The sequence below is a fragment of the Camellia sinensis genome, chromosome 1 (assembly GCF_055761805.1).
Source record: "Camellia sinensis isolate YWXY chromosome 1, ASM5576180v1, whole genome shotgun sequence".
NCBI classification, from domain to species: Eukaryota; Viridiplantae; Streptophyta; class Magnoliopsida; order Ericales; family Theaceae; genus Camellia; species Camellia sinensis.
The window spans coordinates 93,501,361-93,573,449 of NC_138961.1; the positions used below are offsets into that span (position 1 = coordinate 93,501,361).

The following is a 72,089-nucleotide window of genomic DNA, read 5'->3' on the forward strand; positions in this document are numbered from 1 at the left end:
TTGACGCCGGAGCTATCAGGGAAGTGACCTACCCTACATGGCTCTCGAATACTGTGGTCGTGAAGAAGAAAAATGGGACTTGGCGTGTCTGCGTTGATTTCACCGACCTAAACAAAGCTTGCCCCAAGGATTGTTTTTCCCTACCCAGAATTGATCAACTTGTAGATGCTACGACACGTCACCAACGTATGAGCTTCCTTGATGCCTACAGAGGTTACCATCAAATTTCCATGCATCCAAAGGACCAAGACAAAACTGCATTCCTCATCCCAAGAGGAACCTATTGCTATAAGGTTATGCCTTTTGGGGTGAAGAATGCAGGGGTAACTTACCAAAGACTAGTCACTACCATGTTCAAGGAGCAACTCGGCCACACTATAAAAGTTTACATTAACGATATGGTGGTCAAGTCCAAAGAAGAGCAAACTCATCTAGCCGATTTGGAAGAGACATTCGGCATTCTACGCAAATACAGAATGAAGTTGAACGCTTTCAAATGTGTGTTTGGGATCGGCTCTGGCAAATTCTTGGGTTATATTGTCAACCATCGAGGAATCGAAGCCAATCAGAGGAAAATCACCACAATCCTGGAACTCGGCTCCCTCGATCGGTCAAGGAGGTTCAGAAGTTGATGGGGATGGCTGCTGCACTTAACAGGTTCATCAGTTGTTCTACGGACCGCTGCCGACAATTCTTTCTGACACTAGGGCAGGGTAAAGCTTTTGAATGAACCTTTGAGTGCGAAGCTGCTTTTAACGGTCTGAAGGCTTATCTCCGATCGGTTTCACTTTTGACAACAACATCGGCAGGCGACCCGCTCATTTTATATATGGCCGTCTCCGACCTGGCTGTCAGCGCCGTATTATTGAAGGAAGAGCTTGGAGAGCAGCGACCAGTGTATTATATGAGCAAGGCAATGGTTGACGCCGAAACTCGTTACCTTCCACTGGAAAAACTCATCTTAGCCCTATTCATGGAGACAAGAAAACCGATGCATTACTTCCAGGGGCATAGCATCGGGGTACTAACAGATTACCCTCTCTGATCAGTACTACTTAGTGTAGAAGCATCAGGGCACGTTTCGAAATGGGCCCTTGAACTCAGCCAGTACGATATTCAATTTCTGCCTAGAACCTCAATCAAGGGGCAAGTGCTTATTGATTTTGTAGCCGAATTCATGGGGGGTATTGCCGACTTCAAGACCGACCAAACTCAAACCAAGCCGAATTGGAGAATTTATGTGGGGGACATTTGGCAGTTGTATTGTGATAGGTCATCTAATAAACGGGGCAGTGGATCTGGAGTAGTAGTCATGGGTCCCGATAGCGCAATAATTGAGCAAGCCATCAAACTTGGCTTCGAAGCATCAAATAACGAGGCCGAATACGAAGCCCTTCTTACCGGTTTGCGGAATGCACATCTTCTGGGTGCTCGACGTTTGCTTGTATTTTGCGATTCAAAACTGGTGATCAATCAGCTAAAGGAGGAGTACGCGGCCAAAAATGACCGAATGTCGGCTTACATGAAAATGGCTAACTCCTTGCTGGAAAAATTTGACCATCATGAATTGAATCAAATAACACGTGATCAGAACACACGTGCAGATGCCCTGGCTTGCCTAGCCTCCGCCATTAATTCAAAGATTAAACGAACCATCGAAGTAAGTTTCATCCCAGAGCCGAGCATTGGCCCTTCGGAGGAAGTCCAAGTCAATGTCATAGAGTCAGGACCGAGTTGGATGGACCCCATTACTGCAATCCTGTCTTCCGAACACCTTCCAGCGAACAAGAAAGAAGCGCATAAGCTGCGAAACAAAGCCCTGCGATACTACTTGGATCCGCAAGGAAAGCTTTATAAAAAATCCCTTTCTGGTCCATACCTGGAATGCGTGCATCCGGACAAAGTCGAAGAGCTTCTGACTGAAATACATGAAGGCACTTGTGGCACACATTCTGGCGGCGCTCTTTGGCTCATCGAGCTGTGACACAAGGGTATTACTGGCCAACAATGAGAGCCGATGCCGAGTGTTACGTGAAAAGTGCGAATAGTGCCAAAAGTTCTATCCTCTGATTCACCTGCCTGCTGAAGAGTTAAGCTCCATAACCAGCCCTTGGCCGTTCGCTCAATGGGGACTTGACATCGTCGGACCGCTGCCTCATGCCCCGAGTAACAAGCGATTTCTGATTGTCACGACTGATTATTTCTCGAAATGGGTAGAAGCGGAGGCACTAACGCACATCCGAGATACCGACGTAAAGAGTTTTGTATGGAGAAATATCATAACGCGGTTCGGCATTCCCAGAGCACTTATATCAGATAACGGCACCCAGTTTGATTGCGGAGTCTACCGGGAGCTTTGCAGCAAGTATGGTATTCGGCCCTACTTCTCCACCCTGGCTTATCCACAGAGTAATGGCTAAGCTGAAGCCTCCAATAAAACCATTTTAGACGGCATCAAAACGAGGCTGGAGAAGGCGAAAGGCCGATGGGTTGAAGAACTGCCAAGTATATTATGGGCTTATCGCACAACACCGAGACGGTCCACCAGGGAAACACCGTTCGCTTTGTGCTTCGGAACACAGGCAATTATCCCCTTGGAGATCGGCCTCCCCACCTTGAAATCAAAAGTTTTTGATATGGGCTGAAACGATATGATGCTAGCTTTGGATTTGACTCTGATTGAAGAACGAAGAGACTGTGCCCTTGCCACCATGGCACGGTACCAGCAGCAGCTTGCTAAGTCGTATAACCAACGCGTTCAGCTATGCCGATATGTACCAAGCAAATTGGTCCTAAAGAAAGTGCTTCCAGCTGCCAGGAAGCCGGCTGACGGAAAGTTAGGTCCTAACTGGGACGGCCCCTACCAAATTGACTCAGTCGTGGGAATGGGGGCTTATCGCCTCAAAGACATGTTTGGTAGGGGTCAGCCACGCCCTTGGAACTCCTCGCATTTGCGTAAATTCTATCATTAGACCCGACCTGTGGGGCATGATATTTATTTTGAATGTTCCGCCATGTACAGATTTCACTTTTGCAATGCAAAGTTTTGTTCTTTCTCATTGTGTAACTCAGTTCAAGTCCTCCAATTAAAGCCTCCGAATTTGGAGCCCCACCCGTGCAGGTCACGTTTGGACCAAATAAGACTCCGGATTCGGAGCGCCCTTCGGGCATGTCATGATTGGCCAAGACAAAAAGCCTTCGAATTTGGAGCCCCATCCGTGCAGGTCACGTTTGGGCCGAATAAGACTCCGGATTCAGAGCGCCCTTCATGCATGTCACGATTGGCCAAGACAAAAAGCCTCCGAATTCGGAGCCCCGTCCGTACAGGTCACATTTGGGCCGAATAAGACTCTAGATTCGGAGCCCCATCCATGCAGGTCACGTTTGGGCCAAGTAAGACTCCGGATTCGGAGCCCTCTTTGTGCATGTCACGATTGGCCAAGACAAGCCTCTGAATACGTAGCTTCATCCGTGCAGGTCACGTTTGGGCCGAATAAGACTCCGAATTCGGAGCGCCCTTCGTGCATGTCGCGATTGGCCAAGACAAAAAGCCTCCGAATTTGGAGCCCTATCCGTGCAGGTCACGTTTGGGCCAAGTAAGACTCCGGATTCGGAGCGCCCTTTGTGCATGTCACGATTGGCCAAGACAAAAAACCTCCGAATTCGGAGCCCCATACGTGCAGGTCACGTTTGGGCCGAATAAGACTCCGGATTCGGAGCGCCCTTCGTGCATATCGCGATTGGCCATGACAAAAAACCCCCGAATTCGGAGCTCCATCCGTGCAGGTCACGTTTAGGCCGAATAAGACTTCGGATTCGGAGCGCCCTTCATGGCTATCCCGATTGGCCAAGACAAGCCTCCAAATACAGAGCCCCATCTGTGGTCTCGTTTGGGCCAAATAAAAACTCCGGATTCGGAACGCCTCGCAAGCTGTTACGACACGCGGTGACAATTGAAACATTTAAGCATTCATAAATGTTTCATTAAATTGATTTCAAGCATTCATAAATGTTTCATTAAATTGATCAACCGGCACAAGTCGTATAAACATAAGTTGACACATGCAAGCATTCAAAACGAAGTGAGTTCTTAAATCGATTGATTCGCACAAAGTGTGTTAATACAAGATGAAACACGCTAACATTTGAAATAGAGCGTCTTATTAATTTAGAAAATAAATACATAATTCGCACTCAATCTACATATGATCATTACAAGGTTTGCTTTTATTCAACGGCTCCCTCATCACCACTCTTCTCAACTTCGAAAGTGGAAAAAGGGAAATCATCTCGCTGGTACAGCGACGATGCCGAATTCACACCTGCTGCCCGGAGAGCCTCAGCTTCCTGAAGTGTCTTGATCCAACCGTGCTTAAATCCACGATTTTCACATCGGCAAACTTCCTTGGCGAGTTTCTCCTTGGTCTTCTCTATTCCGACCTTTCGACCGTCATGAAAGCCTTTTCATAGACCCTGGACTTCGCAGTCTCAATCGCAAACATGCTAGCCGTGTCTCGATTGGCAATGGCATGACTTATTAGCCTCTGGGTCACCCTCTCTTCCACAACCGGGTTAGGATGGCTGGCTGATTGAGACTCAACAGACTTGATTTTCCTTAGTTCACGCTTGACCTTCTTCGCGCGAGCTTCTAAGTTCCGAATGTGTTCATCTCTCTGTTCTATATCCCACCGAGCGGCGCGAAGACGCATGTCGATTTTATAAGCGGTGTACAGCCCCTTCACCGCCCCATGAACGCCTTCACGAAACACTTCGAAATCCTGCCGACCTACCATCGACTGCTGGACTTCGGGTAGAAAAATCTGTCCAGTGAACTCGATTGCCATATTTGGATCACAAACGATTGAATCCGCCTCTGTCATTGGTCTATTCTCCACGAAGACCGCAAAACTCAATGGGCGCAGTGTCGCATCGGATTCTTTCCAGAACGAGGTTGAGGAGATCTGCCCCGTGGCTGCTTGTCTCTCCTGGGCGACCTACTTCGACAATGAGGAGATTGGCGTCTCTCCTGGTCCCTTGAAGTCCTACTTCCCATGCGCATAGGTTCGCCACTTCGATTCATATCTCCTTCCAGCTCAGCTAATGTTCTCGCCTCTCCTCTTCTGTTGAAGAAAAGTCTATTTGACATTGGCACTTGTTTAACCTTCCTCAACGAACTGGACTGAATTACTAACTCTGAGCATATAAATAAGACCTTCATGCACAAAGTACACCCCCCATTTATTCCCTACGGGGCAGCACCTCCGAGGTGATCTCATTAATACTAAAACCTCAATAGCCTGGTGCCGATTGAGTCATGTGCCCCAACCATCTCATGAACCTCTATTATTCAGCGTTCTAGTTTATGAACCAGCTGGGGCAAGGGCAGATTCATCAATCTAGTCGGCTTAAGTGCCCCAGCCGCTCCATGAATCGATTTATCAGTACAATATTCATGAGTTCATTTTATTCGGCTTTCCAGTTCATGAACCAGTTGGGTAATGGCAGATTGGTCAATCTAATCGGCGTATTTGCCCCAGCCGCCCTATGAACCTCTGTTATTTGGCGTTCTAGTTCATGAACTAGCTGGGGCAAGGGCAAATTCATCAATCTAATCGGCTTATGTACCCCAGCCGCCCCATGAACTGATCTATCATCACCTCATGAATTCATTTTATTCAGATTCATCAATCAAATTCATTAATATAATTGGCTAATAAGTTTGCCGTCTTACGTAGTCTTGACATTTTGTTCTAACTACTGATTCTTTTAATTATACACTCATATAACAAACAGTATAAGCAAAAACTTGGGAGCATAGAAAATTTTCATTTATAAATTGGGCGCTAACAGCGGACATTTTATACATAAAAATCGGTTGACATCTAAAAAAGATAAAAATCTACTAACAAAAAACTGTGCATTTAAGATGCCTACCAAAAACGAAAATATGCCTTGATCATTCCTCAGGGTCAGACGCCAGCAGGTCAACGTCCACCTGCTTGTATAGAATCGGCTGTGCCAATGTCACATTTGCAGTAGCAAAGGCTTTGACCCAGCTATCTTTGAAGCCCCGATTCTCAAACTTCAGCACTTCATCTACGTAGCTTTCCAAGGCGGCCTCTTGCCCAGCTTGGAACACTTTGGAAGTCTCAGAGTCGGCCTTTTCCCTTGCCTTCTTCGATTCCTCCAAGTCGACTTCCAGCTTGGCGATAACCTCCTGGGCTAACTTAAGCGCCTCCTCGCTGGCCTTTGCCTTTTCCTCAACAACAAGCCTTACCTGATCAAAATTTCTAGCTCGCTCGGCCTCTGAGTCGGCTCTGGCGCATTCCACCGCCACTTGCGCTGCCTCATAATCGGCCCTTTGAGAGACCGCCACAACCTTATTTTGTTCATTTTCAATTTCGGATTTCAATAGGCCGATCTGTTCTATGGCGTCGTGCTAATGGCGACCGATCTCGGCTATCCTGCCCACCGCCTACAAAACAAAGAAACAGCAAACAAATAATTAGAAAAATATTTACAAATGTGCATGCTTGAAGATGGAAGATTACAGATAAGACAAGTAACGTACCGATAGGGCCGATTGAGTGGCCAAAGCAATTAGCATCAGATCTGGTTCCGCTCGAAATACGGCTCTGTCGACCGGCAGGGATATCGATGAGGCCACGCTCAAGGCCACAGCCGGGTTCCTCAAAGCCGAGGAGTCTAAGGAAATCGACATATTTCTGACCCTTGGTTGAATCGTGAATGGAAGGACCAAATCCGACTCCTCAACTCGGGGCCACTTATCGCTTTGGTCCTTTTCGTACTCAGCCTCTCGATCGGCGGGGCGCTTTTTGCCCCTTTGTTCACTTTCGTTGGCTTGCCCCACCTGCTCCATCTCGGCCGTTTCAGGGTGAGTCGTCTCTTTGGTAATAATCGGAGGAGTAGACTCAGCGACTATGGCCGGTGTAGACTCAACGACTGCGGCGGGGGGAGTTTCCGATTGGACGGCCTCGGCCCTCCGCCTGACGACCATCCTCTCGGCGTTCTTCTTCTGTGCAAGTTGCGAAAGTGATTTCCCAATCATATCCTCTGGATAAGCATCGGGAAAATCTCCTAAGTTTGTAAAAATGTCTTCAAAGACGTCCCCTCGGCCGGACGTGGATGGAGGGTTAGACAAATTCAGTCCAGCCTCCTCAAATGCCGAATTGAGGGCTTTGTCTACCTCAGTTCCCAATTGGTCCGGGTCCTTGGCGATCTGATCGGCTACTTGTTCTTCTGCGTGTTCCGAATCGGAGGCTTCTAAACCGATCTCCTTCTGACTTTTAAAGCTGGGGAAGATGAGGGTTGTAAGATGATCTTCGCCTCTTGGAACTAGAATATGGTCTGCTATCGAAAACTTTACGTAGGACGGCGCGTAGCGCAAGAGAATATGAGCCGCCCTTCCTTGCTTTTGAAGATTTGGACGGCCAACGAATTGCAGAGAGATTTTAATATCCGCAAGTATAGCGTCGTCGACCGAAACCAACACTTTCTTCAACTCATTGTCTACGCAAACAAAATGGTAAGTACATGAAAGGAGAGCTGAATACACATGCGAAAATATAAGCAACTAGAATGAGCTATACAGCCACCTGGATCGTTTTTTTGCCTTGGCACGGGATCTAGGCGATCTTCACCCTCGCCGAATTCCCAGTTGCCTTGAACAGCAACCATCACGTCATCAACATGCTTGCCAAAGCTGGAAAGTATGGTCACTAAATGATGATCGGTGTCCTTGGCCCTAGGAAAATAGCGTCCTAGACGAACAGTGGACTTGGCTAAGACATAGCCATGCTGAATCGCAGGAATGCCTAGGTAAATCCTAAGACGATGGTTTAACTCTATGATCCCCATTATGATGTGAAAAAAATTCACGTTAGGTTGGGAAAGGATTAAGCCCCAATGTTGAAAGACGGCTCTAAAAAACAGATGAAGAGGAAAACGGACGCCGCCTTCAACAATCAATAGGAGAGGAAAGATGATTGTGCTCTCGTCGGTCCTCTGCATATCGGTGGTGCTGTCTTCCACGAGTGACAGATGAATGTCATCGGGGATGGAACAATGGCATCGGAAGCCGGAAATCCAATCCATAGAAAGGAGTGCTTTCAAATTTTTTGCCATCGTAGCCAGCCTAAGAGTTATGCAAAACTAATAGTAAACAAGAAAATGGTATTGGGAGTGAAAGAGAAGAGAACTTATAGGGAGCGGAAGGGATAATGAGAGACAGAAGAGAGTTACAGAGGTCGCGAGGTGGAGGAGTTGTACTAGGAGGCGAACCAAAAAATCTTGAGTATTCAAAGTATACATTCGAAGAGACAAAATTTTAAACCACATTAAATGGAGGAAGCGTACGAAGAGGCAGGAACTTGTAATGATGACTAGAAAACGTGTGCGTTCTGACACGCTTTGGAATGGGGTTAACCGCCGAATTTTTGACTTTTCCAGATCGAAACTAAACACGCCGACTAAACAGAGTTAGTGGGGTGTTCGGGGGGCAATTGTGATAGCCGAATAAAAGCAGACACAGATAGGCAGTGTATATTTTCCCAATCGGTGTATAGTATGCACTCGGCCCTGCCCCTGACGTTTCAGATGCCGAATAGGTTGAGCAGGGGGCCGATTAAAAGTTGGAATACGGCATAATGAGGGGGCCGAGTGCATAAGTACATGACAGATCAAGAGTGGGCCCTACCTAGAAGACCAGGAGCGTATATAAATAGAAGAACGACGAACAAGAAGAGGTATGTGAGAATTAGTACGCTTAACTTAAAGACGCACGCAATCTAGAGAGCATACACTGACTTATCTGTCGGAGTGCTAATTCCGGCACCCCCTACCGGAGTGTTCATTCTTTTTCAGGCTACCAACTGAGGATCTCGAGCATCCCATTACATCCAAAGAGTATTTCCAAACCACCTATCCCACACGTAGTTATTCTTAAAGAAAATGTTGGTGCAGTATTTTGTATTAGAATGATATTGTATTGTTATTTTTGTAATTAAAGACATTTCAATAAGTCTTTTGTTTTAAGGTTATGGATTCTTGCAAGTTGTCTATCTTAACTTGAAAGAGTATTTAGATTTGATAGACTCATTTTGAGGTCGATTTTAGTTTGAATTGTTTACTTTTTAGTAGTAATTCATTTTTTATAGTATAAATGTAATTCAAATATATAATTATTGATATCTGATCATCTTATTTTTTTTATATGAATATTATACTCAACAAGTCTTAAAATGTAAACGATTGAGGTCACCTAAATCGGCTCCAAAATAAGCTCATCAAGCTCAAATACTATGAATCCAATCCCTTGTTTTAAAAATAGGCTCAATATGCAATCAAGTTCTTATGTATTAATTTTCTATTCATGTATGAATACTCTCGTCAAAAGCCAAAGCCCAATAATGTGGGATGATTATTAGATCCTCAGGGAGTACGGTTACGTGGTTTTCTTTGATGTTATGATTGGTGCAGAATGTGAGATATTATGATTTTGTATTGAGTGATTAAGAAGTATGATGAAATATAATAAATAATGATTGATGAAGGAATACAGACACATAATATTCTAGAAGCACCTATTTATTTTCCAATAAGGGGTGATATTATAAATAAGTTTCTTAACTTGTCAACTACTTAGCGCTAATTGAGGTAGAAATGGCTTTTGAATGGTAGATAGAAAAAGAACACCGAGCTTAGATCTCGTTTGTCAACTATATATTTTAGTTAAAAAGTGAAAAAGTTATTACAAGTTGTTACATCATTCTTTCTATTTTTTTACATATTTTTTAGTAAAAAATTAAAAAATTATTAAAATAATATATTCCTAAACGAGGCCTTAGCTCCCTTAAGAATGTGCTTGGATTTTAAAGATGGTATTTGTGAAGAAAAAAACAAAGGAAAGTTAAAGCAAATTTACTTATCATTTCATTCATTTTATTTTTTCTACATATATATTTTGCAAATTTACCATCTAAATACAAACTAACAAGGACTTGGAAGGGATGAATTGAGTACAAACCTAATATTTGACCATAATGTAAAGGGACTAGTGTTTACACTCAAACCCACAATCAGAGATGAAAATAGGAGTAAACTATACGGAGCCATGATTCTTCTATTTCTGTGAAAATTTGTCATAGAACTTCTATATATATATATATATATATACATATCTTATCTTCTAAATAAAATGACATTTTACTATAAAAGATATATATATCATTCTTCTCTCATCTTATATATATATTTTTTTTCTATTAAAAATTTTCTTCATTCTATTTGTATATATATATATATAATTTATATGTTGTATTGTATATATATGTGTGGTTTGTCTATACGATAAAAAAACATTATTTATCTTTTGCCTCTTACGATGATGAAATCTTGGGTTTCATCTCTGCAAATAACATTAACATTATGAGTAGATAAGGGATCTATAAATGTAAAATCAAGTTACAGTTGGCCCCGTTTGTTTTCAAAGATAGAATGGAGGAGATTGATAGTGAAGAGATTAATAGTGAGAAATTATTAAATTATTTTTATATAAAATAATAAAATAAATAAAAAATATAAAAATTAAACATTAATATTTTTTTTAAAAATTCCCAATATATAAAAAATAAAAAAATAAAAAAAATTTCTAATCCCCTCACTATTTTTCTAATACTATCTCTACCTCCTCACTATGAATCCCTCTTTCAAGGGTATTAGTAATACTAGGTCATGTTTGATTCATAAAACTAATAGTGTAGTATTAATAATCTTATTAAATTAGTGTGGTATTCACTATCTAATTAGATTAATATCCATTGGATTAATAATCCCACCCCTACCCCATTACTAATAATCCTACAAATTTGTTGGATTAATTATCCATTGGATTAATTATCCTAAACCAAAATGTTAAAACAAATATAAGATAATTGGGCCCACGGATTAATAATCTCAATCACATGCTCTAATCCACCCAATCAAACATGCCCCCAAGGTATTAGTAGTCTCAAGGCTATCTCTCAAAACAAGTAATCATAGTGAGGGGTTTAGGTACTAATCAAGTTTGACATTATGAGGAAATATTAATTTGCGTTATAATATAACTATATATATATATATATTACACCAAACATGTAATGCATTTGTTAAGAATTCAAAGCATAATGATGTGACATTGAACACACTTTTCTTAACTTGCAAACTACTTGGCGCTAATTGGGGTTGAAAAGCACGCTTTTGAAATGTACATATAAACGAAAGAGTAATGTTAGAAATTTTTAAAATTTTATCAAAAATTTTATTGATTAAGCCTCCGTTTGGGAAGTGGGTTGGCTTTTTGGCTTTTTGGCTTTTTTGGCTATTTTAGCCTGGGCTTAAAAGCTTGGTTTGGGAAGGGCTTTTTGGCTTTTTGACTTTTTTGAGTTTTTTTGTGAGAGAAGAATGTAATGATTATGGGTTGGATGTGATGTTTTGTTTGTTATGGCTAAAATAATCTATTTTGTTTTTTGTGGCTAAAATAGCCAAAAAAGCCTCCAACCCACCTTCCCAAACGGTGCCTAAGAAAAATGTTTAGGAGTATTAAAAATAGAATATTAAGGGGAGTACTAATGATGTGACAGTGTGCCCCGTCCATTTTTTACGTCTTTTTTTTTTTTTTTTTTTTGTCATTCCTAATGCATTAGTGCTATTGGTGGTGTATTTTTTAGTGGTCTAAATCATTGTTGATTAGTTAAATGTCTCATGCGAGTGTGTGACCCGCATAATTTAGGCTCTATATAAGATATTTGGTAAAATTTTTAGTATAATTTTTAAAATCTCTAACATTTTTATAAAAAAACATCTAGCTTAATTCCCAATGGAGATGTGTTGAACTTAAATTTGAGAAGATATTTGTGAAGGAAAAAAATAGTAAATTACAAATGCACCTCTCTTGAGTTTTGTTAAAATATGATTTGTCCTTTATAATTTTAGAAATTACATCTTATCTTTTAATAATTCAGGTAATTTTATCATTATATAGAAGGGTAATTAAGAATTTTATTTTTTTAGTTAGTTTTGTTAAATAAAAAATTAAAAATTATGACGAGATTATTTGTAATTTTTCAAGTCACATGAGACCATATATATATATATATATATACATATATTTTAAACAAATTCTAAAGGATGTATTTATAATTTACCAAAAAAAGTTTTTATTTCATTTATTTTTTCTTTCTTTACATAATTTTTTGGGAATAAAAAATCAAATGTAAGTTTCAAAAATAATTACCTACATATGAAAAAGTTTATAATTTTAATAATTAAAATTTATAAATTTTACCATTATTTTGAATTTTTATTTATTTATTTATTTATTTTACTATTACACTGATTTGTTATTTCCCTTACAGTTTTTAAAGAATTCAAAATATAATAAGGATTTGGAAGGGATGAATTTACAAATAAAATATCTTGATGGAATCAATTCTTCAAAGGTGACCCTCACCAATAAATCTTGTAAAATTATGTTCGTCCATATATGTTTTTTGATTTTAGTTATGCATTTAATTTTTTTTGTGTTTTTTAAACTTGTTACAAATAAATATTAGAAAACTGGCTTTCAAATAGCATGATTAACCTTGAAACCGTTCAATTTTACGGTGATATCATGTGGCATTGATAGGTAATGTCATCGATCAATGAATAACCTTAAATGAGATTAAGGTCAAGTTTGGCTAACCTAAAAGAGTGTACTTATTTCATTTTTTTATCTTTTTTAGGTCACATCAATCAACATCTCCTCTCTATTTTTTTTATACATAATACAAAAAAAATCAAAAAGTACACTTATTTAGTCTTCCCAAACTTAGGCTAAGTTAGAATCATTTAGTTAGTTAAGTGAGAAATAAGGTTAATTCTATTCTATCTATTTGATTGATCTCACTCCACTCATTTCACCTAAAATAATGCGACTGTTGTATCCTATCCTCTTGAAGAGCCCCCACTACTTGATCAATAAGTAATTGTACCTAGTTATTGGTAAGCGGGGTACATCATGTCATTGAACGTGGCGGTTGCTACATCATGCATTGCCCCTACCACTCTGCAATTTATGAGGTCCCAAGGTGATTTTGAGAATTTATGAGGTCCCAAGGTAATTTTGTGTGTTTTGAAAATATGGTTAAAAATTATCTTTTGATTTTCTTTGACTTTTTTGTGAGGGATGGAATTGGGTTAAAAACTGGGAAGTGATTGGCTTTTAACCCACTTTTCAAAATAAGTTTTTGCCACTGTTTTGGCAACTAATAAGTGTGTGTACGGGTTTTTTTTTTTTTTTTTTTTTTAAAATTTTTTGAGCAATAAATTTTTTTTTTTAATTGATGGTAAATCAAAGTTACAATAACATCAAATCAATAATATAAAAAAATAAATAAATAATAATAATAAAAAAAAAAAGGATGAGCGCTACTAGCATCATAGCTAGACAAATCAATCTCAACTAATTGACACCAAAAAAAAAAAAAAAAAAACTAACACAATCATATATAAGCACCACATAAAATTATTGGTGAGAGGCGAACCACAACATCCAAGATACCCAAAACAGGGCAATGCAGCCCAAACAGGGCAAATAAAGCAGCAAACCCCCATTTCACAACACCAGCTCAGCACAGCAGTCACCAAATCCATCCATCCATCCATCCATCCATCCATCCAAAGGGGGTTGATGTCCAACAAAGGTTAGTGTCATTATTATTTCATTCTAATTTTTGGCATCCTAATGATTCATAGTAATCAACAGTATTGTGTTGTGTTCTTCAATTCTTTAGCCAATTATTAATTGTGTACAGATCGGTTATAATATTTCTAATCCCACAAAGGCGTTTTTCCTTCATTAATGTTCATTAATGCTATGCACTTTGGGAGTATAGTTTAAAATAAGGGTGAATTATACTGGGGTCCCTATAATTTGGGGTTAGTATCATTTGATCTCAGACTTTTCAATTGTGACACATTTGACCATGAATTTTGAATCTTATTCCAAATAAGGACAATCGATGGTACCATTGAATTTTTCAAGGGTAAAAACGTCAATTTGATAAAATATAAACTAATTTAACAAAAATAAATTTAAAAAAAATATTTTTGAATTTTTAAAAATTATTTCTACCCACTAAAAATAAAATTATGTAAAATTAATAAATCTTTTAGATATTTATTTATTTATTTTTACTAAATTAATTTTTATTATGTGTTTGGATGGTAATCATATAATGGCAGTTGTTTTTGTTTTCATTAAATTAGTTTTTATTTTTCTAAAAGTCAAACATGACAATAACTTTGATATCATTATTAATCCAACCCATTAAATTGAAAAATTCAAAACTAAAAACATTTCATATATTAAATATTTCGATTACCCATTACATGATTATCACCCAAACATATAATAAAAATATTAATTTGGTAAAATATATAAATAAATAAATGTTTAAAAAATTTATCAATTTTATATAATTTTATCTTTGGTGAGTAAAAATAATTTAAAAAATTTAAAATATTTTTTTGACATTTATTTTTGTCAAATTAGTTTATATTTGTCAAATTGACGGTTTTGCCCTTGAAATTAAGTAATAATATCTTCAATTGTCCTTATTTGGAATAAGATTCAAAATTCAGGGTCAAATGTGTCACAATTGAAAAGTCAAGGACCAAAGTGACACGAGTCCCAAACTATAGGCATTGTTAGTGTAATTTGCCCTTTAAAATATTAGCCAATATTTATTAAATTTGTACCCTTTCGATACTAATACACCTATGCTGTGTTTAGTAGGGAGATTTAGAGAGGGATTTTGGAAATAAAAAGGAAAAATGTGTGTGAAACTAGATAAAATGTAGGTATATTTTATTTTCATTTCACTTATCTTTTCTATTTTTTTTTTCAAATTCATTCTCAAATCTCCCAACCAAACACAGTTGATAAAAATAAAAATAAGACGTATGTATCAGCCGAATGCCTGATATATGTATCAGCTCATAATGGATCGATTCACAAGCCAATACGGCCATTTCACAATCAATAGATCCAATTCAACTGCTATAAAGCTTTATTTTATAGTTGATAATCGATTTCCAATACATATCGATTCATATTTCTGATATTGTCACATTTCGATAATAGCAATTTATCTTTTTTACTGCTATGTAAAACCTTGTGTGGGAGTACTAACCTTTTTTTCTTGGTTCCTCTTATATCATTATATGGTGTTGGCTCATAAATGCACATTTTTATTTCAATATTAAATATTTTGGTGTCTTCTCATTGTGATAATATTTGAGAAAATTACACATCAATAGAATGTTTACAAAATATTTAGAGATTAGTCAAAAAATATATGAATTTAATTATTAAATTTTATAAATTTTACCATTTAATTCATTTTTTTTTTAAAAATACACTAAGTTATAATTCGCCCATAATTCTTACATATCCCTTATTTTTAAGTTCATAATGATTTATTTATTTATTTATTATTATTACACCAACATATTGTAAAACCTGTCAGTTTAATTAACATATATAGGTGATCCATCATTAGTTAGTTTCGTAATCTTGCTTTCCTCAACCAGCAAATGGGTAAATATTTTAAATTAATTCTGTTGCCTTCTTGTACTTCATATTAAAGACTTCATCAAACCCAGCTTAATTAAATAGGTGTTTTCTTCGACATTTTGGCATTAAAAATTGAGAGCGGTTAAGCTATGTTTGTCATCTCTCTTTCTCTCACATTTGACGTCTAACAAACCAAGTGGCACCGTTTGAGAAGAAGGTTTCCAAGTTTTTTTGTCTATTTTAATCACAAAAAATAAAATTGATTATTTTAGTCACAACAAACAAAACATCACATTCAACCCATACTCATTACACTATTCTTTCACAAAAAAAGTCAAAAAAAATCAAAAAGTCAAAAAGCCATTCCCAAACCAAGCTTTTTAGCCCAAGTTAAAATAGCCAAAAAAACCAAAAAGCCAAAAAGCCAACTCACTTTTCAAACGGCGGCTAGTTTTATTTTTTTGGCTTTTTGAGTAATTTAGCCCAACTAAATTAGTTACGTTTGAAAACAGCTTTTGTTATTTTTTTATTTAAATGTGATGATTATGAGAGAAAAGGTAAAATGATTATGATTTGGATGTGAAATTTTGTCTTATTAACTTATTTAGTCTATTTTTCATTTTTATATTTATTTAGAAAAAAAATTATTGTCAAATGGCAACTAGCTTAGTTTAATATGCTTAGTGAGTGATTAACCAAATTACAACATAATAAACTCTTTTTAGCAAATAAATAACCTTATTTGGTTCTAATTTTCTGAATTTAATTTTTTTTTAAATTGATATATATATATATATATATATATTTAGTGAATCTCTTTTAATATTTTAAGCAAATTTTTTACTTTTTAAATACACCTAACCAAGATGTACCTAAAAATTAAAATATTATCAAAAAAAATATTTTTAAAAATTGATAAATATACAAGAATATGAAAATGTACTTAATTTTTGTATTTTTTTTTATATTTTTGGTATTTGGTGAATCTTTTTAAAAAGTTCACAAATATTATGATTTTTAATTGTATTTATATTAAGTGTATCTAAAAAGTAAAAAATTACTTAAAATATTTTAAAAAATTACTAAAAAAAAAGGAAAAAAAACTCAATTTTCAAAAAATTGAATTCAGAAAATTAAAATCAAACAAGATGTTTGCACAACTCTTCTCAAGTTCCAAAATCAATGGCCTCTAGGAATGCTCACGGATCAGTGTTTTACGGTTCAGTTTACAGTTTGGATCCGCCTCCATGTTTGCAGTTTGAAAAAAAATTGAACTTCCAGCCGCCAACAATGAGGATTGCGATTTATGCGGATACAGTTCACGGATGTGTTAACTGTTGTAGGCAGTTTACAGATTGAGCTTTTCTTTTAAAATTTTATTGTTGGGCTCGTATTTTTCCATATTTTAAATATTCTTTTTGGACCTTTTTCCCTTTTTTTTAAAAATATTGTTTTGGGTCATAAAATTACATATTGCTTATCATGAAATAATTATTTTTCAAATGATTTATCTCAAATAAATTACAGTCTATTTATTCAATTTACTTCTAAAAGGAAATAGACCATAAACACATGTCAGAATCTGTCAATTGACTCACATTCACTATGCAGAAAATATACAAACTAAATAATATATATAGATGCAGACAAGTGTATGCGAGTGCGAGTGCGAGTGCGAGTAAAATCTGCGATGCACCCACAACTCACAAAATAAAAAAATCTCAACTCATATCTAACCCTAACAATTATGCTAAACGCTCAAATAAGTACGGACAGTTGAGTAATTTTTACGAGTCAAGTAACCTCCTTATACCCAGCCCTAGTGGCCTCCTTTGCCATTCAGGAGACAAAAATTAATTTCAAAGCCTTGTAAGTGTTTTATTACTACAAACGTCAGCAGAGCAGGCCGAAGAGTTGGAAGAAATTAAATAAATAAATAAATAAATACACAGAAACATAGGTCAATTATATTTTAAGAATAAATATTTACAGTTTATCCTTGAAAAAATACGTGCTTTGTCGACTGAGAGACACTAGGATTGATAATGCTGTAACCTACACTTTATGAACTCTAATAACTATCTTCTGACTTCACTGGGAATTACATATTCAAGTTCGTTTGAGAATAACTTTTTCAGTTTGATTTTTTTGTTTTTTTAGTTAATTTAGTTAGATTATTTAGGAAGTTTTTTCTTTTAATTTTTTAACATTTATATAAGAAAAAAAAATCATAATTTAAATGTAACATTTTATTTTATTAATTTATTTAATCATTTTTTTTTTATCAATTTGTGCTTTGTTACTCCTAACCTACACCCAAAGCACTTGTCAAACGAGGACAAAAAGTAAATTGTTGAAGTCGAAAGTAATCTTGTTGGCTTTTTTGACTTTCGAAGGTTATTGTTATAATTGTGAGCGTGCTAGCAAGGATCAATCAGTCCTTACAGAATATTAATTGTCAACAAATTATCAGACGATTATGTTTTAGTTCTTTCAAGCTCAATGAAGAGGACTTTTACTGGTGGCTTTGTTTAGGAGAATTAAGCAAAGAATGATTAAATGAAAACAACTGTAGCATTTCATTAAGTAAAATGGAAGGCTTACAAAGATCCAAATTAGCCTCGTAGAGGTTTGCAGTAACAAACTACTTGAAACTACTCCTATGAACGAAGTGCAGTACGGGAATTTGAAGTACAGAAATGTAAAGAACAAGAAATGCAAAAACTGGAAGGAAAAATAAAGTAGATAAAACTGATTTTTTAGATTTGAGTCTGGGGGCTTCTTTTTGGGACATTCTTTGCTATTTATACTTCTCAATGACAACCGTCGAAATGCATTTTTAACCGTCGAATCATCCCTAGCTCCACTATGCCATATCTACAGTTAGGCTTCCCTTCTGATTTTGAATTTAAATATGAGTAATCGTTGAAGTCACGTCATTTTGCATCTCCTTACTGATCCAGTGTTATGCAGATCCACAATAACCAATATTAACTGCCACGTGTGTGATTACGATTGAAGATTTGAATTATCTTCCCGTATTGCCGTTATCCTGCCACATGTCGAACTGTGATTGGCTTATACAAAATATGTAGCTAACATTACCCCCCGCACTAATATACCCAATACTTGGTGATATTAGTGGATCAAGATTTTTTACCCACGTCTTAGAACGTGCATGGGCTTTGCATTTTTCAGAAATGCAACCGTCATTCATCAATGAAACATTTGTATTAAATTCTCTTCTAATCCTTGAACATCCCCCACTATCTCAGTATTCGAAAAGACTGATACATCTTTTATGGCCAAGCCAATCTTCTCTTACATTGATCAAGCATACGAAGAGTTATTTGATGATGTTGTTCGTCCTCAAAAGAACCTCCATGCATTGATTAGCCAGCTTTATCCACCTTCATTTATACAAGTTATGGAAGCTTTCGCAAATCACCAGCCTTCGAACCAAGAACCTACTGCTTACGATTCTTTGGAACACAAATTTGCAATCATGGATATCAGAAGCTCTTCTTCTGTAGCAAAACCTTCCACCTGGGATGAAGCTGCTGCTTCTTCTTCTTCTACGACCTCTGGCTGGGGAACTTGGCCTACCCCTACTCAACCTCAGACGAGAGAACGCATTCATCATCGATTCCCAGAATTCGATGACTCTCTTGAAATCCCTCTTTTCAAACGTAGTTCTGTAGTATATCCATATGTTCCTATTGACCACATACACAATCTTGAGGACAATCTGCTTTCATCATGGTATACTTTTACCATGCCATCTCGGATGGTTCGAAGTGTCCAACATCCTGGTGAAGCTTTAGGGATCAGTCCTGCGCTTTTAGCCAAAAAAAGAAAAACTTTATACCTCCGATTAGCTAGAATGTGTGGTCAGACCTGAATTCCTAGATTCGATCAGGGAACCTCCGACTGCTCATCCTCTGCCTTCCAATCCAAATTGGATCGATGAATTGAGACTTACTCTCTCTGAGTGCCAATACTTCACCCCATACCAAGCCCCAGTGCCTCTAACTCCTTATCAGCAATTTAGAGCTCAGACCTTACTCGTTGCTTTCTCCCATTTATCTTTTGAAGTCCTTCGAGATGACATTCCCCACAAAAACTTTCTATAGGCATATGACATTATGTCTCGAAGTCATCTTCTCAATCCTGTGGCCCAAATAGAGCTTTATACCTTTTTGGACCAACTTCCTCTCCTGCTCAACTGGCATTTCCAGGCTTTCATTATTAGTGAAGTTCTGGATGAAGCCTTCTCTGCTCGAATTCAGGTTCAATATGAGGTAGAGAACCTCCTCGATGAATATGAAGCCTTCAAGAGCCAGGATTCTGAGTATGGAGAGGATGTTGCTATGAACGAAGTGCATGAAGAAGAGGAGATGGACACCACATATAAAGCTCTAAAATAGATAGAATTCGAAGTGAAGGCCCAACAACTCTCTTCTCAATTAAGGGCCTACCAATTAGATAAACCAAACCTGGATAAGATAGAGGATAGAGTAGGAAAAGAGTATTCATTTATTGAATTTTGTTGGACTAAATTTCAAGACCTTGTAACTCTGTCTATTCATATTTCTATGAAATCGAGAATGTAATCAAATGAAACAGCACTTATCAATAAAACTAAGCTTTTCGAATTTTATTTGTCAGATTCTGATTTATCACTCCAATTGTAAACTTAACTGTATGGTTGATGTGCTTTAACTCCATCCCAACTCAAACTCTTCCAAAGTGTGAAGTCTTCTTTTTAAGAAAACAATCATGTCTCACATACCGACCTTAGGCCTAACATAATTCTTCAACTATTAGCTTCGAATTAAACAACTTCGCCCTTCGAAACCTGATTTGATCTTATTCAATTCCCCAACATGTGGTAATACAATCAAGTAATTTCAAATCAACTAATTTTGTTTCAAACAAACAGTCCACATTTTCCAAAATATGGAAACTTCTTTTAAGGATTGCACTGTTTTATTCTAGAAAGTGATTTCTTCTGCACATTATCAAACCAACTATTGGTTTGAAACTTAAAACAAACAATTTCTAACCTTAAGGTATTTCAAGTTTTGCTTCGAAGGATTTTATTCTCACTAACAAACCTAAAAACAGGTCCTTAATCCTTTTGAAGTAAACAAATACTTGAGTATCCTTGTATCCTTAGGTATGGAATGTGCTTCGAAGTCGACTTTCTGCCTTCGAAGCCGTTTGTTATCTGATTTTGGCGCCAAAATTTGGCTTCGAAGCCAAATATTTTATTTCGAAACTGACATCAGTATTTGAGATGCGTTTCCCTCCATAACTATCAATAATGAAGGCAACTTTTTGCATCCGTACCTTTAGTACTTCTTTATGAATTCCACGATTGGTATATTTTCAGACACAAAGGTTTAAAAACCATTTTTATTTCGTGCTTTGAATTCACTCGTTTGCCTAACACACAAACCCTCCATCTTCTGTTGGCTCTCTCGTTCCTTTTACTCTTTTTCCCAACTTTGTCTTCTGAAAAAACTCTTTACCAATGGCTTTTTCTTCCTTGAAAATACCGGTTGTGGAGCGTCCAAGTCCATCTGTAGCCTTGAAAAGGATTATTGATGAGGAGTGTGAGAAGTACAAGACTGGTGAGAAAAGTGCCATTGACGGACGCATCTTCATTCCTCGTCGTTATGAGCAACAAGAGTATGTACTTGGGCCCATTTTTAGAGAGATTCCCACTAAGATTCCAGCTCTGTATCCACTTCTAGAAGATCATTGTCTTCTTTACGAAGGTGGTCTTGATTGGAGAAGTTGGAGGGTGAACCGACCTCATCGTTGCTAGCCCACAGTGAGACCAAGGTGGGAAGAATGGTATGACCTGGTCGTCCTAGATAGGACACTGGATCTTCAGGAGCTCTGCCTCTTTGACGCTCTCCAATTATCCAGGTTTACCATTTCAGAAGACCCCTTTTTAATACCTACTGCCCTTTGCTTCTGGAATTCTACTTTTAATTTCTTTCAGTTTAGATGTGGGATGATGGCTCCTACTATCCTTGATATCTGCCATCTGTTAGGATTATCCCCTACTGGCACCCCCACTGGTCCAGATTATCCTGACCTCAAAACCCCCTTTTCCCTCCCTTCTCTGAACTCATCCTATAGTGACTTTGTCAAGGCTGAGAACAAAAGAGAGGGCCCTGTGACGGATAGGGAATTCTTTTCTTTTATATTATATTGGCTTTGCAAGTTCCTCTTCTGCACTTCTTCTCAGAGGATCATGCCTGAATTTGCCCTCTTGCCAAAGCCCTTGTCTTACAAAGAAAGGTGGCCTTAGCTCCAATTGTTCTAGGCCATGTTTATAGAGATTGCTCCCCTTTTTTGTGAAAAACCCTTGGATGCCAATCAAGGAGGTCCATTTTGGATTCTTCAACTTTGGCTTTTTGCATATTTCACCGAGTTATAGTCTAAATGCTTAAAGTTTTTGAAACCAAACCCTACCACTCATGGCATGAAATTTGCCAAGGTTTCACTCTATCATTCCACTTTTGCTTTTTACTTTTCTTTCTTCCACCAGCTCCCAGCTTCCCATTCTTCTCACAGCTTCCGTCCCTTCGAACCTACCAATATTGGCCCATCCTGGTTGAGAACCTTTTTGAGTGATAGGTCATGTTCTACACCTCAACATAAAGACATGTGGGCCTCTATTCTGATTCCCACGGAATTATTCATTGGGACTATGAACCCCAGAGCTTACAAATGCATTGCTGAGCCCTATTGTCCTGCCCAATTTGCTAAGCAATTTGGCTTCTCACAAGGAGTCCTAATACCTCTTTGTAGCCACACCAATTTAAGCCTTACCAGTAGGGATCTGAAGGTTCGAAGATCTAGATTGGAAGAAGCAACTTCCAAATTCATCCAGGATTTCATTGACTTTGAGTACTTCCCCTTCATACCTCAAAACAATATACTGAAAAGATGCCAGAACTGGTGGATGGCCAATATGGAGGTACATTTGGCCATTCCCCCTCAAGATCTGTTAATGGTACTGGATGTACCTCAAGCCAAGCCCAAAGGGGCCGGAGTTGTTACCTCTTCCACTGCTTCTACTACTTCAGTTCTTGCATTTGTCACCACAAAGTCTTTTCCTGCTGCCTCAACTCTTTCTAGAGTTACTCGAGCTGCCTCGAAGAAAGATATATACTCCTGTTTCTTTCCTTTTCTTCTCCTCTATAATGCTCTTGTCTTTACTTATGGCTCTTTCTTTGATATAGGTGGTGTGGGTGCCTCTCAGGGAGATTCTCCCCAAAAAGTCCAAGCTTTAAACCTTCTCAGGAGCAAACAACAACAACAAAAGAAAGGAAAGCTTTTACTTGATCCTGAAGAGGAGGCACCTGGGGTTCACGTGGAAGAAGAGGAAATAGAAAAAGAAAAGATAGAACAAGAGCAAGAGACACCCTTAAAGAGAAGGAAGAAAATGACTGTCTCTCTTGCTGATTTCACTGGAGACCCCATTCACGAAGCATCTGCTAAAGTAGTGGAAGCAGAGCATTCCAAAGAACTTATTGTATTTCAGAGGGCTGAGAAGAGGAGGCAACAACAAATGCTTCGGGATGAAGCTGCTGCTGCTGATGCATTCCAAAGAGAAGTTGCAAGAAAAAAACAAACTATTGGGCATTATACTCTTCGCAGCTCTCCAATCGTAGCCACCACTTCTGAAACCAGTAATTTCCTTCGTGCCTCTATTCATTTTTCTCAAATTCTTGATACTGTGGCTTGACATTGCTAGGTATTTCTTCTTTTGCAGTAACAACAACTCTGCCCTCCCCTTCAACAACAATTCCTCCAATTTCATCCGAAGTTGAAAGACCTCAAAATGTGGAGCCAACTCAAGCAATACTCCCACTCCTTAGTCCTACATTTTTCCTATCTTTCTTGAGGCAAAGCATTCCTGCATCCCTATCATTTGGCTTAACTCCATACTTTCCTCTTCTATCCTTCAACTCTACTCAGCTTATTCCCTTTTCAAACCTTGCTGCTCTTTCCCCTTTTGAGAAAATTCCAGCTATTACTTCATCTTCAGTGATAGCTGATTCCCATAGAGAAGGTGCTGATAGTCCTCTAATTCCTTGTCCATCATCTCTACCTATCTCCAGTCCCTCTTCTCTTGACCTACTGGTAGTCAAAACTATGGAGGCTGCTAGGGATACTTCACCTTCTTCTCTTATTCCTATACAGTCATTTCTTCCTCCTACTAGAGTTCTTTCTGCACCCTCCATGTCAATAGATGAGGTGGACATCTTCGAGGCTAGGCTAGCAAGTCTTTTTGACATGCCTTCCACCACTCCACCAGCTAATAATGAAACTGAGCCATTAGTCATAGTTGATTCTTTATTAGAAATTTTAGAGAGCTCTTCCTCCAGTGTTAGGACTCCCTTGCCTTCAATAGACTTGGACAGCTGTCTGGAGTTGCTGACATCCTTCTCAAGGATTCCTTTCAAAGCCTTACAGAGGCCTATAATTAGGAATGGCTTCCTCTAGTGCTGCAAGATTGTTGAGCAAACCAACATGACTATTTCGAGTCATTTATCGCAAGCGACAGCCACCACTGATTTTTACATCAATATCTGCTATGCTGCCAAAGCCGCAGAAGAAAAATTGCTGAGAGACCAGAGTTTTGTTTCCCAAATTCATGCTGAAGTGTCAGAATTGAAAAAACAACATTCCTCTATCTTCCAATTTCGAGTTCAACTACTAGAGAAGAAAGCTCAACTTGAAGAAGAGTTATCAGCAGTCAATCAGGCTTTAGATCGAACTGCCACCAAGCTGCAAATCACTAACCAAGGACTGGCTGATCGAAAACAAGAGATGGCTATAACCATTCAATTGTTCCCATCTTTTAAGAGTAGAAAATCTATTGTAAAGGAACAACTGAAACATTGTACTGACTTTTGGGCCAATCTATGGATACATATATTCAACTCATTATGAAATAAAATCCCTATTTATCATTTGATTGTTTTCATGTTTTTTTTTTTTTTTTTTTTTTTTTCATTTAGCACTTATTTTATTCCATATGTTTCCTATACGGTTGGATAGTAAGGCTTCAAATATCTGCCATTGATCTTCTTGGGATGTACATATCCATTCAAATTTTTCAAATGATATGCTCCCGAAGGCAAGACTCTGTGAACTTGATATGGTCCTTCCCAGTTAGGTGACCACTTGCCAAACTTGTGGCTTTTAATCCCTATTGAAAGTATTGTCTTCCATACCAAATCACCTTCATCAAAGCTAATGTGCTTGACTTTCTTATTATAATTTTTGGCTGCTTTCTTCTTTTGGAAAAGAATGTTATTTAATGCTAGAATTCTAGTTTCATCTATGTTCTCTAATTCCAAGCACATACTTTGATGATACTGCTCAGGAACTAACTGATCCTGACCCCTCACCCTTAAGAACTTGATGTTAATTTCTACAGGTAATACTGCATCATGCCCATATACTAAGGCATATGGAGTAACTCCTGTACTTGATCTTGGAGAAGTCTTGTAAGCCTATAGTACATCCAACAGTAAGTTATGCCAATCTCTGGGATTGTCTTCCACAACTTTCTGTATTCCTTTCCTCAAAGATTTATTGGATGATTCTGCCTGACCATTGGCTTGTGCATAATAAGGTGTGGAATTAACAAGGCTAATTCCAAACTCTACCACAAAAGACTTTATCATCTTCCCATCAAATATAGTCCCGTTATCAACAGTTATAGTCTGTGGGATGCCAAATCTATGGATTAGATCTTTAATGAATCCAATAACTTCGGTCTGATCTACAGCCTTATACGGCTTAGCTTCGACCCACTTAGTGAAAGTAATCTGTGGCCACTAGGATAAAACAATGATGCTTCGAAGAGGGTGGGTGTATTTTTCCTATCATATCCATAGCCCATCCTCTAAATGGCCAAGGTTTCACAATCGCATGTAGATCAATTATGGGTACATGTCTTATTGCACCATGCTTCTGGCATACCTGGCAACCTCTAGCATATTCTATGCAATCCTTAAGGATGGTTGGCCAATAGTAAGAATGTCTTCGAAGCAGCCATCTCATCTTCACACCAAGCTGATGAGCATCACAGATGCCTTCATGAACCTCAGCCATGACTGTCAATACTTCCTTCGGACCTAAACATTCCAATAATAACCCATCTGCCTCCCTTTTGTAGAGAGCATTACCATACATTATGTATTGCATAGATTGCAATTTGATTTTTCTACTGGCTTTCGAAGATGGGCCAGCTAGATACTGCACTATTGGATGCCTTCAATCTTGTTCTTGTAAGTCATTATGATTGACTTCTTAGACCACATTCATTTTATTTAAGGGTGGTATTACCTTTTGATATATTGTTTGATTTATGTTCATTTGAGTGTTATCCCTTCTCTTGAAATTTGAAACTTTCTGAGCCACATCATTAGCTTTGTTATTTAAGAATCTTGGGATATAAGTTACATCTACTATTTGAAATTGAGAAAGTAAATGTAATGCAACAACATAGTATGGCAATATGCTTATACTTTGACATTTTAAAATCCCTTTCACCTGGTTAACTACCAATTGAGAATCTCTAAATATGTCAACTGCATGAGCTTGTAATCCAATAAGCCTTTCCAGCCCCATTATTAAAGCTTTATATTCAGCTTGATTATTGGAACAAGTAATTTCATCCACTCTGAAACCGTGTGTGATTTCTACCCCTTGTGGTGACTTAATTACCACACCAATTCCAATTAGACCATTGGCTTTTGACTCATCGAACCACATTTGCCATGGTTCAACACTAACCATACCAAGTTCCATTATCTCTTGCTTTCTGTTTGACATGGATGGTCTGCCAAGAAATTAGCTAAAACTTGTCCTTTTACTGCTTTTTGGGGAACATATTCTAGATAAAATTATGATAAAGCTAGCATCTATTTGCCAATTCTTCCTCTCAACATAGGTCTAGATAACATATATTTAACCAAATCTGTGGTTGCAATTACCAAAACAGTTGTAGGCAAAAGATAATATCTTAGTTTCATTGCAGCAAAATACAATGTAAGGCACAGCTTTTCTACAGCTGAATATTACCATTCACAAGAATTTAGAAACCTACTAAGGTAATAAACAGCTTACTCTTTGCCTTCTTCATTGTCTTGGGCTAAGAAAACTCCCAGTGAATCTTCTGCTGCAGCTATATACAACTTCAAGGGCTTATCACCCTTTGGTGGCATCAGCACTGGAGGGTTGGCCAAGTAGGCTTTGATCATTTCGAAAGTAGTTTGATGCTCTGTTGTCCACACAAATTCCTCTTCATCCTTCAACCTTAATAAGGAAGAAAATACTTTAGTTTTCCCTGCAGTAATAGAAATAAATCTTCGAAGAAAATTAACTTGCCCAAGGAATTTTTATACTTCTTTCTTACTTGATGAAGGTCTAGCTTCGATGATAGCTTTAGCTTTGTTCTGATCAATTTGTATTCCTTTCTTGTGTACTACATAGCCCAAGATGTTTTCAGCTGATACGCCAAAAGCACATTTGAGAGGGTTAAGTTTCAACTTGAACTTTCTCATTCTTTCAAAAGCTGCTTCCAAGTGAAACAAATGTTCCTCTGTAGATTGGAACTTTACTACAATATCATCAATGTAGCACTTTAAGCATCCTTTAATGAGATCATGAAAGATAGTGTTCATAGCCTTTTGATACGTAGCCCCAGCGTTCTTCAGACCAAATGGCATTTTAACCCATTCGAAGGTACCAATGTTCCCAGGACATCGGAATGTTGTCTTATAAATATCCTCTTCTACAATGCAGATTTGGTTATAACCAGAGTGCCCATCCATCATTGATAAAATTTGATACCCTGCTGAACTGTCCACCAGTAAATCTACTATGGGCATAGGATACTCATCTTTTGGAGTTGCTAAATTCAGATTTCTGAAATCGATGCATACCCTCATTTTACCATTCTTCTTAACCACATGCATAATATTGGATAGCCATTCAACATACCTGGCTGTCCTAATAAAGCTTGCCTTGAGAAGCCTAAGAATTTCTTCATTGACCTTCTGAATCACTTTAGGACTCATCATTCTTGGTTTTTGCTTGTATGGCTTGAAATTAGGCCTTATAGGGAGCTTGTGTTCTACTAATGATCTATCCAATCCTAGTAGCTCATTATAAGACCATGCAAAAAAATCTTTATATCTCTTCAAGACCACCAACAACTGGTCCCTATCAAGAGCATTTAACCAAGTACTTACATAGGTAGGCAGCTGTATAGAACCTTCCCCTAAGTTCACTTCTTCCAAAGGGTCTTGCATTTGAGGACTCACTGATGTTTCTTTTTTGATTTCTTTTATCTTCGAAGCAATCTCCATGTTTTGTCCTACTCCAAGTTTCTTTGATTCAACATCTTTTCCCTCCTCCTCATAGACAACGTCTATCCACAAGGCTTTTTCATCATGTATCTCCTGGGCTTTTGTTTCAATGTCCAATGCATAGTATTTATCCCAGGCCAAAACCCTGACCTGTTGCTGCTTCTACTTACAGCCAATTATCATGGCTTCTTTCTCTTGCTCTTGCACTCTATGGACTATTGATTTTATGTCCAATACTGAGAACTTAACTAAAGCCAAAGATCTGGCCTCCTAGGTTCCATATTTTTGCCTACAACCAGGTATCATTGTCATCTTTGGCGACAAACTCTTCATCAACACTTTCTTGGACCAAGTGCTTTAGGTGTGCTAATTCCTCATCAGCTGTCACTTCAGCTGATCCATCAGGTGTCCTCAGTACACTGAGTGGTGCCGCTCCTTCAGTATACAATTTGGCATCTGCAAAATCTGCACAAGCTATGAAGGGTTGAGGGTCTGCATTGATTTCCTCTGTCTCTCCATTGCACAAGGCCATCATGATCTTTTGATGTAGAGAGGAAGGCACACATTTGTTGGTGTGAATCCAATCCCTACCAAGTAGAGCATTATACTTAGCATTGTTGTCGATAACGAAGAATGTCGTCATGCAGTCCCTGGTTCCCACACTCAAGTTGATGGGCAAAATGCCTTGAGCCATCTGTTTGTCACCAGCGAAACCAACAATGGTTGTACTAGTTGGGATTAGTTTGGGGTTCCTCTTTCCTAGTTTCTTCAAAGAAGATTTCGGAAGCAGGTTCACTGCTGCCCCATTATCCACCAATACCCGGTTCATCTGTATCCCATCGAAGAAGGCCTTGATATACAAGGTTTGACGTGCTGTGTCATGGATGTCGTGGGATACTCAAAAGGGTATACGAGGTTAATACTCACCTTTTCCTCTCTCTCATCTCCAGTTTCCATTGGTGTTGCCACTTTGAATTTGTCTTGCACCATACTCACTTGTGAGTCTTCACTAGAAAGTGGAATTGGGTCAATCTCCTGCCCTTGGTTTTCATCTTCAGCTTGAAACTCCTGAGGTAGTATATGAACCATATTCACAGACACAAGAGGAAATGAACCAAATTGGACGACTGGCTGTACCTACTTCTTTTCCTGGCCAACTTGTTCAATTACTTCAGAAGCATCTTCCATGCTACATTCTAGCACTTCATTACTAATAACCTCCTTCGAATGGTCTGTTTCTGCTGGTTTTTCAACTAAAAATGTCTATTCAGCCATGAAGGCTTCAAACATTTCTTCCTCAACCATCTCCTTCCTTTGGCCTAGGCCAACTTCTCCCTCTATCTCACTATCACTTTCCATCAAAGCCTTTTCCAATTCCGCAAAACTAGATCTTTCTTTGGCTTTCAGTTTAGAATGAACTTTGGCGAATTGCTCTCTACTGCAATTCTTTTTGTCTTGAGGAGTCGATCTTGGATTATGATCTAACTTTGATCTTTTTTCTTCCTCTGTCTGGCCCTTTGGTTGGACCAATGAAGAGCTTTTTCCACTTTCTTTTAGATCCTTCTGGTACTGAGTGTACCTTCACTGGATCTTCCTTCTTTGGGACCTAGAAATCACTGGGACCATATTTGGTTCCTTTGTTTTTGGATGCCTAAGTAACACCCAATTATTTGGAGCCACCAACGGAGGTTTAATCATCCTACCTTGGTGTCCAACAACATTTCTTTGGGTAAACATTTCCCTAGGTTTGTTTTGCATGACAAACCAATTTGGGACTTTAGATACCCATGAACCTACTAACCCAATTGTCGAACTACCTCTTTTTTCTTTCAAAGCCAATTTCGAAGCTGGTTGTGAAGGCCATTACTTGGCTCTGACACCTTGTTTTGGGCCTAATTCAGGCCTTCCATGAAGGTGGCTACTTTCCTTTTTGTGTGAGGCTGGTCTAAGGGGCCAATCTCTGGCTTTGATCCCATGACTTGAGCCCACTTCAAGTCTCATTTCAGGATGATTGCCCTCCATTCTGTAATAGTTGGGTGGTCTGATTTCATGTTTGCCCTTGGAGTGCATTCTAGTGGCTATTGGCTCAGCCATGAATCGTTGCTGCCTAGTACCAGTTGGATATGGCCTCTTGTTATAGGCACTGGTTGGTTTAAGTCGCCTCTGCACATCCTTATAATATTGCTTCCCATCAATCGGAAGCCCTTTCAAGCGCTTGTAGCTCAACCTGCACCTTGAACACATTCTTTGCATGACAGCTGCCTCTAAAGAATCATCATCCAGTGTCTCTTTATCAGAATCTTCCTTCTGGCTTGCAAAGCCTTGTCCAACAGCTGGTAAACTTCTAGCATCTGTTTTGACAGTAGTCTGGCTAGCAACATGCATTTGCACATTGACCTCTTCCAATTCTTTTAAGGATAAGTTCTGAAAGTCTGGCATAATAACATTGGCTGCCACTTCTCCAATTTCTGGGAATGGATTAGTGTCAATCCCCATGGCCTTTTCTGCTTTAGCTGGGAATTTTAAACTCCCCTTTTGAATCTGCTCTTGGATCCTGTCTCGAAAAACAATGCAGTTTTTAGTTAAGTGAGACCAAAAATTATGCCATTTACAATATACTTTTCCTTTAAGTTCCTCTAGAGACTGGATTTTGACTCCTTTTGGTAACTTCAGGAAGTTTGCCGCAAGCAAATGATCAAAAATGTCATCTGCCTTTGTTAAATCGAAAGAGTATTTCCTATGAAGGTCTTTCTTTTTAAATTGCTGGTCTATTGTTGTGTCTTTCTGAATTAATGCCTCACAGCTCACAGGTTCTTTTCCTATAATCTCTGCTGCATCAATCTCATAATTAGGATCTCTATAATACATCTTGTATGATGCATTACTTTGATCTTGTTCTTCTTCTAGTAATGCTTCATACCTAGACACCTTATAGGTTAGTTCCATTAAGTCTCTAAACTTAGTTGAGTCAAACTTCTTTTGAAGCCTAAACTCTAGACCATTTTAAGCCAATCTCACAAATTCAGGCTCTGGTAAGATGATCCTACATTTGTTTCGTGCTCTTTTGAATTTGGCAATAAACTGAGTAGCCTTCTCATCAGGCCTTTGACTCAACCTTGCCAAGTCTGCCATGGAAACTACTAGCTTTGTTAGGAAGAATTGGGCATGAAATGCCTCATCTATTTGTTGCCAAGTTTGGATAGAGTTAGGTGTAAGGTTAATAAACCATACAAAGACTACCCCAGTAACAGAATTTGGGAACAATCTTAACTTCATGTAATCATTATTGGTAAATTCACCACATTGAGCAGCGAATCTAGCAATATGCTCAACCGTTGGTTGGTTTCCATTCCCATAAAAAGGAGCAAAGTCTGGTATCCTAAATCCTCTTGGGTATTCATGTACCCTATCTACCCATTCTGGATATGGCTTCCTGTACACAGGAGTTTGAACCCCTCGAACCATTGGTCCACATATCTCTCTAACAACATCAGTAATTTGGTCCCTAGGAACCATATTTTGTGCTTGTTGAACCACTGTTGGAGGAACAAACATAGGATTTGGTGGACAACTTTGTGCCTGAGGTCCTCTTGTTCCATAGGATGGCACATTTGGGACTGGTTGCCCCTGTGGTGCTGGCTGCTATTGAGGGTATGGGTAACCCCTCTGAGCTTGTCCTGCGAAAGGACTTGCGAAAGGTGCTGGAACAGGTGTTGTGTCTCTTTCAGTTGCAGGAAACCCTTCCAACCCCTCAGGTACAAATTCGAACAAAGGATTAGTAAACCCCCTCGTGCCAGGTATGGCTTCGAACATGGGATTTGGAAACATCCTTATGCCATTTTCTTATGTTAGGCCAAATCCACCAATTTGCATGGCTTCACTGTTAAGTAATGAGGCATTTTGATTTGCCACAGGCCTTGAAAGAGGCTCATACCAAGACTGGGGTGATGGTCTTTCATGGTTTTGGTTACTAGTTTGACCATTGGAATGTCCGTTATTTTGCATAAGCTGTTTATCTCTAGCCAATCTTTACTGAGGGACATTTGAAATTTCCTCCATATGTCTTGTGTTTGTTGGTTGATGTGTATTCATTTGATCCATGAAGGATGTTGCCCACCTTTCCATTGTGTTCATTAACTACTGTTCCATGGCATCTACTAGGCCACCCCACGGATTCATTGGCTGAGTAGATGGAATAGTGGATGGTCCAATTCCTTAGCCTAGTCCAATACTTTGAACATGTGGTGCTTGCTCCGAAGTGCTGGTTTGTTCGACCATAGATTCTGATAAAACAGGTACTTCCACAGGATGTGTTGTCACATGTTCCTCTGGATTAGGTATTTCTACCTCTCCTTCCACGCCTTCTTCCAAGCGTTCATTTTCTCTTTATCTCCTACGTCTAGCCATTTTAGTTAGTCCCACTGGGCGTGCCAAAAATATATGTTAGCTTTTTTGGCTTTCGAAGGTTATTGTTGTAATTATAAGCGGGCCAGCAAGGATCAATCAGTCCTTACAGAATATTAATTGCCAACAAATTATCAGACGATTATGTTTTAGTTCTTTCAGGCTCAATGAAGAGGACTTTTACTGGTGGCTTTGTTTAGGAGAATTAAGCAAAGAATGATTAAATTAAGAACAACTGTAGCATTTCATTAAGTAAAATAGAAGACTTACAAAGATCCAAATCAGCCTCGTAGAGGTTTGCAGCAACAAACTACTTGAAACTACTCCTATGAACGAAGTGCACCGTGGGAATTTGAAGTACAGAAATGTAAAGAACAAGAAATGTAAAAACAGGAAGGAAAAATAAAGTAGATAAAACTGGTTTTTTAGATCTGAGTCTGGGGGCTTCTTTCTAGGACCTTCTCTGCTATTTATACTTCTCAATGACAACCGTCGAAATGCATTTCTAACTGTCGAATCATCCCTCCATGATCGCTGATCATGCTGCCTTACAGTTAGCTCCACTATGTCATATCTGCAGTTAGGCTTCCCTCCTGATTTTTTGAATTTAAATATGAGTAACCGTTGAAGTCACGTCATTTTGCATCTCCATGCTGATCCAATGTCATGCAGATCCACAATAACCAATATTAACTGTCATGTGTGTGATTATGATTGAAGATTTGAATTATCTTCCCGTATTGCCTTCATCCTGCCACGTGTCGAACTACGATTGGCTTATACAAAATATGTAGCCAACAAATCTTAAATTTTATCTTTTATTTTTTATTTTATATAAAATTATATATATATATATATATATATATAAGTAGTGTTTTTCCTTTCTTATGTAATACATTCTAAGGCTTTTTTTTTTTTTTTTCTCCTAAAAAAGCCATATCAGCATGTCTTTTCTATTTACATATAAAGTTTTACACAAACTCAATTTCAACTATAATAACCAATTTTATATAAACTTTATTTAAGAAATATTTATTTTCCATATATTTTTCATTGTGTATTTAGTTTTGTCGTTGTCAGATTTCTTTTATATAGTTGATATTTTAATTTAATTATTAAAATATTAGAAAAAAAAATTATCTCGATACACAAATAAATAAATAAATAAAACATAATGTGCTTAATTATGTACATCGCACGGATCAAATTAATTTTCTTTTATATTATATTTTTTTATGTCTATCTTATTGATGTCTTAATATTAATTTATATTTAATTTTTTATTTACCATGAATTATTTGTTACAAAATATTTATATTTAATTTAAATTTTATATATACAATATGTATGAATAATTCAAAAAGAAAATTAAAGAAAAACTTAATTGTGTGGGAAATTTTCCGACCACACTGCCAACTCAGTAATTCAGCTGGAGAGCACTGGCAGAATAGATGGCACCTGACTGACCTGCAACAGAAATATAAGAATCCTGCAGTGGTTCATCCACCCGGGGGCACTCCGACGATCAAGTCAGTATATCTCTAAAAAATAATCAATTATTCAACTCACAAGCTTGAGCCAAAAAAGCATACCTTAGACCCATGGGGGTGCCTCTCTTTTATAACCAACATAAACCTAGTCCCAATAGAAGCCTAACTTCTATGGACTCAGGATTACTGCTAATCTTGGACTCCTAGTAAGATTAACATAAACTCTCTAAGAGTCTTATCTTAATACAAACTGAAGTCTTCTCTCATTCTAGGACTCTTGTCCCTTATCCAGGTTCATTCTAGGACTCTTCTCCCTTATCCACTTATCTCGGATTTCGATATCTTCGGAGATAACCTCGGCCTTGCTGAGATCACCTCGGCGTCATGACTAGGACACGTGGCACCTCGGCTGACACGTCGGCGTCACCTTGCCACGTGTTGGTACTTAGAAAATATATCCCCACAACTGCCCCATAGGTTCTATTACCTCGGCATTCTGAGGTGATGGAACCTACACTGTTCGTTCAACTGTACCCCTCTGTCCGAGATCAAACTCGCCGACCTCAAAGTTCCCTGGATTTTATTGTCCACTGGTGTCAAGAATCAAGTTTTATGCTTTCCAAGCTGCTTGAAATCGCACCTCCTAGCCGAGGTTTTGGTTCCATTAATTCGTAAACTCCAAGAGCTTTGCAACTGCTCCACTCACACTCTCTGGTGAGTTCCCGATTTCTAGTCATCTATTTTACTCCAGCGATTTTCATATCGGCGTTCATTTCACTTGGTAGGTTCATAAACTCTTTACTTGCTATTAAGCTTAATCTTTCATAACTCTTCTGAGTCTGTTTACTTGCCATCTGTTGCCTTCTATTTTTGTCTGTCTTCAAGTTTTGAATTGTTTGAATACCTGGCACTATTCTTGTCATATTAGCTTGCTGTTGCTAGCATCGTGTCTGGGTCATTACTTTCTTGTTCTTCACATACTTACTTAGTGTCTGTGCACTTGGCTTTATTCTTGAACTTTGTCGTCTTCTTGACTATTTTTCTCTTTTTTCATTCAATCCTCTGGCTTTTTCTCTTTGTAGCTCTTTTGCTTAAATCCGTCATTGTTCCAAGCATTCAAGCTTCTGCAACTGTCTTCGTTCCTCTCCTCCAGTGAAGCTTGCGTCATTCTATCATTGTCGTCAGACTTCGGCAATTCTCATTCCGGCTTCCCTCTTTCTGGTAAGCCACTGTTCCTCCTGGTTTTATTTCTTGTTGCTTTCCAAGAAGCTCTGCTTCATTGTTAATCACCATTGCTGTTTTACCCGTTGTTTCCAAATCATCTTCTTGAATACACACTGTTCACACATCTGTTGATTTCTGCCACTGTTCTTGGCTTGACACACTTGTGCAATCTTTTTTGTCTTGATTTCCTGATAGCTTCATCATCATTCTTGATTACGAATTACATTCTTGTATTTGGAATTATGTTATGTATTTGGAATTATGTGTCTGTCTTTGAAAATTTCTGTTATAAAACTTAGCGACGGGAAAGTATGGACTCGTAGAATCTATGGAATTGTTATTTTTATTTCTACATGCCTCAATACACATTGAATCGACTAGTTAAATAAAAATATGAGATGCTTATTGTGGTGACATTTTTGAATGACCGTGGTAAGAACCAGAGTAGTCTGTGAATCGTTTGAACGGCAGCATTCTATGAACCCCTATAAGAGAAGTAGACACTGCAGGGAGACTAAGATTTCTACTTTGTTATATGGTGGAACAAGTTTGGAGGACCAAACTTATTTTAAGGGGGGGAGAGTGTAATAACCCGACCCTCGTACATGATTCTGGTATTCTTTTTCGTCCTTTATTTTGTACTTTTGACTGCTATTTGTGAAAGTCTATGTGGAATTACGTATAATTCAGTGAACCGTGGGAATATGGACTCCTATTTGTTTAATAAGAAAATTATCTGTCACACTTAAGATGTTTAAATTAGGAATTAAGAGCCTTAGAGGATTGATAATCTGAAATTGACTTCACATTTAAGAACAACATAATTTTTAAGTAATAATAAGCAATTTTGTAGGAATTTGATTTGGAATGATTAAATTCATTAAGTTTGTCCTATTCAACTTTGACCTCCTATTATATATATATGTGTGCTTCTTTGAATAAGAAACTTGAGAACTTCAAAAATAATATCTCTAGAGGAGAAATTAGAGAGGAAAGGGTTTGAAGAAAAGGTGAGAGTTCTCAAGACCAAAGAGTGGGAAATTAAGAAGAATTCAAGAGCATTAAGCTTAAAGTAAGTCTAACCCCTCTAATTCCCCTTTCTTTCTTTCATAATTTAAAGTAGGAATTTCTTGATGTGGTGGGTTGGAGTTGTAATGGAATTCATATATTTGACTAATGGTTATATGTGGGTGTGATGGAAATACTTAGCATTAAGTTATGTTGTGAATTTAAGATTAAGGATTTAGTTCATGTTTGGATTAATACATGTTTATAGTCTTGAATTACATGTTTTTGAACCACACTTTATCAATTAAAGGGCCTATTTGGAGCCTTATGCAAGCTTACAAAAATGGGGTTTTGTTTGGGAAAATTTTGGACTACACTGCTGGAATCGCCGCACGTGCGGGGATCACTGCCGCACGTGCGGAAGGCCTGCCGCACGTGCGGGGCTCACAGCCGCACGTGCGGCCCATGTTGCAAAAATTTGTTTGCTCGGTTTTACGTGCTTAACCCTCTGGTATTTTTAGAATTTGTGTTTGATGCCCTTACGATGCCTGTAAATTCATTCGAAGTGATATGAAACAGGAAACGAATTAAAGAAAAGAAAAGGAATTAATGTCTAAGTTGTATATATGTGTAGGCCTAACCCGGGAAGGACGAGCATTCCGTTATAGCACTGTGAGTAGTAGTACTTTGATGTGCCTTTAACCATTTATCGTTATTGATGTTAAATCTTCGTCGTAAGAATTATGTTGACATAAATGTTATGAATGCTATGTGAGAAATACTGTGATCTTATGGAAACTTCAAAAGAGTTTATGAAGTTATGTATGTTATATGAGAAACATTATGGAATTATGAAAACATCAAAGGAACTTGTGATTGTGTGAACCCCTCAGGCCAAGGGCCGAACTGTGAAATTGCGAAATCAATAAAGTCATCTATAATCTAATGAGAATGTACTTACTTTTCGTTACTAATTATCAGGAATGTCCTGTTAACTTTACGTTAATTATGTCAACTCGTGGGAATGATGTAACAGTTACCATTAGGACTATGATAATTACAAGGCAAGGCAACTATGTTAACATATAAGAATGATTAAACAAAGGTGTATGCTATTGATAAGAGAGCACGTAAAGTAAATCATTTACCCAAAAGAATTTATGTTCATTCTTGAAGAATGGATTCTGAGTAAATATAAGAGCAACTACATGTATCCAGATGAATTGAAGTTAATTTGTTATGTTGCTTATGAATTGGAAGTGATCTAGAATCTACGACATAAGTGTAAGGTTTAGCATCATTATGTGACCCTCATGAGAATGTGAATTAGTCTCTCATTGTTAAGTGTACGATAATGGCACGATACAACAAGAAATGCTGTAGTTATGATATGTCCCGTTTGAATTAATGAATGATGTTCAAGTATGTTTCAGGCATGTTTCCAGTATGTTACAAGTTCAATTATGTTCAGGTATGTTTCAAGTATATGTTACAAGTTTAAGTCTATCACAAGTTTATGTATGTCACAAGTTTATGTATGTACATGTTCAAGTATGCTACAAGTTCACAATGTTGGGGGATTCCTTTATGGAACGAACAAAAAGGAATACTTATTATTAATTTGCTAGCACTATTACGATGCCAAGTATAAGCAAATATGAATTCTGCTTTCTATTTTTGAGTCAAGCATAATGCATATGTATGAATTTATTTCCGAGGTATGACATTACATGTATGGTTTGGTCTGGAAGACCTAATGATTATTGGTATGGAACAAAGTGCTACTTGGAACTAAGTTCTACATTGTGAGCCACCGCTAGAGTCCATGTGAGACACCTCTTGAATCCATACATATATGAAAGTTATGAGGCTTATAGCCATCCGTATAAGTTGTTATGAAATGAAACAAAGTGCTACACGGAACTAAGTGCTACATTGTGAGCTACCTCTAGAGTCCGTGTGAGACACCTCTTGGGTTCATATATGCCATATGTTACAAGGGCTTTATGCCATATGTTTCAAGGGCCTTAGTGCCATATGTTACAAGGGCTTATGCCACATGCTTCAAGGGCCTTAGTGCCACAAGTTCCAAGGGCTTATAGCCACCATGTTTCAAGGGCCTCGTGCCACCATGTTTCAAGGGCTTATAGCCACCATGTTTATGTTGCAAGATTGAACTTAAGGCCGTTATGTACGTAGCACAGAATCAGACTAACTACGTGAACTCTACATCTTTATATGCATTGCTATGTATTATGTTTCAATTTAAGCATCGTTTTATTTATGTATTACTATTCACTGAGCTTGGCTCACTCTGTCTAATGTCTGTTTCTGTAGGTAACCAACCAAGTGGTCAGTCCTAGTCGTGACACCCGTTTTCTTTTGTCAACCTTCGTGGGTTCAGGTGCTGCACGAAGCCATTACTTTTGTAAAGTCTATCGAAATGTTGACTAAATTTTGATTACCCATTTAAAGTTAAAGAGGTAGAACTTCAATGAATTTTTATATAAGTCCAATGATGGGGCTGGGTCTGTACATATGGTTGTTTATCACCGATGCTACAACATATGGTTTGGAGCTTTATCTATTTTCCATGATGAATGTGATGTATAAGAGGTCCTGGCAAGTAGATGTAGCTCAATGGAATTTATATGTATAGTTATTTTCCTACTTTATGCTTCCGATGAGACCCCATATGTTATTTATTACAGGATAAGTGTTCGTTTTCAAACGGGTCATGCCCAAACTTTTAGGGGCGGGTTTGGGGCGTGACAGTTAAACATCATCTCGGTTTAATTTCAACTTGTAAATTCACACAGAATTTCAACAAGTGTTTAAATATCACATCGGTTTAACTTCAACTTGTAAATTCACACAGAATTTCAACAAGTGTTAAATATCACATCGGTTTAACTTCAACTTGTAAATTCACACAGAATTTCAACAAGTGTTAAATATGACCTCGGTTTAACTTCAACTTGTAAATTCACACAGAATTTCAACAAGTGTTTAAATATCACATCGGTTTAACTTCAACTTGTAAATTCACATAGAATTTCAACAAGTGTTAAATATGATCTCGGTTTAACTTTAACTTGTTAATTCACATAGAATTTCAACAAGTGTTAAATATGATCTCAGTTTAACTTCAACTTGTAAATTCACATCAACTTGTAAATTCACACAGAATTTCAACAAGTGTTAAATATGATCTCAGTTTAACTTCAACTTGTAAATTCACATAGAATTTCAACAAGTGTTAAATATGATCTCGGTTTAACTTCAACTTGTAAATTCACACAGAATTTTAACAAGTGTTAAATATGATCTTAGTTTAACTTCAACTTATAAGTTCACACAGAATTTCAATAAGTGTTAAACATCATCTCGGTTTAACCAACTTGTAAATTGCTACAAATTTCAACAAGTGGTAAACATCATATCGGTTTAACCAACTTGTAAATTGCTACAAATTTCAACAAGTGGTAAACATCATATCGGTTTAACCAACCTGTAAATTGCTACAAATTTCAACAAGTGGTAAACATCATCTCGGTTTAACCAACTTGTAAATTGCTACAAATTTCAACAAGTGGTAAACATCATATCGGTTTAACCAACCTGTAAATTGCTACAAATTTCAACAAGTGGTAAACATCATCTCGGTTTAACCAACTTGTAAATTGCTACAAATTTCAACAAGTGGTAAAAATCATCTCGGTTTAACCAACTTGTAAATTGCTACAAATTTCAACAAGTGGTAAACATATTCTTCTTCTCTCTGCCCCCTGCATGGCTTCCACATATTCCTTTGCGAACCTTATAAAAGGTCTTCAACGTGGCTAACTGTAGTCCAACCTTGTGTGTTTTCTTTTTTATCTTCTGGGATCTAGGATTTACTCACTGAGCTCTTCTCTTTTCGGACTTAAGTGCTGAGATCTTGTCTGCAAGAATCTTGGATCTGTTCACTCAGGTTGAGCTCTTCTCTTCTCGGACCTACTCATCTAGGCCGAGATCATGTCTTCTAGGATCCGGGATCTGGAATCCGGGATCTGCTCACTTAGGTTAAGCTCTCGTCTTCTCGGGCCTACTTGTCTAGGTTGAGATCATGTCTTCTCGGATCCGGGATCTAGGATCTGGAATTCGGGATCTGCTCACTCAAGATAAGTTCTTCTATACTTGAATGTTATCTCCTTGGGAGCACTTATGCCCCCTGTCTTTGCATCCCTTCTGGAAGGGTCTTCATTCCTCCGCAGGTATCTATCCTTCCATACCTGGAGGTCATCTTCATTGTAGTATCCGCTTCGATCTGTTGTCTTTGGTGTGTCACCTTCCTAGCCGGCGTCTTTCACTTCGTGACTCTGGTCACGAGTTTCTGTGTTGCGGTTGTCCCCTTCAACGTCGAGGTTGATAGATCTCCCATTCCCAACAGGAGCGTTGTCTCCAGTTTGATCCTTCTGTCCGTCATTGGCCATCTATTCTTCTTTCTTTTATTGGCCATCTATTCTTCTTTCTTTCCCACAGACGTCGCCAAATTGTGTGGGAAATTTTCCGACCACACTGCCAACTCAGTAATTCAGCTGGAGAGCACTGGCAGAATAGATGGCACCTGACTGACCTGCAACAGAAATATAAGAATCTCACGGTGGTTCGTTCACCCGGCGGCACTCCGACTATCAAGTCAGTATATCTCTCAAAGATAATCAATTATTCAACTCACAAGCTTGAGCCAAAAAAGCATACCTTAGACCCATGGGGGTGCCTCTCTTTTATAGCCAACATAAACCTAGTCCCAATAGAAACCTAACTTCTATGGACTCAGGATTACTGCTAATCTTGGACTCCTAGTAAGATTAGGATAAACTCTCTAAGAGTCTTATCTTAATACAAACTGAAGTCTTCTCTCATTCTAGGACTCTTGTCCTTCATCCAGGTTGAGTTCCCTTTTCATTCTAGGACTCTTGTCCCTTATCCACTTATCTCGGATTCCGATATCTTCGGAGATAACCTCGGCCTTGCCGAGATCACCTCGGCGTCATGACCAGGACACGTGGCACCTCGGTTGACACGTCGGCGTCACCTTGCCACGTGTTGGTACTTAGAAAATATATCCCCACATTAATAATATACAAAATTAATTTATGTATTTTCTTCTTAATCCAACCACAATATATTTATTTAATCTTTTAAGTAAATTTTGTGTTGCTTTATTTCTACATATTTTTATTTTTCAAATAAATAAAAAAATTAAATTAAAATTAAATAGTTGGAATCACTTTTAGTTTTATGTTAGTAATTCTCCTTATAATTTAAATATTATTTTTAATATCAAAATAAATATTTATTTTACTCTCTTCTAATTTTATATATATCATATAAAATCATTATATGATAATTACACTTTATAGCACAATAAAACTAAAATTATTCAAATAAAAAAAATAATTTAACTAAATTTATTATATTTAATTATTCAAGTAACACTTTTATAGAACGATAAAGCTACGATTCTTAAAATAAATAATTTAAATTTAAATTTTATTTTCAATTAAAATTAAAATTATTCTTTTGTAACACATATCATAATATGAAATATCATTACATTAATTAAAGTTAACTCCATTATGATTTTATATCAGACATCATATTTTTAGAAATGATTTATATATACGTGTAGCATCCAATTTAATATTGATTGGTTAAAATGATAGAACTCAATCCTTTTTTTGTTAAGTTTTTAGAAGATAAATTGACAAATGTCAAATGATAAATAGTGTGAAGTATTATTTTAAAGAATAATGATTTCTTTTTTTAGATAGGAAGAATAATGATTCATCGAAAATGATTGTGTATATCTAAGGTACCTATTGATGTTTCTTGAATAATTTTTAAATAAAAATTTAAAATTTAAAATGATGATACAATATGGTTAATTGAGGATGAGTCAGACTGATCCACGTGTTCCACGGGTCTGCTGGCCTTCGTCTCCTTAATGCGTGCCTGCAAAAGGTTCGGTTGAAAGGGGCCAAGACTGGAGTGGTTTCTTCCTGTAGACCCTCCGATGATTAAGTTAGAAAAGAAATGATCGGAAGAAAGTGAATAGAACAAGTTGGGAGAGAGAGAGAGAGAGGGAAGAGAGTGTTACTTGTTATCTTTTACATTCTCCACAAGCTTCCTTATACCTTTTTATTAATCATTTTCTTGTCCATTCAAACTATCTTATTGGCCAAAAGTCTATAGTCTACTCGTCGTCGACCATGGCAGTTTCGCCATACCAGAGAACGAGAGGTCTTGCTGCATTTAATGCCATGACATCCTCATTTAGTTCTTGATGCCTGGGCTCAATAACTCTACAGGATCTTTGTTTGCCACGTGGCTAACTCCCTAGCTAACAGATATCTAAGTGTCACAGGGCCTGGACCAACGTGGGTTCTTCAGTGGGCCTGCTATTGAGTTTTACCTACTAGACTATAACTAAATGACCGTTTGGGCCATCCAAGGAAATTGTGGGTTGGGTTGTCCTGGGCCATGCCCATCAGTAGTCTTTTATTCCTGAGCGCAGCTTTAGTCTAGTGAAGGGAATAAGAAAGGTGATGGCAGTCCCCCAAGTTACCAAAGATGGAACCGAGCGAGTAAGAGGGTGGGTGAATGACGAGGGGTAAGGGTGGATGGTTGTCTTGGTAACTGACCATCAAGAGAGCCAAACGCGAAGGTGGGCAACCGTCAGGGTAGTTGATCATCAAGATAACCAACCGTCGGGGTGGCTAACCATCAAGGTGACCGACTGTTGAGGAAGGTAGTCGACCGACAAGGTGACCCACCGTCAAGGTAGCCGACTGTTGAGGTGGTTGACCGTTGAGGTGGCTAACGATCAAGGTGACTGACCGAGAAGGAAGACTTGATGGTTTTGATGGTGCACGGGGCTCGATGTGAAGAAATGCACGTGATGATGTGAAGTGGAATAGATGGGGGAGAGGAAAGAGAGTTAGTGGTGGTGAAAAGTAATCGCGCCCATACACGTGGGGCGATCTAGACCGCTGATAAGGATTGCATACCGATTGTAGGAAGTGAAGAGGTTTTTATAGTGGGAGATGTCAAAAAGGCAGGGGCTTTAACTTGTTTTTTCATTTTTAAACTGGTGAATTTTAACCGCAATCCTTGGAATACAGGAAAACCTTGGACATTTGGACTTGTTCGTTTTCATACCTGATTGTGAGAAATCTATTCATTCTAGACTTCACCTCCTTCCTCTCGTCTGATTCCCCTCTCTTTCATGTCTCTAACTTCCTCGCCCCTGCAACCGAAGCCATCTACAGGAACGTGAAGGAAATGGCATAAGACAAAGCTCTTGCCATGGCATTTGATGCGTTGGGAAAGGACGACAAAGTGGCTCTGGCGGGGAAGTACATAGTAGAAAGGTTGGTGGAAAGGAGGGTGGAGTGACCATTCCGAACCATTCCTTCGACGATGATCTCAGCTGCCCAGCCGATTAGCTAAGTGGCGCTTGACCACTGGCATACCAAGGTGGATAAGTCTACTTTAATGGCTGAGGATCTTGAGGAACTTCGCAACAAATACCAAATTCCAGTGGACGTGGGCTTGAGACTTCCAACGACGACGGAAAGGGCATCTAATACAAGGCCGATGAGTTTGCGTTGTATGAAAAGACGCTCCATGGGGGTTTGAGATTGTCACTCCCATAACTAGTGGTTAACGTGTTGAACTGTTTAGAAGTGGCTCCTGGCCAACTAATGCCGAACGCATGGAAGATTCTGTTCGCCTGTGCGATCTTGTGGCCACAGGTAACCAAGGGGGAGGTGATGTTAGTGGATGAATTTTTTTCGTGCTACAAAGCCTCAGGGCAACAGGAGACATGGCGACCCTGCAAGTAGTAGCAGGGAAAGGATTGGTGCCAGGGTTGTCCTCATCTAGGAAGGGTTGGCGAACAAAATGGTTATGCATTAGCCAATAGCCGAAGGGGAGTACGCACGATTTAGAAGATCCCTACCAAGTCATTGGAGCCAAAGTTGGATGTGGTGGCGAAGAGGAGGGTGAAGCAAGTGAATGAGTGGAGGAAGATTAGGGGCTGAGATGGGATGGCCTCATCAAGCCTCCAGCCTTGATTGCCCTGAACCTAGGGCCTGAGTTTGTCGAGGGAGATCCCGATCTGGAGGAGGTAGAGACAAGGAGGAAAGCCTAAGAGGCAAAGGACAAGCAGGTTCGGGCAGTGACAGAGGGGTATAAGGAGAAAGAATAAGGCCCAGTGCCTAAGCCAGTCACGAAGAGGTCTGTCCGCCCACAACCTAAGCCCTTTGTAGAGGACTTAACAAATTCTGTACCTCTGCAAGCACTAGTGGATCCGTTGAAGGAGAGGAGTGGAAGAGATGTGGAGTTGGTTTTGAAGAAGAAGATGAAGGCTACTTCTGAGGGCAGTGAAGAAGGGCTTGTACTGAAGAAGGCTAAGGAAGTGGCGATAGAGTTGGCCCAAGAGATCGAAAAGAGAAAAACTAGGCTTGGAATGGGTGTAGAGGGAGACTTGGCAAAGCCCCCGACCGCTGAGACAATAGGCTTGACGGAAGAACAAAGAGAGGGGTTAACTGTTGCGCGATCAACAGACTCACCCTCAAAAGACCTACCCTTAATGGACTTGCCCCCAAGCCAATTGGTGGGAAAAAAGTGAGTGAGTGGATCAAAGACAAGCGCTGCTTGGGAAACATTGGGAACCGTCACTCATTATCTGAGAGTGGTGGTCGACCGCTCAGTGGTTGATAGGGGCAAGCCCTCTAAGATGCTACGTAAGGACAAGGCTGTTATCAATCGCCTGCTGGGGGCCATTGAGGATGCAGCCGTGAGAGATGTCTCATGATTTGTGGAGGCTGACCTCATAAGGGGGTTCTGCTCAACGTAGATGGATGCGTTGACCTTGCTGGCAGCTCTGTTGGGCAAGGGAGTGTGGGCGAAAATGGAGGTGGAGCCGCTTAAGGCCTAGTTAGAGAAAATCCAGGCGCAACTGCAAAATATAAGGGTGGAGACCGTAGGTTGGAGGAATGCGGGACGAAGTGCCTGTGTGAAGGGTTTTGTCTTTGCCTAGAAGGCAAAGAATATGGAGGTGTTGGTAGTGGTGCAGAGTTAAATGGCTAAGCACTAGAATGGATTAAGTTGAAGTTGCTACCGAACTGGCAGTCATTAAGGCTGAGCTTGAAGTGGCACGCCGAAAGGTGGGTATCGTTGGAGTTTGAAATGGCGAATGAGCAAAAGAGGACTGGCATGACCCAACAAGCCTATGCCACTACCAATGAAAGGTTAAAGGAGGCCCCAACCAATAATGAAGAGCTGCGTGATCTGGCCTTGAAGGAGAAGGAGGAGTTAGACGCACGGGTTGTTGAATTGAAGAGAGCTTTTGCTGTTGCAAAGGAGGCCTTAGAGGAAGAAAGTGGTAAATCGGCAGAGCTGGCCAAGATCTTGACTTCAAAGAGAAGGGCCTACCCTAACCTTTATGGTGTAGCTGTGGAGCAGTATAAATGGTTGATACAATTTGAAAATAGTTATAAATGCTGCTATAGCCACAAGTCTGAGCAAAGGGGAAGGATGGGAGGCTAGTTCCTTAAATGTAGCGGCCACCGAACTAGTGAAGGGGCAGACCAGGGCAGAAATAATAGAAAATTTTCAACAGTCTAACTACTTCAAATGCCAATTGAGCATCTACTAGGATAGTGGGTGGGTGAGCTTCCAGTAAAGGGCAGAGGAGCTCTTCCTAGACATCGACGTCACTCAAATAAAGCTAGGAAAGGGAGACATCGCCTAGACCCCACTAGATGATGGTATTGAAGAAGAAGATCTGTTGTCCAATGGAGAGGAAGGAGAATAAGGCGGAGCAAGTTGAGTTGTTGGGAGCGTAGTGCTTGGTTATCTTGTTTGTTTTCTTTTAATTTGTCCTTGTAAAGAAATTTGTGTTATAGTAATTTACAGTTTGAGTTTGTCCTTGTAAAGAATTGCTTACAGTTTGTAAGAAATTTGTGGAGTAATAAATTGTTGTTCATTTTGCCTTTTTTACTGTTGTGTAATGAACTAGCCCTACTAACCATGTGATTGCATAAAAACTAGACTCGTCTAAAAACAAAAGGCGAATTGGTGACTTGTAATTTTAATCAGTAAAAATTTTATGAATGAAACAATGTTGTAACCGATGAAGTTTGTGTTTGAGGAGGAAAACTCTTCATGCTCAGTCTGGCTAGGATATTTATGCTCAATCTGGTTGATGCTTGGAGGGCTCAGTTTAGCTAGGCTTTGCATGCTCAATTTGGCTAAGGCTTGGAGGACTCAGTCTGGTTGAGGCTTGGAGGGCTCAGTCTGGTTGGACTCTGCATGCTCAGTCTGGCCAAGGCTTGCAGGACTCAGTTTGGCTGAGTTCTTCATGCTTAGTCTGGGTGAGGTTTGGAGGGCTCAGTCTGGCTGGTGTGGACTCGCCTTTTTCGGCGCCCCCTTTTGAAAGGTTTGAAAAGAAGGCCTCACAGTTCAGACTACCGAGGTTTTGAATCTAGTCTCACAAGTGTAATGTAAAACTGATAAATACCAAAGAGTCCAAATCTAGCAAATCTTTTGAAAATTCGATTTTAAATCAAATAATGTCAAAATTTGACTGCTTTGCCAAATACTAAGTCGCCATCTAAATATTTTTTATTTTAGGAAAATTTAGGAAACCCTGACTCGTGCCAAAGGCCACGTGTCTGTCATCACCAAAATTGCCTCGGCTCGAGAACTTGGGTATGAAAGGGAAAGGTCATTAATTGAGCACCCCCGTTTGCCCGATCAAAAGATCGGCCACTACTAATCATGATATGATTTTTTATAAATATTATGTGCTCTTGTTCCGGTTATTAATCTAGCTTTACTATGTGATGCGCACAAGTAAGTATAGACTAGTTTGCTCAATTTGGAAAAATTCAACTCATGTTTGTTTGCAAAAATGGTTTGAATTTGCCACCTTAAGTGGGCTTAAAGATGCGGATTTGCCACCAAACATAGTGGGCTTAAAACATGATTTGCCACTCAACAAAGTGGGCTTAAAATGCACATTTGATGAATTGTTTCAATTCAAACAACAAGCCTTCATCCACAGGCATTCAAGCAGTTTAGCATTTAAGCACATAGTCTTATGGCAAGCATGCTAATCATGGCAACATTCACACTTATGCAAGTATGCTAAAACGTAAAAACTCACTTAGCACTCCGAGCCAAAACATAAACTAGTTAGAAAGATGCATGATCCTAACTATGTTAAGTGTCTAATGCAACACATGCAAAGAATTCAATTAATAGGCCCGGCTACTAATATGGCATATGGATCAATTTGAGCAACAACATGCGATTAAACACGTATTCAAATAAGATATTGAAATGGCAATGCAGTTTGAATGATGCGCCGAGCCCTGGTGCATGCAATACGAATGAATGGATGCAAGCATGCGATATGCTAATTAAAACATGTCTCTAATCTAACCATCAAAAGCAATTAAATAAAAGGGAGAAAGACGTGGAGTTGGAAAACATACAGGCACACACACACACACTTATTACAACATTATGCCCTCGCGAAAGAGGGTCCGAATGAATAAGAGCTAAGTTAATCTAATTAAGCTAAATAGACTAAATATTACAAACCAAGTGAATAACTAGCTAAGCTAATTACTAATTATTACAACACTTATGTACACGAATTAAGCATTTAAGACATTAAACTACGCTGCCACTGCTCTACCTCGGGAAGTGGAAGATGCACATGCTCGGTTTTCACCTCAAAAGGACCTCCATTTTGCTCTCGAAAGTCTCTGTTTGCAGGGTTGAACATTTCCAGAACCTTCTGCTCCACCTTACCAAATCTTTGCTGAGGTTTACATCAGTGGCCTACTGGCCATGGAGGGAAGCTGCCGGCCATCTGCGGCCAATGAGGTGCCTTGCCGGCTAGAAATGATGCGCGTTCGGCCATAAATGGTGGCCTGTCGGCCGCTGATGCACTTGGTCACCATGCTGCAACAGAGCACAAATAGAGCAAAAAGAGGGTTTTTCTAAGGATTTGTTTGTACTGTATCCCTCCTTATCATCTCAATATCTCAAAGGAGTGATGCATTTGGATCCAAAAACCACCAATTAAGCAAGTTCATTGCATGATGGCCAAAGATCCAAGTTGTACAATTTCGATAAACGCACAAATGTGACCAACAAGACCACTACCCTGTCATGCATGATCAAGGGTAATGGAGACCTAGGAAAGTGACACATTTTATAACTTTTGAGTATGAAATGTCCCATTCTCCTTGTGTTCAAATTAACGTCCAATTTGAACACATGTAATGCAACACAAAAACATGCTTATCTTGTCACTTTTACTTGTCAATTTTGTTTACTCATTTTACTTACCAAATCATTCTTTAATCAAATTGTCCATTGATGAGTATCCTCTAAGGTGAAGGAAGTGTCAACCAAGGAATAATGTAAGGCAAGAGAGAGATCATGCCTTTGATAATGAACCCTCAAAGAGAATTAAAGCATTGAGTATTACCTCAATCTCAAGCTTAAAGGATCCCAAGTTTGAAAGAACCCTCAAAAGCAAATGAAAGAGTGAAGGAAAAAGGGAGGTTGCAGAGATTTAGGTGCTGAAATTGAGTGATAAAGCACTAAAAACATGCAGCTAAGTCACACCAATGATGTTTAAAGCCTTAAAACAACAAGCTAGTGCAATGATTTACACCACAACTACACAAAACAAAGTTCAAATGAACCAAAGAGCCAAAAACAGAGCTAAAGCAGGCTATTTCAGAGGCTAAAACATGCTGGACTTAAGCTAAGTTAAGCTAGAAAAACATGCTGACATGTAAGACTAACTAAGCATGCAAACAAGACACAAGAAGGGGAGGCTAACCCCTCAAATTTTGGACTTCAAAATGCGATTTTTGCCACTGAAAAACCTCTGAAATTCAGTCATTAAAAGGCCCAAAAAAGTTGGTTTGAAAGTAATGGATAAAGGCACAAAAGGTTTACAAGCTAAGAAACAAGAAAGGTGAACCACGCCCTAACTAAAAAAAGGCTCAAACCACCATTTTTAACCCACAAAAACAAAGATTTTTACAGGTCAAAACCAACCCCAAAAACAATTGAAAAAGATAGAAAAACAAGTATTGAAAACAAGATAACAAGACTAGTATTCTACCTCTTGAAGCAAAGAACACTTTAGGCATAAATTCAAGCCAAAACCACCTTCAAGACCTCTAAGAAGGCCCCAAGGAACCTCATCTCAAAGGTGAGAGGATTTGATTTAGGAGAAGTAGGCAAAAGTGTAGAGAAACTAGGCAAACACACACAATTTTGCGAGAGAGAGAGAGAGAGAGAGAGAGAGAGAGAGAGAGAGAGACAAATCTAGAGAGAGAAAATCTTTATGTCTCAAAATTTTCTAACCCTTTCACATGAGAGAGAGGGGTCCTATATATAGAAAACACAAATTTCCCTCACAAACATCCAGCCACACACGTGTAGGAATGTGTGCAAACAGCTGGCACAAAATATCACAAAATATCTGTAATAAACAAAGGTGGACGGCCAGCCATCAATGGTGGCCAGCAAGGCTTCATTGATGGCAGGCAATGCACATCAATGGCCGGCAAAGGAGAAGTGGTGACCGACAGCCTCCAAGGATGGCCGGCAGGTCATCAGGAGCTTCAAGCTGAAAAGACCCAGGCATGGTTCAAAGATGAGACAAAATGGATGCAGGGTTTGAAATGCTCAAAACTGTGGCATTCCGTTAAGGACTTCGAGCACTCGGCGAGCAATCTGACTCGTCATCAGATGTACCTACAAGAATATCCAAGTCTTGAAGGGCCGTAAAAAATGTGGTGTCTACAGTTGCCTTACTTTGACAGAGCTCGGAGTCATGAAATGACGTGAGTGAATGTCAAATCCCAGCGACAACCCATTTTGACAAGGCTGTATGACTTGGACAAACAATCAAGATAGAAAATAAATGGTTGCGCCCACAGGCTGCCTACATATCCCTTTGCAAGGAATCAAACCAATGTAGTTCTGGGGTAAGATGCAAATGATATGCATGAAGCAAGAACATAACTTATGATCATGCAATGAGACTATGCAATGAAGCATTTAAATGCAAACACAATGCAATGAAAATGCCACAGGTAAACAGACCGAAATAGGGCACAACAATCTTAATCATAAGAAGCAGTAAGCAAACAAGCCACGCGTGGGAATTACGAGCTAAACCACATTTCATGCAGAAAGGATGTAAGAAAATTATGCAAGCTTAACTACGCGATACAAAGGAAAGACGAAGAGCAACAAAATCATCAGGTGTACCCGAGATTTCAAACGAGATCCTAATGCATTGTACGCAGAAGGAAAAGGGATGGTGTGAACACCGGGACACACCCAAATGTTTTTAACCAAAAGGAGCGGTGCAAACATCGGGACACACTCGAATGCTTTTAACCAAAAGGAGGTAACTGAAGGAGGTGGTGAACATCAGGACGCACTCAAATGTTTCTAACCGAAGGAAGTGGTAAATATCAGGACGCACTCAAATGTTTTTAATCGAAGGGCAGTAACTGAAGGATGGTGGTGAACATCAGGACGCACTCAAATGTTTTTAACCAAAGGGCAAAAATCGAAGGATGGTGGTGAACATCAAGACACACTCAAATGTTTTTAACCGAAGGGCGGTAACCGAAGGATGGTGGTGAACATCAGAACGCACTCAAATGTTTTTTAACCGAAGGGTGTAATCTTAACGCGTCTCACGTGCGAGGAAAGGGAGTAAAAGGATGTAACTCGAAGGGCACAAATGATTTTACATGGAACTCCTCTGAATGCACTGTACATACAATATCGTTTGTCTGTGCTGGCTCCGCTGAATGAATCGTACATACAATATCGTGCCTGTGTACAAAAACGTATCATGTAACAATAGTGCATTTTCTATGTATGAAACAAGAATGAAGGCATATTCTATGTAGCAATAGAAAAGTGCATACTCTATGCAATAATGGAGAAGCGCATATTCTATGCTCGTGTAACGAATAGGAAACGCATATTCTATGCAAGACAACAACTGAGACATAATGGCATGTTCTATGCCAAACAAACAATTTGAGAGCATATTCTATGCATGATTCAAAGAAAAATGCATATATTCCATGCATGACTTATTCAAGAGAGAAAGCAATAAGCATGTTCTATGCAGAATGCAAGAGCGGAAGCACATTCTATTCAGCTAGAGTAAGAGCATGTTCTATGGGACAGTATAAGCGGAATGCACGTTCCATGTAACAACAAAGAAACACATATTCTATGCAACAACAAAAGCATATTTGTCAAAACCAATTCAAGAACAACTTCCGATTTACCTCTCGGAAAAGTTGCAATATGTTCAAAAGGATACACCTTGCTTATGTTAATGAGTGACAAACATCGTGCACTGGAGATGCAGTTTTGAGCTTCCATAGAGGCATTCTGAACTCAATAATGAACAATCCCTTCAATTAAGAAATCCAAGGACACAAAACAGAACCAGGGACACAGAGAAGACCTTTGGAAACCCGTCAGCCACAAGAGGGGGCCATCGGCCACCTGCCGGCCACTGGTGTGCCTTGCCAGCCATCGATGGTGCCTTGCTGTCCATCGATGGCAGTTTGGGGCAAAACCTTATTTTCATGCACGGCCTTTAAATACAAGCCACTAGAGCTCATTTCCTCACACCCTTTTGACCGAAAATGCTCCCTTTATATTTTTAGGTGCTTTCCCTCTCTAGATCTGAGCCTTTTAAGCGTTTCAACACCCCACACAAACTTTTTTTGCTAAATCCTTCCAGTTCTCTTTGTTTTGAACCGATATTTTGACGCTTCTTTCCTCATTTCCACCATTCTGGGATCATTCCCCTCGAGTTTCCCTCGAGTTCTGTGCACTTTTTCCGGCTTTGACTTTTTTCTTCATTTTCTCTCTGTTAGGGTTGACTTTTTCCAAGTTTACCCATTTTCTTCACTTTTTACCAATCACGCGCCTATTTTCAGATGGCGGACAATTTTCCTCAGGATGGGGCTCCTCCCGAGCTTCCCCCAGTAGACTTCGAGGCGGATATCGAGGCCAAGCCAAAAGCCAAGCTAAAGCCGTTACCATTGAGTGTACGGCCTTTTGATCCAGCGAGGTATCATCCTCAAACACACATATTGCCCACTACTGGAGGCATTAAATGTTTTACTGATTTTACTGAGGACGCACTAGAGGACCTCCTGTTGAGGGAGCCAAAGTCTCATTTATCGGCCATTGCCATCGAGGTACGAACTCTGTTTCTATGCATTTCTGCTTTTAATTGTTCGCATTTCTTGCATTGCTTTCATCTGACTGTGTCTCATACACTGCCTTGATCTGATTACATCTCATGCACTGTCACAGGGTGAGTATTGCGCCTTTAGGGGCTATGGTGTGACGACTGCTTGAGATTGGTTTGACGAGCTCCTAGCTGGAGTACATGACATTGTTGACGAGGCAGGCTTCGGCCTATTTTGCTCCAGCTTGACTCGAGTTATAGTGAGCCGTCCTCTCTTAGGAGCACTGGTAGAGAGGTGATGGAACATCACCAACTCCTTCCACTTTTCCACTACAGGGGAGATGACGATGACTCCTTACGACTTTGCCATGATCACCGGCTTAGGCGTAGGGGGTGATCTGATCCCTCTTGACCTAGATATGGATGAGTGGAGGGCAGCCTGGCTCGAGCTGCTTGGGGCACATCCACCGATATACCAGATGGGCATGGTGCGATACACTTAGTTCGAGGAACAGTTCAGGGGGACCAAGTCCGAGACGATAGAGGAGGCAGAGCAGTATACCAGGGGCTTCTTGATGTTCATCTTCGGTACCACCCTGTTTTCAAACAGGTGGAATACCGTGGGCCTATATTTGCTGAGCGCCTTGGTGACTCTTCCCCGAGTTTAGTTTTATGATTAAGGCAAAGTCGGCCTTACTACATTATACGGATATATGAGTTCTTTCTCCCGTCTGCGAGGGACTTGGTTGGAGGCTACTAGCGAGCCTGGGAGGTACACTTCTCAGTTCCTTTTTTACACTTTACATTTTCTGCTCAGCATTTCTTGCTTTACATCTGTTTAACACATGTGCTTTCTGCTTTGCACTTTCTGCTTTGCACTTTCTGCATATGTTCATACTGTAAGCTTTCTGTTTTGCATTTTATACATGTGTTCACACTGTAAGCTTTCTGCTTGGCATTTTCTGCATCTGTTCACACTATGTTGATTACATACCTCTGTATTCTCCCTGCAGCTATGGGTGTATGCATACTTCCCCACTCTTGCCCCAGAGCCTGTAGATAAGATTCCATTGGCAGTCTTCTTTTCTCGAGTATACGACGGCCAGCTTTGCCGTAGGACTCATGAGCCCTTTATGTTTTTCCGTCAGTACTTCGACATGGTAGCAGTGCATGAGGTAAGTCGAAACACCGTCAATTTTGCTTTATAGCTGTTTTGATTCATACATTAGCAACTGACAGCAACTAATAACCTGTTCACTTTTCATTTCAGATCACATGGCAGCCTTGGGCCACGATACCAACAGAGCTTCGAGCCCAGTACCATGTGGCTTGGGGCATTTCCCATTATCATATTCTACTTGAGGGCCCGAGTTGCCGAGCCTGGTTCCTAGGTGAGCGCTTCGTGCGTCAGACCATGGGCCTGCCTGCTCCGTTTATACTGATGGCATCGCCAATGTCCATGAGAGCGATAGACAAGTTATCTGCCGAAGAGGTGATCCAGTTCATGGTAGGCTTGGAGGTAGAGTATTTTCGTGTAGAGGGCGACTATGTGGCCTTTATCCAGACACATTTGATGTCACCCTTGACCGGTGTTCGTGAAGGGGAGGGAGTGAGAGCTCCTGCCGCGAGAGCGAGACGCAAAGCGACCCGAGCGAGCAGAGCCCGTGGCAAAGAGGTTCCTCAGGCAAGGCAGGGGACCGGATGGCTAGAGCTGCCTACTGCACTTACATGTTGGCGGTATACTGGGGAGGCCTATCAAATCCCGATTGAGCCCGCAGCAGCTGGGTATAGATATACCAGAGCCCATGATGCACCTCCAATATGTACCGCATTTTTAGTTTTCCCATATCTTTCTGATATTTGTTTGTTCTAGACATTAATCATTCCTAATGCATTTACAGGCATCTCCAGGATATACTGAGGGTCTGCTTGAGCTACTAGCCTCATTTGAGGGCATGATATTGAGAAGGGAGACGCTGCTCAGCTTCCATGGCATTCAAGTAGTGTCTTCAGTTTTCTTATATTCCAGTCATCAAATTTCCACTGACACACTGAAACTGACATGAGGACTTCTCCACACTGCACTGATACACTGCATCTGAAATACTGTACTTCCATACTGTATTCATACTCTGTTCCTGACTTCAGCATATACTCATTCTCCCCCATACTTGCATTTGATACACATACTGTGACTGACATATGACAACTGTCTTTTCAGGTCCCACCCATACCGGGTGCGCCAGCAAGAGCAGCACCAGGACCAGTAGTGCCTCCTCCGGCAGTAGGAAGAGAGAGACAAGCTCCAGCACGCAGCCGAGGCTGAGCTAGGGGCACCCGAGTTAAGAGTGGCCCTTCAGAGCCAATTCTGAGCGATGATGATGCTGAGACTAGCGAGGCCGACGAGGCAGCGAGTCAGCATTCAGAATCATCAGAGAGTGGAGACGATGACGTCGTCTCGGGTTCTGAGAGTGGGGATGCTGATGCTGAGGAGGGCTCCGAGGTGGAGAGTGGAGACAACTCCGGTTCAGACTCTGATCCAGGTAGTGGCGCTGATGGAGACAGTGCTGCAGAGTCCTCTTCTCCGAGGAAGAGGATGAAGAGAGTCTCTAGATCCTGAGATGATTGGCGCTGATATTTGTATTTTTACTTAGTTTTTTTTGGTTTATAGCGTTAACACATTGTACAGCTTCGGACAGTTTTTATTTTCTTTAAAAACTTGTACTGCAGCTTTTGTAAAAACAACCATGATCAGAATGAAAACTAAATTTTTTGAAAGAGTGTTATATTTTGCATCATGAGCACCGCATTGCATGAAAAATGAGATTGAATTTGCTAACGAAAACCAAATGCTTGTATTGTCACAACAGTCTGAATCAGGTAACGAACCGACCAACAATTGACATACAAACAAAGCACTATACAACTCGATAAGCAAACAACTCGGTAAACAACAAATACAACTCGATAAACTTTTTTTAAAAAAAGAAACAAAAAGGACTCAACACAAGACCTAAAGACACACAAACAGCAGAGCAAAACATATGCATCCAACATTATTCTTCACAAAGGAGGACAATAGATATGAGAGGAAAGCTGCCGGCCATAAGAGGTGAATGCTGGCCACATGTCAGCAATGAGGGGTGGCTTGCCGGCCATCTATACCTCTTGCAGGCCATTAATGATGCCTTGCCAGCCATCAATGTGCAGGACCTGCACATTATTGACACCTGGCTTCCACTCACTGCCTTATCTTCCACAAAAGGCTGAGCTTCATGATTTCTTAATTTTAACTACAAATTCTTCACAAATGGAGCCATTTTTCGCCAAAAAACTCTCTGATTGGATTGCAACTTTGGATGGCTTGGAGAATGTGAATTTCTAGGGTTTCGACATAAATGCACTATTCTCACTGAGTCGTTCTCCACTTTGTTTTCCATTCCTTCATGCCACTGCTAGATATTGGAACCCAACACGCATGTCTGTAGCATCAGGGGACAAGAGATATGCCCAACAGTTGAAGAATTTCATACGCTAATGGAATTCCGATGTGATGAGGAAATTCTACCTCAGCCCCGTTTTGGTCACATCCAAGCTTTGGGACGGATGTGTGGGCTCACTTTACACGATGCCCGATCCTTGGTTCACAATGGAGAGCTGGACATCCCTAGCTTGATTCATCGATTTTCTAATGCCGATGACTAAGGTGATCTTCTTTGGCGGGGTTTTCGACAACACGCCCTTTGTTTGTGCATGCTAGCACATTTCCTCCTTGCCTCTAGTTTCGGTGGGTCTAGCATTCGATTAATCGAAGTAGCCCAAGGTTTGAAAGAGGGCAAGAGTTGTATCGACTTGGTACTAGCCGAGCCTTTCATCGGCGAGAGACAACCAAATTTGCGAGAAGTCCACTACTTCTTTAGGTAATGTTTCCCACCCTTTCTAATATATATTTCTCACATCACTCGGCACTCATGCTCTGCTTTTCTCTCAAAGCATTTTTTCATTCTTCTCTCAACACACACCTCTCTATTCTTTAATCTCTCTTTTCTTTCATCCCTCCCCAGATATGGCTCATGGACAGGTTGAAGGTAGTGGATTCTTGCCCTGCATATTCAGCACGGGGCTATTTCTTTCACCAACGGCTAGTGAATTTCCCGACCAAGGGATGGTGGTGCCATTGGATGTGCAACAGGTCTGCTGTTGACATTGCTTGGTGTTGTCCCTAGTTTGATCTGCTCGAGATGAGCTACAGCATGACTCGGTAACCTGGCATTCAGCTGATTGGCTTGACACACTGTGTATTCTACTTTTCGTTCCGGTTCAGGCATCAGTTCAGACATGACCAAACTCACCCACAAGAGGGGGTAGAGTACCCAGCTTCATTTGCAATTCGAGGTTCACAATTGGCTCGATATCCCACTGCATGGAGGACGAGAGAACTTCTGGCTCCTGCCCCTAGTTTCAACTGTGCACTATCTGGCGAATGCCTGACTTCGCTTGAAGATGAGACATAATCCGGGCCCACTTTAGCATCGGAAGCTTTGACAAGCATAGGATGGGGACGCAGGAACACCTGACTCATCTATGCCCCAAGTTTATTGCTTTAATCTTACCTTTCAAGTTTTCTTTTTGAATGTAATAAAAGCAACTTTGATTTGTATCGAGAGCTGGAGAACTTTGTATTGAAATCAATGAAATTGAAGTTGTGAGCATTGAAAATTTTCCTTTTGGTCCAAAAATGATCTAAGTTGTAAAAAGATTAATTTGAACAAAATAAGCTTTTACTAAAACTTTTCAAAACCATTTTCGATAAGGATCACAACTTGACACACATGGAATCTATCCTTAAGACGTACAACCCCAAATCCAAAAATGAAAAATTGCCCCTTGACTGAATAGCACTACTCAGCACTGTAGGCTACTTTTCTCCCAGAGTAAGGATCACAACCAAACTTTCAAATAACGAATAGACAAAGATGCCTTGATCAAACACATGGACATAGTTGATTTGGAGGTGTTTACGGCCGAGCTTCAGAATGAAGTTGCCTACGTATCACGAAGATGGGAATCAGGCCTTACGTAGTTATGTTGGGGTTCACTCGAGTATTAACTCTCTCCTTTTACGCTCTAACTTTTGCCAAGGCCACCCAACCAAATAGTTTTGATAATGTAAGGACCAGTCCAATTGGGTCTGAACTTGCCCCTAGGGTCATGGATGGGAGCTCGGTTGTCTTTCAGTACCAAATCCCCTTCCTTAAGATTTCGAGACTTAACTGTCTTGTTAAAAGCCCTAGCAATCCGGCATTGATACCCTTAAACATGGTATAGTACTCTCAGCCTTCTCTCATCGAACAACATTAGTTCCTCGAAGCTGCTCTGCTGCCAATTCGCCTCTACTATCTAACACTCAACCATAACCCGTAGTGACGGAACCTCTATTTCAATCGGCAGAACAACTTCCATCCCATAAACAAGAGAGTAAGGAGTTGCCCCAGTAGATGTCCGAATTGAAGTCCTATAGCCCCAGAGAACAAATGGCAATTTGTCTGGCCAGTCCCTATAGGTCTCAACCATTTTCTACAAAATGTGCTTGATGCTCTTGTTGGCAGCCTCAACAGCTCTGTTGGTTTGCTGCCGATATGTAGATGACTAATGAAAAGTCACGTTGTATTTCTCTAACAAGTCGATCATTTTTTTCTTGAAATGGGAGCCATTGTCTGAAATGATCTCATTCGGGACTCCATAACGACAAATGATGTTGTTTCGGATGAACTTAGCCACATGCGCTGCTTTTAACACTGCATAAGACTGAGCTTCCACCCACTTTGTAAAATAATCAATTGCCACCAAAATGTACTCATGCCCGTTTGACCCTTTTGGTGTAATTGCGCCGATGACATTGATTCCCCAGACTGAGAAAGGCCATGGTGATGCCTTGTTGTACAGCTTTGACGGCGGGATATTCATGCGATTTGCATGAATTTGGCATTTGTGGCATCGCCGAACAAAACCAAAACAATCCTCCTCCATGGTAGACTAGTAGTAACCTTGCTTGAGAATCTTCCGGGCTAACATTACTCCGCTCATATGTGCTCTACACTCTCCCCCAAGGATGGCCTCTGTTAGGCGCTTTGACTCTTCTGTGTCTACACACAGCTTGTGCATTCCCAAATGACCCCTCTTGTACAACTTATCCCCGCAGATGATAAATTGAATGGCCATCCGTTGTATTTCCCTTTTATCTTTGGCATTTGCCCCTAGTGGATAATCCTCATTTTCCATGAAGTTCCAGATATCATAATACTAGGGGTTTTGATCTTGCACTTCATCTATTACGGCAATAGACTCAGAGGCCAGCGTATATCTCTATTCAATAATGATCGGATGCATCCGAATTCCAAAGGGATGTCTATCATAGAAGATAGAGTTGATAAGACATCAGCGAACCTATTGTTCTCTTTTAGTAGATGAGTGAAGGTTAGCTTCTCAAACCTAGGAATCAGAACGTCCAAGGTCTGGTGATAGATCTTTATCTTTTCTTCTTTGACCTTCCAGTCTCCTTTTGTTTGAGACACAACCAAGTTTGAGTCCCTAACGACATCTAACCTTTTTGCCCCTAGTTCCAGGGCAGCTTCCAAACCAGCGATACACGCTTCGTATTCTGCTTCGTTGTTGGATACTTTGAATCGGAGTTTGAAGGTTAAGGGTATGTGGGAATTGTCAGGTGCTATCAGTAACACCCCTATCCCATACCCGTATTGATTAGACGCCCCGTCAAAGTATATCGTCCAAATCTCTTCCTCGACTTGCAAAATAGCTTCATTTGGGAAAAAGTATTCTACCGCTTCATCCTTTTCTACAGGGTGATCTGCAAGGAACTGTGTTATCGCTTTCCCCTTAACAGACTTGCGAGTGACATACTTCAAATCAAATTCGGAGAGAAGAAGCAACCAATGAGCTAGCCTACCCGTAAGTGCTGGTTTCTCAAAGAGATATTTGATGGGATCTAATCTCGAAACCAGAATTACGGAGTGAGCTAACAGGTAGTGCCTCAACTTCTAGGTAGCCCATACCAAGGCTAAGCAAGCTTTCTCTAGCGCGGTGTAACGGGTCTCATAATCCAGTATCTTTATACTCAGGTAATAGATGGTTTTCTTCACTCTATCTTCAGATTCCTGAGCAAGCATGCATCCCATCGTGGTGTCCGTTATTGACAGATATAGAATCAACGGCTTCCTTGGCTCTAGCGGTGACAACACAGGCAGGTTCTGAAAGTACTGCTTGATCTGCTCGAAAGCGAATTGACATCAGTCGTCCCATTGGAATTTCTTTCCTTTCTTTAGGAGACCAAATAGTGGTTCACAAGTCAAGGTTAATTTTGAAATAAACCGTCTTATGAATTGCACTTTACCCAGAAAGCCTCGCACCTCCTTGTCAGTCCTTGGTGGTGGCATTTCTAAGATGACCTTGATTTTGGAAGGATCTACCTCGATGCCCTCTATGTGATCAAAAAACCTAGCATTTTCTCTGTTGTTACACCGAAAGTGCATTTCTGTGGATTCAACCTCAATTTGTACTCTCTAATCCGTTGGAAGAATTTATTCAAGGTGGTTTAGTGGCCCTCTCTTTCCTTAGACTTGACAATCATGTCGTCCACGTACACTTCGACCTCTTTGTGGATCATATCATGCAGAATTCTGGTTACAGCCCTTTAATAGGTAGCCCCGGTATTCTTCAACCCAAACGACATCACCCTATAGCAGTAGGTTTCCCACGGTGTGGTGAAAGCGGTTTTCCCTCCGTCTTCGAGTGCCCTCAGAATCTGGTTATACCTGGAAAATCCATCCATGAAGGAAAGCAATGCATGGCCTGCGGTGAAGTCCACCAGTTCATCAATGTGCGGCAAAGGAAAGTTGTCCTTCGGACTGGCTCTGTTCAGATCTCTGACATCCACACACACTCGAATTCTGCCATATTTCTTTGGCACTGGAACAATGTTGGCCAACGAAGTTGGATACTCAGATACTAGCAAAAACCCTGCGTCTATCTGCTTGGTGACCTCCTCCTTAATCTTCAAAGCCCAATCCGAGCATATTCTTCGCAGCTTCTGTTTGATGGGTCGGGCCTCGGGGTCAAGAGGGATCCGATGTTGTACAATCTCAGGATCGATTCCAGGCATGTCTTCGTACGACCATGCGAAAACGTCTTTGAAATCTTTTAATAAAGCGACTAAGCGCTCGCATTCTTTCAAAGACAACATGGACCCGATCTGGACCAAACGTGGATGCTTCTTAGTACCCACATTAATTGGAATGATTTCTTCCACAAGGGGTTTTACAAACCTCTCATTCTCTCGATTAATCAAATGTTTCAAAACCAGAGGAATGCCTTCCTCATCGTTTTCATCAAAATTTTGAAAGTCATGGTCAATGCAATAAATAAGAGGCACAGAGAAGTACTCAAAATCCGCAGCATTCTCATTCAAAAGATCCAGCTCATCCAATTCCTCGGTTACAACCGACTCAGAGAAAAAGAAAAAAGATGACCTGGACAAAACTTCGACATCTAGGTTATCAACCCCAGGAATACCGGACTCCGACTTAAAGGAACTGGAATCTTATTCCGACTCCATAGACTCTGTGGAATTAAATTCCGGCTCACTACCCGATTCAGAACTGCTGGACAGGAAGCCCTCCTCCAGCTGCCAAATGAGGGACGGTGCGTCAGATGCATCCAAGATACCACTGGAAGGGTTTGCACACGGTTGGTCCCCGATCATGGAAATGGTCAGGTTATCCCCCAAGCTCTTTGAGTTGATTTGAGGATCTGAAAGGAGACATGACAGTGTTGTTCCTATCATAACTTCACTGCTATTGGAATCACTTTTTGTGCTCTTTGTAGCCTCAACAGTTAGTTCAGTTTGTTTCTCTGTGTCACTCTCTTATAGCTGCAAGTCAAAGAAGGTCTCAAAGCCAGGAACCCGTTGCTTCTCAGAGTTGAACCAGGGTTCGGGGAAACTATAGAATGGGAAGTCTTCCCCCTCTCGAAACAAAATAGCCATTGAGGGTTCCCCGGATAGGTCGATGAACAAGTTCATAGCGTTTCCCGCTTTGCTTTGCTCTTGCTCTTCAGGCCATCTCTTTTCCTTTCCTCACCCAGTCCTCTTTGGTGGGCGCATAGCCAAGACCAAAGGCATGCCGGTTATGTGGCACATCAGCCAATACAACGACGCCTTTTCTGCCACTTCTACCTAATCCCATTCTGAACATGCGCTGCAACTTGTTCATGAAGTACACAGATTGAGCGCTAACATAGAAGCCCTCATCGACAGCTAGGATACTCTGCACTACCCGGGCCTCAGCCAAGGTAAACCCCGAAAGGAAGACATCCTCTTCGCCATGCATAATCTCCAACACAGGCGTAGTGACCTCTAGCAGAGAATGTATAGATGAATTCCCAAAAACTATGGCCACCCATTTTTCATGGGGGTACTTCAGCATTTGGTGGAGGGTAGAAGAGATAGCTCTTACTTGGTGTAGCCAGGGTTGCCCAAGTAGTAGGTTGAAAGTGGCTGGAACATCCATGACGTGAAATTCAATATCTTGTTGAGCGGGTCCAACCTGCACTCTAATCTGCACTGTTCCCATCACCTCTCTACTTGTATTGTCATACGTCCGATCACTTGGGCTGTAGGCACAAAATCGGCCGATTTCAGGCCAATGGCATAAGCCGTACGGCATGGACAGACGTTGATTGCCAACCTAGTGTCGACCAATACCACTAGTATCCACTTTTCTCGGCACTCTATGAATATGTATAGAGGGTTTTTGTGTGCAGAGCCTTCTGGCGGTAACTCCTTGTCTGAAAAGGTCAAAGTTGGCGTAGCGCCTCCCGGGAAGACTAATCCCACCAGTTGTTCCGGGGTAGTCTCAATAGAGAACTTGGCTTTATCCATTGCTGATAGTACAGTCTGACTGTGCACTCGCGAAGCCATAAGCAACCCCCAGATAGATATGTCAGCTTGAATCTTCTTCAACTGTTTCAGCACAGCCTCTTCCTCTAACTGTTTTTCCTTCTGTTTCTCTACCTCTTTGTCCTTCCCAAATGCCTCAAGTTGGTCTAGATGTGGTGGTTTGAAATATCGGCCACTTCTTGTCATGTGGTCGACTTCTTCCACATACCAGGTATTGTCAGGAAGGCCTTCATCCCAATCCTCTTCAGTGTGGGCAAGATGCGGATCATCATCTTCCCACCACATACCTCCGGCAACCGACAAGCAATTGTTTGGTTCCAGTCTAAGTTTTCTCTCAGCAGAAACATTCTCCACGAGGCGTTGAGCTATTCCAGTTTTCTGATCACTTTCACTCATTTCTTGCCCAAATCGCTCCAACGCGACTTTTTATTCTATATGTACAGTGCTAACAATGCCTAGTTTTTGAGCCAATTGTTTTTTACCAGTGCTTTTCGGTAGTTTCCCCTTCTTATCGGCCGTTCTGCCCCACTACTTTCTGTTCTCCAAGCTTCGATTCAGTTCCCTTATCTATATCAGGCACATCGTTTAGCCACCCAGAATATTTTGTTGACCCGTTTAGATCAAACCAATTAATATGCACGTCCTCTTGATCTTGCTTATCAAAGAATTGTAAATTGCCTATGTCCTCCTCTAGGTCGGCTAAATGTTCTAATCCCTGACTTGGCCCGTCTTCTCGAACTACACTAACCTCCATTCCAGCTGGCAACACCACTTCTGGTTTAGCTTGATTGATTGGCACAACATAGCAGCTCAGGTCGTGTGTCCCTTCAAATAAATCCTCAAAGCCCTCGGGCAACAGATAGATATTCTCCACCAAAGCTGACCTCCCTTCATCTTTCACTGTCACCACCACGGGTTCGGGTTGGAGTGAGGATGCGCTCATCATGCACAAGTCTGTGCTCTCAGGGATGAACAACATTGACTTAGGTAGGTGGGAAGGGGTGATGTATATACTGGGGTCATAAGGGACGGCCAATGTATGGATGAGGTTTATTTGTCAAGGTGAAGGGACTTGATTATGTGGTGGAAGAGGATTTGTAGTGACCTTGGGTTTTTCGGGAGCTGTTATCACCTTATTGTTAATGAGATCTTGAATCTCATGACGCAATCTGAAGCATTGATCAGTATCATGACCATGCAGTTGGTGAAAAGCACAGTATTTGGCTGAGTTGTGTTTTAGAGGGAGAGGACCAGGTAGTGGGCGTTGTTCTAATGGCTTAAGATGCCGCTTTTTGATTAGGACCCTCAAGGCTACAGATAGGGACATATAGAGTGGGGTGAAGACCCTCTGGCCTTGGGCCTGATGGCTTGAGGTTTGGGAAGTTGTGTTGGATTTACCGGCAAAGGGGTTGGCAGTCTTGGGTGTGGTGGTGACCATGCTCACATCCGAAGGGCATGCAACAGTGCCACCAGTCGTGGCTGCATTGGAGCTCCGTGTAAAGGGCCTTTTGGGCTATTTCTTCTCATGGTCTATCAGACCCTGCTTCATTGTATCCTCAATTTGAACCTATATTTCATGGAGCTTAGCAAATGTAAATAAAAGCAAGACTATTATCTTCTGTAATAGTCTTCCTTGCAAGTTACAGACCACCATTCTGATTTGGTCCTTTTCAAATGGCCGAATAGTCATCATAGAGACCTTGGCCCTCCACCGGGTCACAAAATCCAAAAAACCCTCATTCGGCTCCTAACGGGTCGCTTCGAGATCACGAGTAGTGACGTCGATCTGGGTATTGTAGGAGTACTGTGCTATGAAGGCCTCAGCCATTTCCTCCCAGTTTCTCTTCACAGAGTCTTCAAGCTTAGCATACCAAATAGCTGCTATACCCAACAGGGTCCGGTCAAAAAGCAATAATTTTTGCAGTCTAGCGAGACCCATTGGTCGTAAGATGTAAGAGAATAGCCGTAGATGGACCATAGGATCCCCGGAGCCATCAAACCGATCTATGTGCGGCATCTTGAATCTGTCTAGCAGAGTTACTACAAAATCTGTGTATCCATCCTCAATATCAGGGATTGAATTCACACCCTGCGCTCATTTGAAGAGCTTTTGTAGCTTATTGACCTTCAGTGCAGTGGGGTCAACCTCGAATTCAAAAGGTGCCTCCATTTGGTAAACTGCTACCTTGGAGGTCTAAGGTGGGATCGGATCTGCCGGGATGCCCATATTTTTCTTGGACATTGATTGTGACCCCGGGTGCTGGTATTCCCACTCGGGGTGCTTGGGATGCAGAGGCTCCTTGCAGTTGTGGCTACTGTTGCTGAAGCCTTTCTATTACTTCTACTTGGCGGGCTACGACCTCGGCTTGGCGGGTTGTGGTCTCAGCTTGGAGAGCAACATCTAGCTGCATAGTCTTAATGGTCTGCTGGAGCTGACGCAACATATCTTTCATGCTGATTGGAGGATTTTGGGCTACCAGAACTGGCGAATACCCTCTTTCTGGAGTAGAAGACTGGGCCTGACTGGGCGCAGGCGAAGCAAAAGGTGACTGTTGAATCGGTGAATTCTGCCTAATCCTCCTCCGTCTGGTAACCAGTAGGAGTGAAACAAACACTGGCTATCCCCTGACTAGATCCCCAGATCTGCAAATCCTTCTCACTCAGGTCCAGAGTGCTTGGGGGGTAATAGAATCGTCTGAAGCAATGATGAAAAACTACCTTGCAAAAAGAAAATAAAGCAAAAAGAAACAAAAATCAAAAACCACACAGCACCTCTGCCCAGACACAAACAACACGCAGTTGCAATCATAAGCTGGAGAACTACACTTAACACTGACTTTTGCCTCAAAACTGATACCTAGACTTACAACTGATACATATATTCCTACAGAGTTTCACTCTAAAAGCACATATCAAGCAAGTGAGAGCCAAAACACCTTTATGATGGAGTAGGGTTACCCTGTCCTAATTTCGTCAAGAGCTAGGGATTCACTACGCAAAAAAAGCAGTTTCATACAATTCCTACATTTGGATAAGCAACCTGTTCTAGTTTGGAACAGTCTCTATGGTTTTCGATATGCAACTAGGTCGATTGCTTAAAAAATGGTACCTTAGCAAGACTACCTAATATACCTCTCACACCTAACACCGAGAAGTGAAACGAGGATCAAATGGTATAGCGGTAGTCCAGATCCAAGGGTTGTGTTCCCATCGTGGCAGAGCCTGCAACCGATCAGCCTTTTGGCAAGCTTTTCCAAGCAAGCATCCGGCAAACCGATCAGGAATAGCAGATGGCAAACACTATGACTTAGGCGCACCGATGCAAATACAAATGCAAAGAAACACATAAGTGTAGATAAAACAACATATCATGAGTTTGAGTCAAGTTCTCTAAATCCCCAACGGGTCGCCAGAAACTGTGGACTCGCCTTTTTCCGCGCCCCCTTTCGGAAGCTTTGAAAAGAAGGCCACACAGTTCGAACTCCCGCTGTCACGCCCCTAACCCGCCCCTAAAAGTTTTGGGCATGACCACTTCAAAAACAGACACTTAACTCGATGTATATAAGATATGGGGCCTGAACGGAAGCATTTAATCTTAAATAACAACGTACAAAACATCCATTGAGCCATTACTACTATGCCAGGATCACAAACAGAACATATGACAAATAGACATACAGAGACATGCCTCGAAGAATTTAGCTATGTACACATACATATACAGACCCAGCCCTCAAGATTGATGTATAACAGAAACATTGGAGGGTAAAAGAATTATATACACTTTAACCTTAAACAGACCATCAGGGTACAAAACTAAAAACTTAACAAAACTCTGTAAAATGAGCTGCCTTCATTTTGGTGCCTGGACACTCTGAGGTTGACCAAGGAGGAATGGAAGCCATGGGTTAAGACTGACCTCCAGGTGGGGTGCCTACAGAAACAGACATAGCATAAAGTGAGCCAAGCTCAGTGAATAGTAATACATAAACAATTTAACATTTAACGTGAATGGCAATGGACATGTATAAGTGCAGAGAGCATATAGTTAACTTATCCTGTAATTATTTCCAGTGTGGCCTTAGGCCTAAACTTTAAACAGAATGATTTCAAGCCCTTGAACAGAGTGGCATAAAGCCCTTATCAGAATGGCATAAAGCCCTTAATAGAATGGCGTAAAGCCCTTAATAGAATGGCATAAAGCCCTTAACAGAATGGCATAAAGCCCTTAACAGATTGGCATAAAGCCCTTAACAGATTGGTGTAAAGCCCTTATCATGTATGTATGAACTCAAGAGGTGGCTCGCACGGATTCTAGAGGTGACTCGCATAGCAGTACTTAGTTCCGTGCAGCACTTTGTTTCATACTAACGGATCATACAGAATGGCCATAGGCCCGGATATCACAAATTGGCCATAGGCCTCACAAATGTTACAAAACAGCTATAAGCTTCACAACTTTCATAGAACGGCCATGGGCCTCATGACTTTCACATTGGCTTTACGCCTAGTTCACATATGTATGATGGACTCAAGAGGTGGCTCGTACGGATTCTGGAGGTGACTCGCATAGCAGTACTTAGTTCCGTACAGCACTTTGTTCCATACTTGATAGGTTCACACATTCACAGAGTGGCCCTTGGCCTGATGGGTTCACACATTCACACATTCACATAGATTCATAACTTCACAAATTCTTTTGATGTTTCCATAGCTTCACACTGTTTCCCTGAATCACTCATATCATGTCATAACATAGCAGAAACAGAACAGATAAATAGAAACAGGGCATTCTCAGTTCCTAAGATTACCATTATACCATAGTGTACCTACATTCCATTTTCTTGTCATGAACCAATACTGCTAACTCGCAGATAACAGAATGTTAACATTAACTATTAACAGTAAACAACGTATGACTTAATGATACATTTAGATTTCCTCATGGTTCATTGCAAATCGACATACTTGTCTTGCAATTAGCAGAACGTTCATTCTAACGATGATCCGAAGACAAAGATACCATTACATTAATAGGTCAGAACAACCAGCTTCACAGTGTTAAGAGTTTGTATGCAATTCTTATGCGGAATCATAGGTAACTTACAAGTTGATACATTAACGATAATCATGGACCTTAACTAAAATGCAAGGTAGGTTCAGAGTCGTACCGATGTACGCCAAAATCTTTCAATGTTCACATCGAAATCGTTGTTCAAGAATGATCCTAGGTTCTTTTTTATTCATTAAGCACGACATAGTTCACTTACGGAGGATAGACTATTAATATTGACTATTAATCAGAAGCATACATATTTATTTTATCATCGTTCGTGTGCGTTAACATAGTTAACCTGCAATTAACAGAGTGTTCATGGTGACCATTAGCTGTAAATAAGCATTCTACGACAGTACTACTACTCACAGTGTCGAGATGACGTGTTACTTCCTCCCAGGGTGTGTCCTGCACACGTTCAAAACTTGCTCATTAGTTCATTTGCTTATCATTTTACTTTCTGTTTCATTTCACTTCGAAGGAATTTATACATATTAAAAAGGCATCAAATACATATTCCGACAACATTAGAGGGTTCTACACGCAAAACGGAGCGATCCACGTTTTTCAGCATGGGCCGCACGTGCGGCAGCTCTCCCGCACGTGCGGCAAAATGCCCCGCACGTGCCTTTTAGACAGTGGCCAAGCCCCTGTTTTTCACCATTTCCCGCACGTGCGGCCATGACTCCTGCACGTGCGGCAGCACCTCCCGTACGTGCGGCCATGACCCCCGCACGTGCGGCGATTCTGCTCAAAATTGTCCGAAAATTTCTTACAAAATCCCATCTTTTGGTACATCCTCACAAGGCTCATTTTAACATTTTTAGTTGACAATACATAACCTAAAATTCATATTACAAAGGCTTCAAATACATACATTAAAGTAGATAACACTAGTTCTTGAATTCTTAACTATGATCAAATTTCTTCCTTTTTGCACCAACATCACATATATTGCATCAACATATATATAAGGTAAGTTCTTCATGATCTTTCATGAGAAAGAAAGAAATTAAGCTAAATTCTCCACATACATACATAAGCAACTTAGTTCAAGCTCATCCAATGGATAAAACATGATTCAATTACACCTTGGGTTCAATTATCATGGTTGTATCATCCTCAAATTCAAGAGAGGAATTATAAAAGTTAGACAAACTTACCTTGAGTTAAGATCTTCCAAAGTCTCTCTAGATTATTCAATCTCTAGCCTTTAGTGAAACTCCCTTCTCATTTCTCTCTACTCTTACTCTCACTATCCTTGACCATGAAATGTGTTGAACTATGTTCAAAGCTCAAAGAACACATATATATATAAGGGCTAATAAGACAAAAGTCAATCGTTTAAACATACGAAATTGAAATTTCACAGAAACGCTTAATATTACCTAAAAATTATGTTGATCACATATATAAAATCAATTTCAGATAAGCAGGCCCCTAAGGCTTCCAATTTCTGATTCAAACTTTATAGTTGCAACAGATACATTTCTTATCAAACAGATAGGCATCTTTAAACATGAAGTTCACTTTCTTAACCGTAATTTCTCATAGGATTTCACAATAAGCATTCGAAAGCACAAAATAGGGACTAAAAATATATCAGAAAACATGTACGAGGGTCGGTTATTACACCCGCGGTTCTGAATCAAGTCTCACAAGTGCAATGTGAAACTGATAAACACCAAAGAGTCCAAATCTGGAAAATCTTTCGAAAAATCGATTTTGAATCAAATAATGCCAAAATTGGATTGTTTTGCCAGATACAGAGTTGCCACCTAAATATTTTTTTGTTTTGGGTAAATGTAGGAAACCTTAACTCGTGCCGAAGGCCACATTTCCGTCATCACCAAAGTTGCCTTGGCTCGGGAACTTGGGTACGAAGGGGGAAGGTCATAAATTGAGCACCTCCGCTCGCTCGATCAAAAGATCGGCCTCTACCAATCATGATATGATATTTTATAAACATTATGTGCTATAGTTCCAGATATTAATCTAGCTTTACTATGTTATGCGCACAAGCAAGAATAGACTAGTTTGCTCAATTTGGAAAAATTCAACTCATGTTTGTTTGCGAAAATGGTTTGAATTTGCCACCTCAAGTGGGCTTAAAGATGCGGATTTGCCACCAAACATAGTGGGCTTAAAACATGATTTACCACTCAACAAAGTCGGCTTAAAACGCACATTCATTGAATTGTTCCAATTCAAACAACAAGCTTTCATCCACAAGCATTCAAACAGCTTAGCATTTAAGCACATAGCCTCATGGCAAGCATGCTAATCATGGCAACATTCACACTTATGCAAGTATGCTAAAGTGTAAAAACTCACCTAGTACTCCGAGCCAAAACAGAAACTAGTAAGAAAGATGCATGATACTAACTATGTTAAGTGTCTAATGCAATACATGCAAAGAATTCAATTAATAGGCTCGGCTACTAATATGGCATATGGATCAATTTGAACAACAACATGCGATTAAACACGTATTCAAATAAGATATTGAAATGGCAATGCAATTTGAATGATGCACTAAGCCCCGGTGCATGCAATACGAATGAATAGATGCAAGCATGTGATATGCTAATTAAAACATGTCCCTAATCTAACCATCAAAAGTGATTAAGTAAAAGGAAGAAAGACTTGGAGTTGGAAAACATACACACACGCACACACACTTATTACAACATTACGCCGTCACGAAGGAGGGTTCGAATGAAAAAGAGCTAAGTTAATCTAAGCTAAGCTAATCTAATTAAGCTAATTAGACTAAATATTATAAACCAAATGAATAACTAGCTAAGCTAATTACTAATTATTACAACACTTATGTACACGAACTAAGCATTTAAGACAATAAACTACGCTGCCACTGCTCCACCTCGGGAAGGGGAAGATGCACATGCTCGGTTTTCGCCTCGAAAGGAGCTCTGTTTTGCTCTCGAAAGTCTCTGTTTGCAGGGTTGAACATTTCCAGAACCTTTTTGCTCCACCTTACCAAATCTTTGCTAAGGTTTACATCAGTGGCCTACCGGCCATGGAGGGAAGCTGTCGGCCATCGGCCAGCCAATGAGGTGCCTTGTCGGCCAAAAATGATGCGCTACCGGCAGTAAATGGCGGCCTACCGGCCACTGATGCACTAGGTCACCATGTTGCAACAGAGCACAAAAGAGCAAAAGAAGCGTTTTTCCAAGGATTTGTTTGTACTGTATCCCTCCTTATCATCTCAATATCTCAAAGGAGTGACACATTTGGATCCAAAAACCGCCAATCAAGCAAGTTCATTGCATGATGGCCAAAGATCCAAGTTGTACAATTTCGATAAATGCACAAATGTGACCAACAAGACCACCACCCTATCATGCATGATCAGGGGTAATGGAGACCTAGGAAAGTGGCATATTTCATCACTTTTGAGTATGAAATGTCCCATTTTCCTGTGTTCAAATTAACGTCCGATTTAAACACATGCAATGCAACACAAAAACATGCTTATCTTGTCACTTTTACTTGTCAATTTTGTTTACACATTTTAATTACCAAATCATTCTTTAATCAAATTGTCCATTGATGAGTATCTTCTAAGGTGAAGGAAGTGTCGACCAGGGGATAGTGTAAGGCAAGAGAGAGATCATGCCTTTGATAATGAACCCTCAAAGAGAATTAAACCACTGAGCATGACCTCAATCTCAAGCTTAAAGGATCCCAAGTTTGAAAGAACCCTCAAAAACAAATGAAAGAGTGAAGGAAAGAGGGAGGTTGCAGAGATTTAGGTGCTGAAATTGAGTGATAAAGCACTAAAAACATGCAGCCAAGTCACACCAATGATGTTTAAAGCCTTAAAACAACAAGCTAGAGTAAGGATTTACACCACAACTACACAAAACAAAGTTCAAATGAACCAAACAGCCAAAAATAGAGCTAAAGCAAGTTATTTCAGAGACTAAAACATACTGGACTTAAGCTAAGTTAAGCTAGATAAACATGCTGACGTGTAAGACTAACTAAGCATGCAAACAAGACACAAGAAGGGGAGGCCAACCCCTCCAATTTTAGGCTTCAAAATGAGATTTTTGCCGCTGAAAAACCTCTGAAATTTAGTGGTTAAAAGGCCCAAAAAAGTTGGTTTGAAAGTGATGGATAAAGGCAAAAAAGCTTTACAAGCTAAAAAACAAGAAAGGTGAACCACCCCCTTACTAAAAAAAGTCTCAAACCACATTTTTAAGCCACAAAAACAGAGATTTTTATTGGTCAAAACCAACCCCAAAAACAATTTAAAAAGATAGAAAAACAAGTATTGAAAACAAGATAACAAGACTAGTATTCTACCTCTTGAAGCAAAGAACATTTTAGGAACAAATTCAAGCCAAAACCACCTTCAAGAGCTCCAAGAAAGCCCCAAGGAACCTCAGCTCAAAGGTAAGAGGATTTGGTTTAGGAGAGGTGGGCAAAAGTGTAGAGAAACTAGGCAAACACACACAATTTTGCAAGAGAGAGAGAGAGAGAAATCTAGAGAGAGAAACTTTTTATGTCTCAAATTTTTCTAACCTCTTCACATGAGAGAGAGGGGTC

At 40.0% G+C, this 72,089-nt stretch overlaps 1 long non-coding RNA gene across 1 annotated transcript; it reads left to right on the forward strand.

Annotated features, from left to right (window-relative positions):
* Positions 1-13,474: 13,474 nt before the first annotated feature.
* LOC145795972 (uncharacterized) lies at positions 13,475-38,826 on the forward strand. Its single transcript, XR_014336773.1, has 2 exons — positions 13,475-13,745; positions 38,493-38,826. It is a non-coding gene; the product is annotated as an uncharacterized LOC145795972 (long non-coding RNA).
* Positions 38,827-72,089: the final 33,263 nt, after the last annotated feature.